This window comes from Nerophis lumbriciformis, linkage group LG13, assembly GCF_033978685.3.
Source record: "Nerophis lumbriciformis linkage group LG13, RoL_Nlum_v2.1, whole genome shotgun sequence".
Lineage (NCBI taxonomy): Eukaryota > Metazoa > Chordata > Actinopteri > Syngnathiformes > Syngnathidae > Nerophis > Nerophis lumbriciformis.
The window spans coordinates 21846343-21918431 of NC_084560.2; the positions used below are offsets into that span (position 1 = coordinate 21846343).

Consider the following 72089-nt stretch of genomic DNA (forward strand, 5'->3'; position numbering starts at 1 on the left):
TAAATGTGTCCACTAGATGTCGCAATAGCAATTCTTTCTATCTTAGTAGATGATGCTACATCATACTTGCCAACCCTCCCGATATTCCCGGGAAACTTCCGAATTTCAGTGCCCCTCCCGAAAATCTCCCGGGGCAACCATTCTCCCGAATTTCTCCCGATTTCCACCCGGACAACAGTATTGGGGGAACTGCCTTTAGCGTCCTCTACAATCTATCGTCACGTCAGCTTTTCCTCCACACGAACAGCCGTCACATAATATATGTGGCTTTTACACACACAAGTGAATGCAATGCATACTTGATCAACAGCCATACAGGTCACACTGAGGGTGGCTGTATAAACAACTCTAACACTGTTACAAATATGCGCCACACTGTGAACCCACACCAAACAAGAAGGACAAACACATTTCGGGAGAACATCCGCACCGTAACACAACATAAACACAACAGAACAAATACCCAGAACCCCTTGCAGCACTAACTCTTCCGGGACGCTACAATATACACCCCTCGCTACCACCAAACCCCCCCCATCTCCCGAATTCAGATGTCTCAAGGTTGGCAAGTATGTGCTACATATGTAAAAAAAAAAAACACACATGTTAGTGCACCAGTCGAGGAAAATGAGCAAACTACTTAAATAACATCCTGTAATTTCATTTTGATATTATTTTATTATCTTGATAAATTGAAAAGTAACACCAATGAGTTGACTGACGAACATTATCACACAATTTATTCAGAAAGTATAAGTAACGAAAAATAATGATAGAACACTATTAACCGCAACATGTAAGTGTAAAAAAAATAAAAAATCCAACAACATTATGATTTTTACATTTTCACAATGTCCTTGTTCTATTTTTAAACAAAGAAAACAACCTAAAGTTGTCTTTATTTTTAAGTTATCGTGTCGTGATTTTACCAGTCTGGCCCGCTTGAGAGTAGATTTTTTTCCATGTGGCCCCCGATCTAAAATGAGTTTGACACCCCTGTTTTAATGCATTTGAAGATGACGTCATGCAACATGCAATATCAACTTTGGCCACCAGATGACAGTAGAGTGTCGAAAATCTTAAAACGTATTTTGTGGCAATTTCAACTTTAACCACGGCGCCAGTTCCTATTTAGAGTGGCGCTTTCTAGGGCTGCGAATCTTTGGGTGTCCCACGATTCGATTCTATATCGATTTTTTTCGATTCAACGCGATTCTCGATTCAAAAACGATTTTTTCCCCAATTCAAAATGATTCATTCAATACATAGGATTTCAGCAGGATCTACCCCCGTCTGCTGACATGCAAGCAGAGTAGTAGATTTTTGTAAAAAGCTTTTATAATTGTAAAGGACAATGTTTTATCAACTGATTGAAATAATGTAAATTTGTTTTAACTACTAAATGAACCAAAAATATGACTTATTTTATCTTTGTGAAAATATTGGACACAGTGTGTTGTCAAGCTTATGAGATGCATGCAATTGTAAGCCACTGTGACACTATTGTTCATTTATTTATTTTTTTTAAAATGTCTACTGATAATGTCAATGAGGGACTTTTAATCACTGCTATGTTGAAATTGTAACTAATATTGATACTGTTGTTGATAATATTCATTTTTGTTTCACTACTTTTGGTTTGTTCTGTGTCGTGTTTGTGTCTCCTCTCAATTGCTCTGTTTATTGCAGTTCTGAGTGTTGCTGGGTGGAGTTTGGTTTTGGAATTGGATTGCATTGTTATGGTATTGCTGTGTATTGTTGATTAATTAAAATAAAATAAATAAATAAATAAATGAAATAAAAAATAAATAAATACAAAAAAAATTAGATTTTTTAAAAATGAGAATCGATTCTGAATCGCACAACGTGAGAATCGCGATTCGAATTTGTGTCGATTTTTTCCCACACCCCTAGCGCTTTCCATCATTTTTAGCACAATACATTGCAAAATTATCAACCCACCCTCTTCATCTAATGCGAGATCCACTCAGGGATGGGGCCATATGAATCCCTTCCTGAGATGTTAGGCTTTAGGTTGGGAGCAAAAATGTGGGTTACGATCCATAGTTAATAGCTGGCAAAATACAACTTTGTTTTTCCAACTATGGGAACGAAATAAGTGAGTGTGAAGGGTAGTGCTGAGAAGAAGAAACTGACTTCAGAATGTTTATCATGGTTCTTCTTCTTTGTAAACACTTCAAGTGTGAAGAGTATCTTGAAGTAGATCATATTAGTACATTGGTTGATTTCTTTGCTTAATCCATTCCATACTGATATACTGAAGGTCTTAAGTGTTGTACGTGCGTACAAATGTTTTTAATGACCTTTTTCTCTAAGATTATATTTGGGTCGCGGAGGCAACAGCCTAAGCAAAGAAGCCCAGCGGTTCCTCTCCCCACATTTATCCATGAAAATATGGAGAAGCTGTTGGTGTTTGGCGGCAAATAACTAGCATGAGTCTGCTCTCCAAGGTAAAGGCTGTACATTATTATGTCATTACTTCATAAAACAACAGTAGTTTTAAGTAGTATATTCGATTGTATTATTTTTGATGCAATATCTGCTGTCCGAAAGTTAAATTGTCCTACTAAAAATATGTGCCCTGGTAAAATTGTGGTTTTTGTGGGTCCAGAATGGAATTTCAGTTCATTTTAATAAGGAACATTGATTTGCGATACAAGTATTTTGAGTTACGAGCTCTGCCCCAAAAGCAATTACAGTAAACTTGTAAGTCAGGATACCACCTGTGTATTTGTACATATCACATATACTGTACTGTACTGTTGTGGCTGCCCCAAAGATGTGTTTTTTCTGTGTTTTATGTTAAGATGCATTAAGTTATGTATTTGTTATTACGTTACTGTATGTATTTGTCAACGTGTCAATGCAATAAAAATTGTTTACCTTTTTAAAAAAAGATTTTAAACATGTGCTACTGTAAGTGTATTTCAGTAAATGCTTGGACATGAGAAGTTAAACATACTGACGTTCCTTGATGTCATTTTCATACGCATTTAAAAAAATAAATAACCCTAACCACGATATATTCAACATCGTTTTTTATTTCCAAAATCATAATATATTGGACTTACCGGTAATATGTTATTTTTATAGAATGAAAGACGATTATGACCAGCTGTGATTAAGTTAGCAGCTTTACTTTGGCGCCATCTAGTGTCACAAAAAAATACTAACATTCTCATAAAGGTGGTTATTTATAGACGGAGGTCTAATAGAATTTTTTTAACTATTCTACATATTTATTCAATGTAGAACATTTTATTTTAATTATTAACATTTCTTAACAGTCTGACGTGGTTTGTGATTAGTTTAAACGGGACGGAAGTTTAGGACCCGGAAAACGTCCACAGCGTACGTCACGTGATGGCGCCCACTCATATCCAGTCCACGAACAACACGCTCCGACTTCCATAGTTCGTAAACTGCTGAGCCTAAAGTCCTCTAAACACAACTATATTGTTCAACACAGTAGCCCAGAAAATGTTTTAGCTTCTTCGGTGAGGAAACAACGGAGGGAAGGGAAAATGTACCGGAGTGTCCTGCTCGTCATCTTCACAGTCAGCTGTGGGTGTTCATCTTCTCCTGGGGTAAGAAGCTCCAAAATACAGAAAGGAACATATTAAAAGTTAAGAATACCACCATTTGAATAATTGATTTTCGTTAGTTTTAACATTTTGACAGTTGGTGGCTGTTAGTCAGTTTTGCTATATACCGGTACTACTACACTGTGTGGATAATCAAATACATCCTCAATAAAGTTTTTTCAATATGAATTCAAATGTTAAAACTTTATATGTACCAGATGTATGCAATTGACATAGCTAAAGAGATCCTATGTCACCCATCCATCCATCCATCTTATTCCGCTTATCCGAGGACGGGTCGCGGGGGCAGCAGCCAAAGCAGGGAAGCCCAGACTTCCCTCTCCCCAGCCACTTCATCCAGCTCTTCCCGGGGGATCCCGAGGCGTTCCCAGGCCAGCCAGGAGACATAGTTTTCCCAACGTGTCCTGGGTCTTCCCCGTGGCCTACCGGTCGGACGTGCCCTATCAGTGGTACTTTAACTTTCACTTTAATACCTGCTGCACAACCACAACTGCCAGCAGACTAAACACTTTAGTGACATTTTGGTGTGTAAAAAAAAATTTGTAGGGTACCAACCACTTCTGTACACTACTTACCAGAAAGACTGCCTAATGTCCAATGTGTCCAACCTGTCATGTGGTGTGGCCCAGGGTTCTGTTCTTTTTGTTGTATCTGATACTGCTTGGGAGGTTGATCAGTAGTTTTAAAAATGTTTCTTACCATTTCTATGCAGATGATATTCAACTGTTATGCTCCTTCAATGATCCAGAGTTTGACTTTTTATCTTTCTTGGAGTGCGTATCCATTCATCCATCCATCCATCTTCTTCTGCTTATCTGAGGTCGGGTCTTGGGGGCAGCAGCCTAAGCAGGAAAACCCAGACTTCCCTCTCCCCAGCCACTTCTTCCAGCTCCTCCCGAGGGATCCCGAGGCATTCCTAGGCCAGCCGGGAGATATAGTTTTCCCAACGTGTCCTGGGTCTTCCCCGTGGCCTACCGGTCGGACGTGCCCTAAACCTAGGGAGGCGTTTGGGTGGCATCCTGACCAGATGCCCGAACCACCTCATCTGGCTCCTCTCGATGTGGAGGAGCAGCGGCTTTACTTTGAGCTCCTCCCGGATGACAGAGCTTCTCACCCTATCTCTAAGGGACAGCCCCGCCACCCGGCGGAGGAAACTCATTTCGGCCGCTTGTACCCATGATCTTGTCCTTTCGGTCATAACCCAAAGCTCATGACCATAGGTGAGGATGGGAACGTAGATCGACAGGTAAATTGAGAGCTTTGCCTTCCGGCTCAGCTCCTTCTTCACCACAACGGATCGATACAGCGTCCGCATTACTGAAGACGCCGCACCGATCCGCCTGTCGATCTCACGATCCACTCTTCTCCCACTCGTGAACAAGACTCCGAGGTACTTGAACTCCTCCACTTGGATTTGGAGGTGCTGATTCTTCCCACTCGGCTGCGAACCGATCCAGTGAGAGCTGAAGATCTCGGCCAGATGAAGCCATCAGGACCACATCATCTGCAGAAAGCAGAGATCTAATCCTGCAGCCACCAAACCGGATCCCCTCAACGCCTTGACTGCGCCTAGAAATTCTGTCCATATAAGTTATGAACAGAATCGGTGACAAAGGGCAGCCTTGGCAGAGTCCAATCCTCTATCAATGGTTCGTAAAAAATTTTTTTCCACCAAGTACCACCTCAGAAAACACTTAGCTCTCCAAGTACCACCATAATGACAAACAAGTTTTTTTTAAACAAGCATGTTTAATATCGTTGGTCACCGCAACATTACACACAATTTGAACAGTAACACTGTGTTTAAATATTTAATTAAGTGATTCTTTGGTGTAGCACTAGATGGGGCATACCACCAGAGTTTGAGGCTCCTTCTACACTAAACCGGATCAGGTTATCCAGGGTAAATCCCACCTAACCTTATTCATGTCCACACACATAATGCCACCGTTTAAGACCCCCTCCGTCCGCCGGCACAACGCAACCTAGTACGCATGCGCTAAAGAATGCGCGCGTCAGTCACCTCTGACCTGGAAGTGTATCCTTACCCTGTGTTTCAATGTAGACTATTGCCACATTTCTTTCAACAGTAAACCTCGCTTGCCTCACCATCAGCCGCTGTTAGACTACATACATGAATCATATCTTTAATGGATGTTTGAAAGTAAACAATGTGATAAAGAACATTTTACAACAACCAACAACAGGACACTGTGCTTGTAGGCTGAAATTGGCGGTTGTACTTGATGGCCGCAACCACTTCATGGCTTCACAATAGTTACGGAGTACAAAACTAGATGTTGAGTAATCGCTCGACATACATGGCGGACAATAACTGACAGTCTGCTTTCCCAGTCCAGATGCATTCGCTATTTTTTGTAGTCTTCCCATGTCCACGGTAGCCCGCATTGTCGTTGTCTCTCCTTCGACAAATGGACAAAGTTTTTCACTAAGTAGAGTCACAGCTGACCTGGACATTCGAAAGTTCTCTTGCCGTTCCTCTGACACAACACACCCGCTGACAAACATATCCCACCAGGCTGCCGTCTTCCAGGGCTTATCCAAAACCGTCGCTTAAAATTGCTATGTTGCTGTCTGAGATGTGTTGTATCCCAAATAGCTGCAATCACGCTTTTCCTTCTCTTAAGGCAGTGGTTCTTAACCTTGTTGGAGGTACCGAACCCCACCAGTTTCATATGCGCATTCACCGAACCCTTCTTTAGTGAAAATTATTATTATTTTTTTTCAAATTCAAGATAAAGTTATGTTTTTTTTACTGGTGCACAAAATTAACCGTGCATGAACATCACCTTGTTCAAAGAACAAAACCAACATGAACTCACAACAAATTACACACCTGCAAATTACAGGGAACATTGTTTGGGGGGTATCCACAATACGCCGATAGGGAGAAGTTTTTATTTGCACGATGAGTCAGGTGTGTCTTGACCTCCGCCGAACCCCTGAGGCCGACTCACCAAACCCCTAGGTTTTGATCGAACCCAGGTTAAGAATCACTGTCTTAAGGTATTGATGTGTGATTTCCACAAGCGTCTGTACATGTACAAGAAGGAGAACCACGGGCATGTCTGGGTGACTCGCCTCCATCTTTCTAGTGGTTGCCGCCGAGTTACCGAACGGGTTGTTATGAAGCTGGCTGTGGCGCGTTCGTTCAGATGTCACTTCCTATGTGGGGCGCGGTCTTTCTGGCATCACTTCCTCTCCGAACTCAGTTTGTAAACAATCAATGAGTCTATACAAAGCTAAAAATTGTCCGAGCAGGGGCACCTTAAAGGCCTACTGAAATGCGATGTTCTTATTTAAACGGGGATAGCAGGTCCATTCTATGTGTCATACTTGATCATTTCGCGATATTGCCATATTTCTGCTGAAAGGATTTAGTAGAGAACATCGACGATAAAGTTCGCAACTTTTGGTCGCTGATAAAAAAGCCTTGCCTGTACCGGAAGTAGCGAGAGCGATTCGGACTGAGAAAGCGACGATTTCCCCATTAATTTGAGCGAGGATGAAAGATTTGTGTATGAGGAAAGTGAAGGACTAGAGGGCAGTGGGAGCGATTCAGATAGGGAAGATGCTGTGAGAGGCGGGTGGGACCTGATATTCAGCTGGGAATGACTAAAACAGTAAATAAACACAAGACATATATATACTCTATTAGCCACAACACAACCAGGCTTATATTTAATATGCCACAAATTAATCCCGCATAACAAACACCTCCCCCCTCCCGTCCATATAACCCGCCAATACAACTCAAACACCTGCACAACACACTCAATCCCACAGCCCAAAGTACCGTTCACCTCCCCAAAGTTCATACAGCACATATATTTCCCCAAAGTCCCCAAAGTTACGTACGTGACATGCACGTAGCGGCACGCACGTACGGACAAGCGATCAAATGTTTGGAAGCCGCAGCTGCATGCGTACTCACGGTACCGCGTCTGCGTATCCAACTCAAAGTCCTCCTGGTAAGAGTCTCTGTTGTCCCAGTTCTCCACAGGCCAATGGTAAAGCTTGACTGTCATCTTTCGGGAATGTAAAAAATGAAACACCGGCTGTGTTATCCGGCACAACAGACAGGGGGTGCATTCTACGGCGGGGGTGCGTTATCCGGCACAACACCTGCTGCAATACACCGCTTCCCACCTACAGCTTTCTTCTTTGCCTTCTCCATTGTTCATTGAACAAATTGCAAAAGATTCACCAACACAGATGTCCAGAATACTGTGGAATTTTGCGATGAAAACAGACGACTTAATAGCTGGCCACCATGCTGTCCCAAAATGTCTTCTACAATCCATGACATCACGCGCAGGCGTCATCATACCGAGACGTTTTCAGCAGGATATTTCGCGCGAAATTAAAAATTGCACTTTAGTAAACTAACCCGGCCGTATTGGCATGTGTTGCAATGTTAAGATTTCATCATTGATATATAAACTATCAGACTGCGTGGTCAGTAGTAGTGGGTTTCAGTAGGCCTTTAAACGATGATTTAGTGTGGCTGAAACGGGGCTTAGGTTAAATAATTCGTTTACGGGGTTATCCGGCTTAGCCTGAGAGTCGATGGAAATATCAGCTTTCAAGATAATGATCAATTTCGAATGACAACAGTCACTTGAAGTCTTACACCGTTTTTGTCTTAAAGGTGTCGTCAGAGAGATCCTTCACTATAGACTACAAAAACAACTGTTTCCTGAAAGATGGGAAGCCCTTTCAGTACATCTCAGGTAGTATCCACTACTCTAGAGTCCCACGCTTCTACTGGAAGGATCGGCTGCTCAAGATGTACATGACTGGCCTTAACGCCATCCAAGTGTAAGCCTTAAGAATCACAATCCCATCTGAGGATGAATTAATTTCGGAATTCTTACACTGCAGATATGTGCCCTGGAATTTCCATGAAACACTTGAAGGGATCCATAACTTTTCAGGAGACAGGGATTTGGAGCATTTCTTGGATCTGGCCAATCAGACAGGTCTTTTGGTTATCCTGCGCCCGGGCCCGTACATCTGTGCCGAATGGGAGATGGTGAATTGCTCTTTGCATCATTAAGACCCATAATACTTCAAAGTCGTTCCAAAATGCCAATTGTGAATCGAAACAATTGGTCCCATTGGAAATATTGAACTACTTTGTCCCAAGTAAAAGAAATACACATAAACCTAAACCCAATCGTAATACATATTTGTATTATTTTGTAATGTGCAACATAAGTAAAGGCTTGATCGAGTGAAATCAGTCAGAGAATTTTGGTAGGCATGAAAAACACCAATCTATTTGTTATTAACTGGAATGGACTTATGATGTCTTTAAGTTGAAGTGGAGTGGTAATTTTTGAGGGTTGCAACAAGAGATCACAGTAATTAGGTTCAGCTCATGAGGCAGTAAATTAAATGATGCGGACACGCTTGTTACTGGATACTTTTTATTACACTTCTGCCTTGAAGACTTTGTATATGTTAGTAATATGCAACTATAAATATTCAATACTTGTTTATATTGACAATTGTGGTGTTTACTGTTCAATTAAGGACACATATTACATATGTTCTATTGTGTGCCTAGGTGTTGAGTATGTGCCAGCTCTTAATAGCCTACCATGTTTACTTTTTGTACAAGACTTGACTAAAATACAAGAGAAGACCAACCATATCGGAGGACGTTTAGATGTTTATTGCCTGTCTATCTTTGCACAAGTAAACGCAATGCAGGACTGCTTGTAATTAAACTTATATTAGAGCTTTTAGATGCAAGCCGATATAAGTTGTTTTTTTTTCTGACACTGGACGGATATCAATATTGGATTGGCACACCACCAATTTTAACATTTGTAACTGCCGTATAAGTGTTAAAATAAGTATATCACTCTTAATAAGACAGGATTTTTTTAATTGCTGCGTGATGCAACAATAAAAAACATCATTGGGGTTCAAAATAATTGTTTTATGTAAAAAAAAAAAAAAATCGAACTAATAGTCATAGTACTAGTGTAAAAATAAAATAATCACTATTTTTAAGCCATGAATCATAAATCATGATACATAATCTTCACATGTTGTAACCTTTTTTTTTTTTTACAATTATAATTATCATATGAGTATAAAGAAAAGTTAACCACTGCTTTAATTTCTTATTTAGTTAACAATATTTAGTATTTGGATACACTCTTATGGTTGTACAAACCCCAAAACTAGTTTAGTTGGCACGTTGTGTAAATGGTAAATAAAAATAGAATACAATGATTTCCAAATCCTTTTCAACCTATATTTAATTGAATAGACTGCAAAGACAAGATACTTAACGTTAGAACTGGAAAGTTTGTTATTTTTTGCAAATATTAGCTCATTTGGAATGTGATGCCTGTTTAAAAAAAAGCTGGCACAAGTGGTAAAAAAGACTGAGAAAGTTGAGGAATGCTCATCAAACACTTATTTGGAACATCCAACAGGTGAACAGGCTAATTGGGAACAGGTGGGTGCCATGGTTGGGTATAAAAGCAGCTTCTATGAAATGCTCAGTCATTCACAAACAAGGATGGGGCGAGAGTCACCACTTTGTGAACAAATGCGTGAGCAAATTGTCGAATAGTTTAAGAACAACATTTCTCAATGAGCTATTGCAAGGAATTTAGGGATTTCACCATCTACGGTCCGTTATATCCTCAAAAGGTTCAGAGAATCTGGAGAAATCACTGCACGTAAGCGATGATATTACGGACCTTCGATCCCTCAGGCGGTACTGCATCAAAAAGCGACATCAGTGTGAACAACTTAAGCTGTTCATCAAGCAAGAATGGGAAAGAATTCCCCCTGAAAAGCTTCAAAAACTGGTCTCCTCAGTTCCCAAACGTTTACTGAGTGTTGTTAAAAGGAAAGGCCATGTAACACAGTGGTAAAAATGCCCTTGTGACAACTTTTTATGTTGCTGCCATTAAATTCTAAGTGTCTAAGTCTTTGTTTTCTCAGTTCGAACATTAAATATCTTGTCTTTGCAGTCTATTCAATTGAATATAAGTTGAAAAGGATTTGTAAATCATTGTATTCCGTTTTTATTTACAAATTACCCAACTTCACTGGTTCTGGGTTTTGTACTAAAACTACCATCCTTTGTCGCTTACAGGGGGGTCTGCCGGCTTGGTTGCTTAAAAAGACAAACATTGTACTACGTTCTTCTGCTGCAGGTACAACATACAAATACACATATTTGTTGTATTTTTGCTTAAAACTTGTCTTCTCCAGATTATTTACAGGCAGTTACTAATTGGTTTGCTGTTCTCCTCCCCAAACTGAAGCCTTGGCTGTATGTGCATGGTGGAAACATCATTAGTGTCCAGGTAAAGAACCAAAGATGTATTTTAGTACTCATCTTGAGCACAGTAGAACGGCATGCCCTGTGGTTGTTTAAAGAGAATATATATTTTAAAATGTGTAGCAAAGCCTGCTGGTATAGACACCTCTCCTCCGTGAGGGTGGACATACAGTATACACGGGGCGGGTCAGAGGCGGTATAGAGTCCATAAAGGAGAAGATTTTTCCTTCATGACGTTCAATTGCAACCGATGACCTCTGTAGCAAACAAATAAAGAAGATGATGCTCAGAAGAAGCAGCAGATAATATTCATTGAATTAATATGACAAAGGTGTGCATGTCGCTGAATGGACGAAGCAGTACGAGCTTAGCATTATACAACTTGAGCCTCACTAAAGCAGAATTAGACACTAACGCCAGCCAAATAAAAATGTTTTTAAATGGCAGACATGTATCCATGAAAATATGGAGATGCTGCTGATGGTGTGTTTGACGGAGATGGAGCTCGTAGGAGATACTGTAGAATTCTGCTTTTTTATGTAAATGCTCTTCATTATTACATTACTTCATAAAACTACTGCAGTTTTTTGCAGTACATTGTATTGTAATTGCTTTTGATACAGAATTCCTTATTTAGGCGCTTGTTTTTCTTTTTTAAAAGCATGTTACATGTTAAAATTTTGTTTTTTAGGGGCCCAGAATGCAATAATTGAATTTTAGATTATTCAATGGGGAACATTGATTCAAGATCGCAGTATTTTGTGTTCAGAGCTACACAGCAAACAAATGGGAGGTCCATCAGCGTCCTGGGCTGGATTGTGTTACGACTTTAGGGCTTTCACTTGATTTGATATTTTTTGGCATTAATGTTCTTTCCAAAGTGCAGGTTGAAAACGAGTATGGAAGCTACTACGCTTGTGATTACAACTACCTGCGTCAACTGCGGACTCTTCTGCTAGTATTCTTGGGTGAAAACACCATCCTTTTCACCACTGATGGAAACACAGACCGAGAAATGCGATGTGGGACCCTGGGAGGGTTGTATGCCACTGTGGACTTTGGCACAGGTAGACATATGCGCAGTGCTTGAATGTACTTTATAGGAAGTCACAATTTCTACTGTCCTTTTCTCCAGGCGACAACATAACTGAAGCCTTCGGACGACAGAGACAGTTTGAACCTCAGGGTCCACTGGTTAGTTCTAATAATGTTGCCATTGGTCTGTTCCCAGTTGTTAAATTATATGATCTTACAAAATCATTGTCGTTGCAGGTAAATTCAGAGTTCTACACTGGCTGGTTGGATCACTGGGGAGATCAGCATGCTAATGTTGATACTCAGAGGGTCAGCAGAGGGTTAGCAGAGATGCTAACCATGGGGGCTAACGTCAACATGTACATTACCACAAACCAGCAATGCATTTTTCTTTTTTATAACAGTATCGCTGATTAATCGGTTTAATTTGATTTTTTAAACAACTTCTCCCATATTATAGTGTTAATATAAATAATCTGTTCTACAGTCAAACTGTTGAAGAATAGACTAATCAAAAATGTCTTTGCAGGTATATGTTTGAAGGCGGCACCAACTTTGGCTATTGGAATGGTACGGTTACATTCTCCTCCCTCTTTACAATGAATTGATTAACGTGGACCTCGACTTAAACAAATTGAAAAACGTATCCGGGTGTTACAATTTAGTGGTCAATTGTACGGAATATGTACTGTACAATTTACTAATAAAAGTTTCAATCAATCCATAAATTCAAGGTTCACTATAAAATGTCTCTTCACGCCAAAAGGTGCAGATCACGACACCAGATTCCGTCCTGTGGTGACCAGTTACGATTATGACGCCCCGCTCACAGAGGCAGGGGACCCCACTGACAAGCTGTTGGCCATCCGAGACGTCATCAAACTGGTAGAAATCATTTTACTTCCAATTAAATGAGATGCCTCCAACAGAGAGTAAATGCACTACTTTTTCTCTACAGTATAAAGCTATTCCCCTCGGACCAATGCCACCTGCAACTCCCAAATTTGCCTACGGTTTAGTGACACTAAAAAAGGTATGCGGGTATTCATCCAGTGACAAAGGTTTCCATGAAGGTTGGGCAGCATCTATTTCATATATTGATGAGATCATAAAAAAATATTTGAAAACAGCACTATCATACTGTATTTCCTTATGTAGTGGCCAACATTTTAATAAACATAGTACAGTGTTGGCGCTAGGAATTTTCAAAATGGGGTCCCGGGGGCCCCATCAAGTCATAAAAATGGGTTCCCACAGTAAATTCTTGGGGTCCCACTTTTTTGTAACAGTTTTGAAAACAAATGATAAATGTACCGTATGCATTATCCTGTTATATCTAACATTCTATATTGTGTTTTGGAAAACGGTTGTCATAAACGTTAATTAAATAAAAAAATAATACAAAAGAAAACACATTTTTATGCATATGTACATTTATTCAGTTATAAACATTCATTCACTTTCTTCTTTCCTTCATGGATCTAAACTTTACCGCTGCCGGTATTTTCTTTCTATATTTTTATTTAATAAGTTGTAGGTGTATTTATTTCAGTATAAAAGTGTAAAAAGTGTTTTGCTTGGGTCATGAAATGATGATAATGGTGTGCCAGGGCATACATGCATATAAAAAAGGGAGGAAAAAAGAACATTTGACATGTTATATTGTATTTCTGGACTGTATATGTCAAAAATACAAATATTTTAAAAATATATAGATTTTTTAAATTGTTTTATTATGAATTGCGGGCAGCACAATGGAACAGGGGTTAGTACATGTGCCTCACAATACGAAGGTTCTGAGTAGTCCTGAGTTCAATCCCGGACACGGGATCTTTCTGTGTGGAGTTTGCATGTTCTCCCCGTGACTGCGTGGGCTTCCTCCCACCTCCAAAGACATGCACCTGGGGATAGGTTGAATGGCAACACTAAATTGGCCCTAGTGTGTGAATGTTGTCTGTCTATCTGTGTTGGCCCTGCGATGAGGTGGCGACTTGTCCCGGGTGTACCCCGCCTTCCGCCCGAATGCAGCTGAGATAGGTTACAGCACCCCCCGCGACCACGAAAGGGACAAGCGGTAGAAAATGGATGGATTATGAATTGCATTGCTTTCTCTTGTGCTGTGTGAATGAGTAGCCACAGTATTAGGAAAGAGATCCAATGTAACTGAACCGCTTATCAATTTTAAATTAGACCAGGTTGTACATTTTAGGCTTAATCAGAATAAGACGGGTTATTTATTATTAACATTTTTATTTTTTATATTGAAATACAAAATTGCAGTCAATCACAAATTGGCCTTGTCAGTGAAAAATGCATGAATTAATGACAGAGGATTGTGCTTTAAAATGCAGACCGTACAATATTTTCCAGGTGGGCAACATCAGCAGCTTGATGGACACGCTTTCCCCCATGGGGCCTGTTCAGTCTCAGTACCCTTTGACCTTTGAGGATATCAAACAGGTAAGTGTTACTGGGGAAATATGTTGACCCTCTTGAAACACAGATAACTTCCCAGGCTGCCTTTGTGTCTGAAAGCTAACAGGTCTATTATGTTCAGTTCTATGGATACATGCTGTATCAGACCACGCTGCCCAGGGACCTCTCAGAACCCACGCCGCTCATCTCCCCGATGAATGGGGTTCATGACCGTGCGTATGTGTCCGTCAATGGGGTAAGCATTGACTGTCACAATGAACTTTTGTTGTATGCTCAGTCAGGTAGTGGGGCGGTAGAGAGGTCAGGGTTTTTCAGCTTGCTTTAGGTGTCTGTTTCAAATATGCACCTGTGTGTGAACAGCGTTTCCAGGGTCTCTTGGAGAGAGACACCGTACTGGTGATGAATGTCACTGGACGACAGGGGGACATTGTGGACATCCTCGTGGAGAACATGGGCAGAGTTAACTTTGGCAGCCATATTAATGACTACAAAGTAAGGCCACACAGATGCAATACAATATATTGCAATTCTTTTATCCTCACTTGATAACACCAATTCCAGGGGATTCTGGGTAACTTGATCTTGGGTCAAGATGTACTAAATGACTGGAAGATGTATCCTTTGGACATTGATGGAGCCATTGCAGCTGGATGGCCTCATTCGCTGAACAAAGAGAGCCTCCTCAACCTTAAAGGGGGGCTGTCTGTCGGGCCCACTTTCTTCATGGGAACATTGCAGCCTAATGGTGTAGCGTGGGACACCTTTCTCAGGCTTACAGATTGGACAAAGGTAGTATTACCCATTTAAATGCTTTTTTTTTTTTTGTCTTTTATGCCCTTTTGCTGGACGTTTGTTCTCTTTTTCAGGGTCAGGTTTGGATTAACGGTGTAAATCTGGGGCGGTACTGGCCAGCCAGAGGTCCACAACATACCCTTTATGTACCCGGACCCATGCTCAGCACCACCGTGCCCAACAACATTACAGTGTTAGAGCTGGAGGGGGCGCCAGCACATTTAAGGGTGCTCTTCATGGACAGACCTCTGCTCAAAGTTCCAGATAATAAATTATGATGCTGGAGTTTCGAAGACTGACGTGAGACGATGCGATTTACTATTACCGCATTAGAGCCACACAGAAAAAAAAGATATTACACGATCAATTAATTGCAAGTCTACAGTATATACAGTCCCGATCATAAGTTTACATACACTTGTAAAGAACATAATGTCATGGCTGTCTTGAGTTTCCAATCATTTCTACAACTCTTATTTTTTTGTGATAGAGTGATTGGAGCACATACTTGTTGGTCACAAAAAACATTCATGAAGTTTGGTTCTTTTATGAATACATTATGGGTCTACTGAAAATGTGACCAAATCTGCTGGGTCAAAAGTATACATACAGCAATGTTAATATTTGCTTACATGTCCCTTGGCAAGTTTCACTGCAATAAGGCGCTTTTGGTAGCCATCCACAAGCTTCTGGTTGAATTTTTGACCACTCCTCTTGACAAAATTGGTGCAGTTCAGCTAAATGTGTTGGTTTTCTGACATGGACTTGTTTCTTCAGCATTGTCCACACGTTTAGTCAGGACTTTGGGAAGGCCATTGTAAAACCTTAATTCTAGCCTGATTTAGCCATTCCTTTACCACTTTTGACGTGTGTTTGGGGTCATTGTCCTGTTGGAACACCCAACTGTGCCCAAGACCCAACCTTCGGGCTGGTGATTTTAGGTTGTCCTGAAGAATTTGGAGGTAATCCTCCTTTTTCATTTTCCCATTTAAAGCACCAGTTCCATTGGCAGCAAAAAAAAGCCCAGAACATAATTCTACCACCACCATGCTTGACGGTGGGAATGGTGTTCCTGGGATTAAAGGCCTCACCTTTTCTCCTCCAAACATATTACTGGGTATTGTGGCCAAACAGCTCAATTTTGGTTTCATCTGACATCATATGGATAAAGATAAGACCTTCTGGAGGAAAGTTCTGTGGTCAGTATGTAAACTTTTGATCACGACTGTACATGCTGCTAGCCTCAAGATGGTTTTGTTCCGTGATGGAATTTTGACATTTCACTCAATGAAAATATAACTTTATTCTTATTTCCCTCTACCCATATTAACACAACTATTCTTATAACATGATTTTTCTGATCCAGTTCCTGTAATATTTTTGAGAGATTACTTTTTTAATTTTTAAATGAGACAGCCTGGGCACCTTTCCAGTCCAACAGTGATATATAATGGCTATTTAGAATGTGCTCAAAAAGGGTAAGAGTGAATGTTTATATTGCAGATGCTATTTAAATAAGCACTTTCTGTGATCTACAAAGATCCATAATCCATCATACTTTTCCTTTTTAGACAATGGAAAACAGCCATTTTAAAAGTCCTATTAAGGGTACCTTCCTGTTAGCTTTTTCCAGATGGAGCATTAGCTTTTCTGTGTGCTTGCACACATCGAGGAGTGCAGAAGGAAAAATCAAGGTACTGGAATGGGGTCTTGCCCTGCAGAGACTCTCCACACTGCCAACACCTCCTGGTGATAGATTCACACAACACAAATCAGACACTGAGTAGACATAGTGTGGATACACAATGAGGCTCTTACTTGACGTTCGATAAACTGGTTCCTGATGCCACAACTTGTTGTGCCAACCTCTTCTCAGCTGCCAAAGCTCTCTGATTAAAAAAAAAATTTTTTACAAAATGCTGCAATAAAAATGACAGTGCACAAGAACCTACCTTCTCTCGGTCAGATAAAGAAGCAAACCTCTTCTTTTCCTCCTCTTCCAGCTCTTGTTTCCTCTTCTCATCCTTCTGTGTTTTTTCCCGCTGTTTTCTCAGCGCCTTTTGAGCCTTCTTCTTCTCCATCTTCATAGACTCAATCTCTGCTGTTAATGGCCCAGGTATCTGCAGGAATCATACATACTTTATGTATTTGTACTAAGGCTGTCAGATTAAAACACACTGATGTACATTAATCTATCAGCATTGTTAATCTGACACAACAAATCCATTTGAAGCGCAAAATGACCCAAAATACTCAAAGGCTGCAGAAGCAAACAATCGACCGAAAAAATTACTTTTAATTTTACCGAAGCACTTCCATATTAAAGTTCCACGTTATTAGCACAACAAAAAGGAACAGGTCCACATTAATGTGGAGAAATGTTTGTTTAAAATAACTAACGTTTTTTCTGTTAACATGAACATGGTGTTAAAGGTGTAATATAAACAGTATTCCCTTCTTTCCTAAGTAAAATTAAACATACAGTTAGGTCCATACATATTTGGACATTGACACGGTTTTCAGTATTCCAGCTCTGTACAACACCACAATGGACTTGAAATGAAACAATCAAGATGTGCTTTAAGTGCAGACTTTGAGCTTTAATTTGAGGGTATTTACATCCAAATCAGGTGAACGGTGCAGGAATTACAACACATTTTATATGTGCCTTCCACCTTTTAAGGCAATGGTTCTCAACCTTTTTTCAGCGATGTACCCCCTGTGAACATTTTTTTAATTCAAGTACCCCCCTAATCAGAGCAAAGCATTTTTGGTTGAAAAAAAGAGATAAAGAAGTAAAATACAGCACTATGTCATCAGTTTCTGATTCATTAAATTGTATAACAGTGCAAAATATTGCTCATTTGTAGTGGTCTTCTTGAACTATTTGGAAAAAAAGATATAAAAATAACTAAAAACATGTTGAAAAATAAACAAGTGATTCAACTATAAATAAAGATTTCTACACATAGAAGTAATCATCAACTTAAAGTGCCCTCTTTGGGGATTGTAATAGAGATCCATCTGGATTCATGAACTTAATTCTAAACATTTCTTCACAAAAAAGAACATTTTTAATATAATATTAATGGAACATGTCCACAAAAAATCTAGCTGTCAACACTGAATATTGCATTGTTGCATTTCTTTTCACAGTTCTTTTTGACAGACATTTTAGTGAGAAACCTGAGCTTGTGCTTCACTGAGGATCTTTGTCGGTCTTGGTGGCAGGGAGGCAACTCTGGGTTTATGGTAATGAATGGAATAGCCTACTTGATTTGATGTTCAGTTTATGAACTTAAATTCATATTTTGTTGAAGTATTATTCAATAAATATATTTATAAAGGATTTTTGAAGTGATGCTATTTTTAAAATATTTAAAAAAAAATCTCACGTACCCCTTGGCATACCTTCAAGTACCCCCAGGGGTACGCGTACCCCCATTTGAGAACCACTGTTTTAAGGGACCAAAAGTAATTAGACAATTGGCTACTCAGCTGTTCCATGGCCAAGCGTGTGTTATTCCCTCGTTATTTCATTTACAAGGAGCCGATAAAAGGCCTAGAGTTAATTTCAAGTGTGGTATATTCATTTGAAATCTGCGAAAGGTCATCTCTCAATATGAAGTCTAAAGAGCTGTCACCATCAGTGAAGCAAGACATCATTAGGCTGAAAAATCAAAACAAACCCATCAGAGAGATAGCAAAAACATTAGGTGTAGCCAAATCAACTGTTTGGTACATTCTTAAAAAGAGAGAACGCACTGGTGAGCTCAGCAACACCAAAAGACCTGGAAGACCACGGAAAGTAAGTGTGGTGGATGACAGACGAATCCTTTCCCTTGTCAAGAAAAGGCCCTTCACAGCAGTTGGCCAGATGAAGAAAAGTCTCCAGGAGGTACAGTAGGTGTATCTGTGTCTTAAGTCAACAATTAAGAGAAGACTTCACTAGAGGAAATACAGAGGTTTTGTCACGAGGTGTAAACCATTGGTGAGCCTCAAAACCTGGAAGGCCAGATTAGAGTTTGCCAAGAAACATGTAAAATAGCCTGTGCAGTTCTGGAACAACATCTTATGGACAGATAAGACAAAAGATCAACTTGTAACAGAATAATTTAAAGAGAAGAGTTTGGCGAAGGGAAGGAATTGCTCAAGATCCAAAGCATACCACCTCATCAGTGAAGCATGGTGGTGGTAGTGGCATGCATGGCTGCCAGTGGAACTGGATCGCTTATATTTATTGATGATGTGACAGCTGACAAAAGCAGCACAATGAATTCTGAAGTGTTTGGGGCAATATTATCTGCTCATATTCACAATGCAGACGGACAATGACCCGAAGCATACTGCGAAAGCAACCAAATAGTTTTTTAAGGCAAAGAAGTGGAATGTTCTGCAATGGCCAAGTCAATCACCTGACCTGAATCCGATTGAGCATGCATTTCCCTTGCTGAAGACAAAACTGAAGGGAAAATGCCCAAAGAACAAGCAGGAACTGAAGACGGGGGCCTGGCAGAGCATCACCAGGGACGAAACCCAGCGTCTGGTGATGTCTATGAGTTCCAGACTTCAGGCTGTCATTGACTGCAAGGGATTTGCAACAACGTATTAAAAAGTGACAATTGGATTTATAATTATGTTAGTTTGTCCAATTACTTTAGGTCCCTTAAAATGTGGAAGGCACATATAAAATATGTTGTAATTCCTACACCGTTCACCTGATTTGGATGTAAATACCCTCAAATTAAAGCTCAAAGTCTGCACTTAAAGCACATCTTGATTGTTTCATTTCAAATCCATTGTGGTGTTGTACAGAGCTGGAACATTGTGTCAATGTCCAAATATTTATGGCCCTAACTGTAGATAAAACAATTATTTGATCATGATTCATCTAAATAAATCAACAGAAACTAGACTGACTTTAGCTTATGTATATCAGAGTTGAAACCCTTACCCGCGCCTTATTGTAGTCATATTTGTCAGGATTGTCAGCCATGTATTTCCGATATACATTCCTAGTCTCCTTGTCGGGGCTGACATTATATGGCGTCTGCCCTTTTACGTTACTGTAATAGAATACATTCACGACTAAATGAAGTCTGGATGCAGATCAACAACATGTTGAAATTGGACACAACATTTCCGACCTGCATGTGGGGTCTGCTCCAGCGTCCAGCAGCAGCCTGACGACTGCCTTCTGAGCAGCTGCTGATGCAACATGCAGCAAAGTAAACCCTGAAGAGTCAGTGCGCTTATTAAGAAGACTCAAAGGACAAGAAACATCCGTGGTGTCGCCCTCTGACAGCTCCAGGGTCTTTCCGGAAAGATGGAGGAGTGAGCACAGGGCATCCACGTCCCCAACTTTGCAGGCTGTGAAGAGGGTATCTCTCATGCTGTACTCCCAGCAGTCATCCCCTGCTACCAGATTCACATTTTTCTCTGTCAAACAGTACAGGTGTAAAAATAAGTTACACTTTTTTCCAATTGCTTACACACTAAATGTTAAATGCTCACACAGTTAAAAGTCTACACACAGTAAGCAAAACCACTGTGCCGATTTGCCTAATATTAGGCATACATAGACTCTGCTTCACAGTTTTTGCGAAATATTACACACAATGCTTTACACACACCTTCCCATCTTGCACACGTATAAGGATTGTGATACACACATTTTTACACCTTATACAAAGATAAGGATTGTGAAGTTACTTCCTGGACAATCCAAAGGGCTGGCTTGCCAACGACCACACAATTGAACACATTGGATAATCACATCCACCAGGTGATACATTGAAAATACAGCTTTCAAGTGGGTGCTACAGCTATATAGTTTTTTCCATTTGTAATAGTTATCTCCAGATTTGTTTTCAAACCTTTTTATTTGTCTTAGATTTTAATTAGTACTGCATATCATTGTTGACTACTGTGATATGTTACTTTACCTGACTGTGGTAAAAATAAATATTTGCAGTTTGCAGCGTCATTGTTGCGCACTTCTTGAAAGGATTACAGGATATTTTTACTTTCCCTTTAGGTCCTTACATACAGACTGACTTCAAAGTAAACAATGACGATTGCTATGGATTTGCTAATATATTTTGTCAAGTCACAGTAATCATTCATCACATATGCTAAAAAGGTCAGGCAAAATGCCCCATACATGTGATTTCTTATAAAGCAAAATAGGGTTTTTTACAAATGTGTTTTGTATTTATCACTGTTCTGGGTAACTCACTCCAATAGTGTCTTATCATTTGAAGTCTGTGTGAGTGAGATGACAATACAACTGCATTTTTACAAATGCTTGCTTGCTTTATGTTTATGAATGGGCATATGTTTTGACCGAAGTGTGTCATTTTGCAAATAATGTAGGAATTAAGAAAATTGAATGTTGTTTTTGGAAAAGTGTGTATATCCTTTTGAAAAAAAGACACACAGTTAGTAAAATTGTGTGTAAGCAAATGGAAAAAACTGTAAACACTAATAATACACTATAACAAAACATAAAAGTAATAAAACTCAGTACATTGAACACATACCGAAATAATTATTCAATTGTTAATTAACCAATTGATCAAGAAGATGTCAAATGTCCAGACAATAATTTTACAACAGACACCCCTGTTGGTAGAATTGTATGACATTAGGACCACTGGAATTTTGGAGGTGTCACTATCTCCAACAGTAACTAATTAGTATGTGTGACTATGGCCACATTCACTCTGCAAGGTAGGATGTTCAATTCGGATTTTTTTTTGTCAAATCTAATCTTTTTATGTTTAATTCGCCTTATGATCCGGTGCAGCGTTTGTATGAAAATAGACCCGCTCATCGGCAGTGTGCCTCGCAATCCGGTGTGCCCTATGATCCGAACGCAATTGTGGCAATATCAAGGATTTTTTTGCAATCAAGGTCAACATTTTCCGAACCAAAATAGTGTGTCTAGAAGATTGAGAAGAAAGAGTGCAAACATTTTGGCTCTTGCAGTTTGTGCGACATTTGCTTTGACGTCTTCTCTGAAGAGACAGGAGTGGTGGAACATTGGCGTGAGTACCTAAAGCATGTCCCCTTTTTTTCTGCTCATTTGTCAACTATTTATTTTGCAAAAGTCTATTTTGGCGAATAATTATGACCCTTATCACTTCTTGATGATACATGGGTCGGAGGAACGCGACCTGAGTGGTTAGAATGCAGTCGCATCGGATACATACCTTATTTATATCCAGATACGAAAGAGGAATTTGAAATAGTACTGTTCACATTGACATGAAAAAATCCCGTACAGGTCACATATGGGCAAAAAAATCAGAATTGACCTGCAATGTGAACAAAGACCTTTGTCAGTGAGAAGCAAACTCACCTTCTGAATTTTTCTTCCCCCTACTCTTTATCTTTGATTGCGTCCGCTGAGTTGTGTCTTCTTCCTTGTCTTTGTCGTCCATTTCGGTGTTACTGAGCTCTGCCATGTCTAACAAAATAAAATACTAATTTAATTGCTTTGGAATAAAATACTTGCTTGGCTTTCTGTAAGGACCACACTTGATAAGACTCACCCTCTTCTTCTTCTTCCTTCTTTTTTTGTTTCCTCCTCTTTCTTCTATTCTGTCTAGAGGGTTGAACTTCAAACTCCTTGAGATGCTGACTTCCCACGGTCAATTCCATCATGACGAGCTGAATCTCACCTTCTTGCTCCTCATCTGAGCTGCTATCGCAAGCCTGTGCTGAGGTACGCACACAAAAATAATAGTACTATTAATCATCGATGATTATGTATTCAATTTTAGCAATGCCCATTTTAATGCTGTGATTCAAGCACTTGTCTATGTTAATAGGACACTTCATTAGGTACATCTGCACAATCTAAAGAGATTAGTTTATTATTGTGGTCGTGATAAACGGGTGTGTACAACATCAAGGTACCAAAGTGAGAACTGTTCCCAAGATTGAAACTCACCTTCCTCCTGCTCCATCTTAGGTGGTGCTGCAGGCTGGACAGTCTTCTTCCATGGCTTTTTTGGTACGTTGCTAAAGGTAGACATGTCAGTGTCCTTCCCTGGATCAACACATTGTGCAGACATTGTTACATCATACCCAATCCTCACGATCTTTCAAAATGTTCCACAATAGTAATCCGAACAGACTACGAGCACATAGGATAGACCATATACCAGACACAATACAAAAAGGAAGTAGGATTAAAGAGTGTTTTTTCTGTAGTTTGATTATTTTGTGTCAATATTCCAAAAGTAGTTTTGATGACTTTGACATTTTTTAGGGTCTTCAGCATTCTTCTTTAACCTTTTTTGATCCTCCTTTTTGTGTGATTGTTGCAGTCTAAAAATTGTAAAACAAATACCTAATTGATGTTTTAATAATTGTATACACCTAAATGTGGACACTAGATGGCAGTAAACGCACATACACAGCGCTCATTGTCAAATTATTACAATGTTTATTTCATTCTGACTAATAGTAATAATTAATTATAATGACACAAGACTGCAAGTAGCACACTTTCTCAGGGTATGTTTTGTGCTTTAAAAGGGTTTGTCTAGCTTAAACATTAATTTAAGTTCCTACATATTTACCCCACACATTTAGGAGCATATCTGAACTGTCGAGAGCGATCTAAAAACAGTAATTTTTGCTGCTAAGTGAGAGACGATGAGCGAACATCTCTCTCTTGTAAAATCTGCCTTTTTGCTCGGTCAGCATTACAAATGAGAATCTGTTTTTAATTGTCTTACCCTGGATACATAAAGCTTAAATACATACATATATATATATATATATATATATATATATATACATATATATATATATATATATACATACACACACACGTGTAAACTAGGAAGTCAGGACGCCAGTGTGTTGCTAAATGTTTATGTACCGGTACTAAATTACCCAAAAGGCTTAGCGTTGTAGAGAGAAACCGGAGATCGGTCTAAGCTACGCGTGAGAATGACAATTGTGCCGTTTGATCAATAAAGAGTTGATATGTTTTTACATGCTGTTGTTCCTGCTATGCATACAAAAAAAACAAACATGCATTTGATCAGACAGTTGAAGTGTGTGCAGTTTAATGGTGCCGATTATCCAAAATGTGCGAAGTTGCGAGGCCGCACATAATTCGAGAGGATTTATTCAGTTTGCATAAATTGGTGCGATCGCCACATCGCAAATTCCTGAAGGGACTGTTGTATAGAGTATGTACGTTGGACACATTCAAATCATTGCTAGTAGTAAGTCATTCCCCAAAACCAGTGAGGTTGGCACGTTGTGTAATTCATAAATAAAAACAGAATACAATAATTTGCAAATCCTTTTAAACTTAAATTCAACTGAATAAACTGCAAAGAGAAGATATTTAATGTTTGAACTGAGAAAGTAATTTTTATTTTGCAAATAATCATTAACTTAGAATTTAATGGCAGCAACACATTACAAAAAAGTTGGCACAGGGGCATTTTAACATCAGTGTTACATGGCATTTCCTTTTAACAACACTCAGTAAACGTTTGGGAACTGAGGAGACACATTTTTTAAGCTTTTCAGGTTGAATTATTTCCCATTCTTGCTTGATATACAGCTTAAGTTGTTCAACAGTCCGGGGTCTACGTTGTGGTATATATTGCGCCAAACATATTCAATGGGAGACAGGTCTGGACTACAGGCAGGCCAGTCTAGTACCCGCACTCTTTTACTATGAAGCCATGCTGTTGTAACACGTGGCTTGGCATTGTCTTGCTGAAATAAGCAGGAGCGTCCATGATAACATTGCTTGGATAGGAACATACGTTGCTCCAAAACCTGCATGTACCTTTCAGCATTAATGGTGCCTTCCCAGATGTGTAAGTTACCCATGCTTTGGGCACTAATACACCCCCACACCATCACAGATGCTGGCTTTTCAACTTTTCGCCGAGAACAATCCGAATGGTTCTTTTCCTCTTTGTTCTGGAAGGTACGACGTCCACAGTTTCCAAAAACAATTTGAAATGTGGACTCGTCAGACCACATAACACTTTTCCACTTTGCATCAGTCCATCTTAGATGAGCTCGGGCCCAGTGAAGCCGGCGGCGTTTTTGGGTGTTGTTGTTAAATGGCTTTCGCTTTGCATAGTAGAGTTTTAACTTGCACTTACAGATGTAGCGACAAACTGTAGTCACTGACAGTGGTTTTCTGAAGTGTTCTTGAGCCCTAGTGGTGATATCCTTTACACACTGATGTCGCTTTTTGATGCAGTACCGCCTGAGGATCGAAGGTCCGTAATATCATCGCTTACGTGCAGTGATTTCTCCAGATTCTCTGAACCTTTTGCATACATACATACATATTACGGACCGTAGATGGTGAAATCCCTAAATTCCTTGCAATAGCTCATTGAGAAATGTTGTTCTTAAACTGTTCGACAATTTGCTCACGCATTTCTTCACAAAGTGGTGACCCTCGCCCCAACCTTGTTTGTTAATGACTGAGCATTTCATGGAAGCTGTTTTTATACCCAATCATGGCACCCACCTGTTCCCAATTAGCCTGTTCACCTGCGGGATGTTCCAAATAAGTGTTTGATGAGCATTCCTCAACTTTCTCAGTCTTTTTTGCCAATTGTGCCAGCTTTTTTGAAACATTTTGAAGGCATCAAATTCCAAATGAGCTAATATTTGCAAAAAATAAGTTTGAACGTTAAGTATCTTGTTTTTGCAGTCTATTCAATTGAATATAGGTTGAAAAGGATTAGCAAATCATTGTATTCTGTTTTTATTTACGATTTACAAAACATGCCAACTTCACCGGTTTTGGGTTTTGTACTTACCATGAACATGAACTGTGGAAAGCACATGGTGTACCCGCTGTACTTCTCGAAAGGTTGCCCTGCGTGTGGCAAAGGGGACGCTGCGGATCTTGGCGTCTTTTTTGTCCAGCGGACTCGTACGGCCGCCAAAGAAGATTGTTTTATTGTAGCTTGGGGCTCGTACAAATACGGTAGACGCTTCCTTCAGGTGCTCACCCCAGGTCGCCAAAAGATCCTGAATGTCCTGCAAAAATGTAGCGGTATTAATCTTGAGTTATGAAGAAACAAAATATGTTAACATTTTGTTCTGTATGAATAGAAAAAGTGTTAATGCAGGAGAATAATGAATAATGAAATTAATAAATGTTTTGCATAGAAAAATAATAAAATGTGTTACTATAGGGCAAACTGCTAGCATAATAAAACATTTTTTTAAATGTACAGGTAAAGTTTTTAAGCAAGCTTTACATTTTATTTACTATTGTATAAAAAGAAGTTATAAACAGGCTCTATGGTCATCGTTATCATTTCCTTCATTGCTATCAGTGCTAATTATAATGGTATTAATAACGATACTGTATATCAAATTAAAAAGTTGAAGTTTCCCGATGTGATTACGTACACCGGTACGAATCTAAACCGAAGGGGCAGTTTTTACCCAGAAATGTTTGTCATGTACAGAATCAATACAATGTTTTCAATTAAGATACAAAACCGATTTTTGGGGAATTTTTCCTATCATTCACAATCCTCAGTAAGACAAGCACACATATGTATTTCTTTTTTTATGCATTCTAAATAGTAAATAAATGCGATCAAAAGACTGCTTACAATGGAACTTATGGGAGTTGCTCTATTCTGCCTCTAAAAGCCCTTGAAAAAACATTCAAACACCTCCATTAAGGTTTTTTTTTATACATGCTGTAAAGTATATATGTAATGTAGTAACAGGCACATTAATAACAGAATTTACTTTTTTTGCGTATTTTGATCATTTTAAGCATACATTTTAAGCATTCATTTAAAAACACATCACAACGTTTGCTTTTTTCCCCAACTACATCACTGCTTTCTACTCACTGCAGACGTCAGACTTCATGACAGCCAACAGACATAATAAAACAACGCTTACTGTGTAATGTCTGCTGTCATTAAGATGCTGACTGATAGAATCTTGTTATGTTCCCGTTTTAGATGAAAAATTACTCATTATCCTCGCAAAGAAAAGGTGGGTGGAACCAAACGTCTTTTCATGTCGTTCTTGCCATTTACGGGCCTAAATTGGCTGTCAAAGTGTACCAACTTGTCGGATTACACCCTCGTCCTTCTACTATCCAGGTGAGAAGCATTATTTATGATCTACAATAAGCTTTTATACCGTAAGCAAAGTAAGCCAGAAAGCAGTTTACCACTCGATAATGTAAACATTGGCACATACGCTTGTGACCGCGGCACTGCAATAGTTTGTCTGCGTTAGCGCTTATAATAACAACATCACTAATACTTGGTAAGTATTCAAGTCACAAAAGTTGCCGCTTTTTGGATGGTTTTGTTTTATGGGAGTGATAGAGGACCTCCAATCGGCTCCGCTGTAAGCGGACTTTTATTTACGAGTTAGAATGCATTAAAAAAAATACATCTATTGTTATGCCTTGTGACCGATAGGTAATTCCAGAAAAGTTCCAGTTCCCCTTTAAATATCGACTGATAGGGATATTATTCCTATTAAATATCAGCACGAATAATAGTATAAACCTTTATGTACTTTTTTAGTGTGCATTCAATTTATTAAGTTATGGTCACAATGGAGTAAGTTGAATGATGCGGACACGTACTGGATACTTTGATACACTTCTGCCTTGCAGACTTTGTATCTGTAAGTAATCTGCAGATATAAATATTTCATTTTTGTTCACCCTGAAAAATTTAATGTTTTAGACTGTAACGTTGTTAAAGTTTAAGTACCAATGATTGTCACACACACACACAAGGTGTGGCGAAATTATTCTCTGCATTTGACCCATCACCCTTGATCACCCCCTGGGAGGTGAGGGGAGCAGTGAGCAGGAGCGGTGGCCGAGACCGGGAATTATTTTTGGTGATTTAACCCCCAATTCCAACCCTTGATGCTGAGTGCCAAGCAGGGAGGTAATGGGTCCCATTTTTATAGTCTTTGGTATGACTCGGCTGGGATTTGAACTCACAACCAGTGTTGGGTTTGTTACTGAAAACCAGTAACTAGTTAGTTACTAGTTACTTTATTTCAAAAGTAACTCAGTTACTAACTCAGTTACTTAAACCAAAAAGTAATGTGTTACTGTGAAAAGTAACTATTTAGTTACTTATATATTTATTTTTATTTTTTAAGGCCCCATTTAATGCCCTTTTAGCCTTCATTTCAGTACTGTTATTGCACTGGAGAATAATACAATCTGTTGATCAACTTGACATGCATTTGCATTACTGAACTCTGCTAAGCAATGTGGTCTACATACTTACAACACTCAAAGACAAAGTTTCAAAGGGCCAATTTGTTTCAGACCAGAACAAATTGACAAAACTATTTTAAATAGCTGCAACATAACATACATAAGTAACAAACAGCATAATAACAACATAGCTGTAAACCAAGAAAGGCACACTACATACATAAAGCCTAACCAGGTGTTTTTTTATCTCAAGGAATTCTGAAATAAAATCATGTCTGAAGCCCAGAACACTCTACACATTTCCCCACTTAGTTTAGAGAAAAGGAAATATTAGCCTGGCCCACTCGTATCCCTCTTTAGGTTTGTGAACTTTATAGTCTAAACATTTAGAGTGATGTGATAATCAAACACTCTAGAAGTCTAGAATGAAAGAGTATATAAGAGAATTGACAGAGTGTGTGTACCTTCAGTGTGCAGTGCCTCGTTAAAATCCAGCCGCTGTTGGAGGTGGAGGTGAAGTGTGTGTCTCTTTACTAGCTTTGTCGAAGCATGTTGTTTTTGTAGCTGTTTCAGCATATTTGAATTGCGAGGATAGGATCTTTGATCCAAGACACAACTTACGTTCAACTAAAATGTTCTTTTCTTTGTGGTCGATAAAAGAAACGTGCTGAAAATATCTCCATTTTAAGAAACTCGGCTTCGGGGTTCGCCATGACGTCTTGTTAGTAAACACATACACACACCCTCCCACACACACACACGTACACACAGACAGCGCGCGGCGCGCCTCTTCCTTGTCGCCTCTTCCGCAGCGCTGTAATAAAACACTCAGATCTTCTCAGTTTCTAGCCGATACAACATAAAAAATAACGCAGTAACGCATCATGTAGTAACGGTAACTGAGTTACTGAATATAAAAAATAACGCGTTAGATTACTATTTACCGCCGATGGTAACGGCGTTACAGTTGGGACTAACGCGTTACAAAGTAACGCGCTAGTCCCAACACTGCTCACAACCTACCGATTTCAGGGCGGACACTCTAACCACTAGGCCACTGAGTAAGCCCAGTCGGCCACTGATCAATTAAGGACTCTTACTATGTATGTCTACCCCGTGTGCTATTGTGTGCTTAGCTGTTGTGTAGCTGCCAGCTCCTCTGAGCCTTTAGACTACCATGTTTACCTTTTGTAAATGACTTGACCAAAATACAAGAAAAGACCAACCACATTTGCTTATTAGATGTGAACTGGCTCTCCAGTTTTGCACATATGAGCGCTCATATCGTAGATTTTAGATGCAAGCTGATATAATTCGATACTGTTTTTTTTTTTTACTGATATTGGACCGACATCAATACTATATCGTGACACCCCTAGTGCAGGCCACTGTAGTGTAGTCTTGCCTTGACGAGCGCTGCCTCGTTATATCGCCTGAGAGCGGCTCCTGCAGACTTAGGTGTGTGACTGCGGTTTTGAGAATCTCTCAGTCCTTGGGCGGTGCCCCGCTTTGCACGAACAGTGTATCGATGGAAGGTCTTGTGCTGTAGGACTTCTTTTCTGAGGAAAGAAAAACATAATATTGAATTTGAGACAATACATTTCTTCTATTGAACTACTAGCCATAAAATGTGTTAAAAACAAGCATACCCCTGGAACACTGCACCAGCAAAATGGCCTCCCCCCGTCATGAGGATTATCCACAGTGTCTTCTTGTTAATGGACTTCAAGGACGAGGCCAGGTCTTGCTCTTCATCTGACTGACCAAAAAAAAAGTATTAATTGTTAGAATAATTATGTGTAAGTCATCACACAACTCTTATGCTTAAAGGCCGTTGCTATAGTTATTATAAATTGTGCTGAAGTTGTACTTTTCTATCTGTGCAAAGGGACAACTTGCAATCCAAAGATTGCGAGTCGTCTCGTATCAGTGTTTGTGTCCAAAACCGGCCTGCTGACTGCCAAGGGCGAACATCGAGTGCCGTGACGCAGACAGAGCAAAAACAGGGCGATATCACGAGTGTCAGTACATTTGCATTTCATGAATAGTCATATGTTGTGTCTAACTGGGGCTGCTGAGATTACCCCAATTCCTTCAGAGGCAGCCTCAGTGATGTAACCAGGGACCTCCCAAATAAATAGAGGAGCACGTGGGACTGTTACCTTAGAGCGTAGGTTGGTTCTGTAACTAAGAGTACAACCCAAAACGCCTCTCTTCATTGAGCTAAATTTAACTCTGTCTCTGCATGATTTCTTGCTTCTTGTCTGTTTAATAGATGTCATCAGTGTTTGAACCTGACAATAATAATTAGCACAAACTTGTTTTCGCCACTTTGGAGAAAAGAAGCGCTTTAATGATCCAAGTTTGACCAGTGATGGGCAAATTACTTTGAAAATTATATCAATTAAATTAATTCAATTACTAATGGAATAACTTGTCAATAAATGTAATCAATTACTAGGGAAAGTAATGAATGCGTTACTTTTTTTTTTTAACTTCAAATATCTTGCGTATTGTGGCTCGGTTGGTAGAGCGGCCGTGCCAGCAACTTGAGGGTTCCAGGTTCGATCCCCGCTTCCGCCATCCTAGTCACTGCTGTTGTGTCTTTGGGCAAGATACTTTACCCACCGGCTCCCAGTGTGGGTTTCACTATGTAAATGGCTTCGAGTCACGAGAGAAAAGCTCTATATAAATATAATTCACTTCACATACAGTTGAGATATGTTTCATGAGAGTAGAGTGCGTGCCTTTAAAAGGCGGTGCCTGTTGCCATGGTCCATGGAGAATAGCATTAGCTGTTAGCTCCGCATTGGCACGTTGCAGTCCGCGGCAGGGAGTGATTGGTGAACTGTGTTCACTGCATGTTGTCAATGCTACTTAATAAAGTGACTGATAGTGTTTTGGTGGCTGTATTTCTCCTTGTCCACAAACAGAGTATAGTGGGATTACATGGTTATTACTTCAATTAATTGTTGTTCATTATTCCCCATGTAGTAGTTATGTATGTACTTATATGATGTGTTAAGTGGTCTTCCTTAATGACATGCACTTCACTTGGAGTTTGGGGGTGGTCGCTGTAAAAGAGCAACTTCCTGGAGTGCAGAAGCTGTTCTTTTGACGCTGTCTTGTTGAACTACAACCGCCACAAAATTAGCATGCCACGTTGATTAGTTGTTTCAATAACATCATTGTAACGTACATAAAAGTAAATAGGCCTAATAAGATTACTCATTACTTGAAAAAGTAATTGGGTTTGTGATGCTGTAGTTATGTGACAAAAGACTTCTTCCTCATGGACTAATCTAGATGGTCCCCTGTGTATACACCCACTATTTTATGGAGGACAGCTTAGTTTAAAATAAATAATAAAAAAGGATTCGCTCTACATCTTAAAATAAACTCTAGAGCTCTGACAACTATCCATTCGTCAGCTACAGTTGTAGGTTTCATCATTTTATGTTTCTTTCACTGTAGATGCTAGTGTTGCTATTGTTTGTATCCTCCTGACGTTGTGTTTTATGACATGTATTACAGTATGTTGGACAGGTGCAGAGTTGGTGTTCATGGATAAAGTGCAGAATAGTACTTTTTGTGGCCCCAAACTATGAACACAGCTCATTTGCATTAAAGCCACAGACACACAAACAGGCACAACGTGCAGTAAGGCTTACTAAGAACACTTGAACTGTTTCCAGCATCGAGGCTAGATTTTACACAATACACTCCAAAGAGTCAGGGACGATATTTTTTTAGAACGATACGATCCGAAACAATTCAGTGAGTTGAAATCGATATAGTAACTTTTTTAGCAAAGAAATCAAGCAGTTTGACTGTAAAATAAATACTAGATACTGGACGCTGCAGGTTAAGTGTCCTATATTCCTGTTATTTTTATTAGGGAATTAGGTATAAATGAATTATGGATACAAACAAGCAAGTAAACAACAATTATTGGCCAATGCATTCAGATCAAATGCAACCAACACTTTAGGTTGACTTAACTAATTTTCAATATTCAAGAAATTTTCAATAAAAGTATAGTAAACAACATTTTAACAGTACATTAACATGCTACTTATGCTTTAGACATGTATATATTACATTTATATATTTTACAAAAATAATACCAATAATATTAATATCAAAATAAACACCAACCAACATCTCTTCAGTTTGAATTAACAGTAGGTTTACCTGCTATTTTGACTATTGTTTATTGAGATAAAAATAATAGAAATGTATAAATTATCATAAAAAATGAAGTGCAACCAAATCTCTTCAGGTTAATTGAGCAGTGGTGTGACCTGCTACTACTCTCATTTTAATAAACAGCTACGAAAGCATAGAAAAGTCACAACAAATGCAAATGCCACAACACCACAATTATAAGCCAAAACACAACAATAGGAAAACAGAACGGAAGTGGCAGGCGACAAGTTTCAATGACTCACCGACTTCCTGAGACGGAAAGTTGAAAACGGTGTAATAAAAATAAGTGAAGTGTGACCAAGTTTTCTGTCATAAATAACTCTTTTTACTTTTTCCCAATAATACTAAAATACTAAGTTTTCCGTAACTTGCTTTGCTGTCACTTGCATCACGTCCTTTGTGGCTTAAAGTTGTTTTTTGTGGTTTTATATTATTGTGTTGTGGCACAGGGGTTAGTGCATGTGCCTCACAATACGAAGGTCCTGAGTAGTCCTGAGTTCAATCCCAGGCTTTAATGAGGTTTGCATGTTCTCCCCGTGACTGCGTGGGTTCCCTCCGGGTACTCCGGCTTCCTCCCACCTCCAAAGACATGCACCTGGGGATAGGTTGATTGGCAACACTAAATTGGCCCTAGTGTGTGAATGTTGTCTGTCTATCTGTGTTGGCTCTGTGATGAGGTAGCGACTTGTCCAGGGTGTACACCGCCTTCCGCCTGAATGCAGCTGAGATAGGCTCCAGCACCCCCCGCGACCCCAAAAGGGATGAGCGGTAGAAAATGGATGGATGGATGGGTGTTGTGGCGTTTGTATTTGTTGTGGCTTTTGCAATCGTGCTGTGGCTGAAAGTTGAGCTGTCATTTAAGATATTGTCGCGTTTGCATTTGTCGTGACCTTTCTCACCCACCCTAGCTATCCGCCATTTTTATTTTGATGACTGATGGCGATGACGCCACAGACGACGAGCATACAGACCTGAATAACGTTTTAACGTCCTCATCATCAAAGTGTTAAACTTCTTATTAAGTCTATATAAAACCATCTAATGTTTCCCTTTTTCTTGTATCGATAAAATCGACCAACTTCCTTTTAAAAACGATTTTGGATTGATACCTATCTTCCGGAAGACAAACTTGCCGAGCAGATTGATGTAGTTGAATCTAATATGATAGATAAATCGATATATCGATCAACCCTACCAAATACTTTATTGTCGGACCTTTGAGACTTTGCATAATATATAAAGTTAAAGTACCACTGATAGTCACACACACTAAGTGTGGTGAAATTACTCTCCGCGTTTGACCCATCCCCTTGTTCCACCCCTGGGAAGTGAGGGGAGCAGTGAGCAGCAGCGGTGGCCGCACTCGGGAATCATTTTTGGTGATTTAACCCCCAATTCCAACCCTTGCTGCTGAGTGCCAAACAGGGAGGTAACGGGTCCCATTTTTATAGTCTTTGGTATGACTCGGCCGGGGTTTGAACCCACGACCTACCGACCTCAGGGCGGACATTTTAACCACTAGGCCACTGAGCAGGTTTATATATAATAGCACAACATTTGATCATATTTGAATAATAAACAAACTGTTAGGCCTTACTTTTCCCTGTAGAATGCAGCGGTAGAAAGACAAGTACTGTCCTTCTGAGTTCTGGAACAACACTTTACTGGAAAGCCGAGCAGTCATCAAACTGGCATCCTCTGAGTTGGCACTATCCACACCAGCGGCGTTACAGTTCCTTTCCCTGTGGTCCATATCTGATCCTTCTTCCTCCTCAGAGTCAGACTCTGAACCCGAGATACTAGACAAATCTCCTGCAGAGTGATATAAGTATGTGATCAGCAGGCAGTAACATTTTTCCAGGAATGTATTTTCCCTTACCATCTCCGGTTTTCCTCTCAAACTCCTCGGTGGTGACCGGCGGCATTCCTGAGATCTTCAGTCTCAAGTTGAAGCGATGCCAATCCAGCTTGTAATGCTCCATCTGAAGTTTTGACGGGAAACCTTTAACTATTTCATATCAACGTAAAGTAGCATCAACCAGGGGGTGTTCCAGGCACCTGTTCCTCGCGGTTAATAAAAGAGCACCTACAGGCCGAGCACACCATCTTGTCCGAGACCTCTCTGACAACCGCCAACTCTTTCTCCTCCAACTCTGAAAAAGCCAGCAAGTCCATCCATGACAACTTTTAAGATGCTTAAATAGAAGACATTCATACTTTCTGGCTCTGCATTGGTACTCTGTTTCAGGAAGCAGTTGACTTCCCTTAGTTCTGTTACTACATCATCCTGGGAGCACAGGTCAAATATGGAGCAGTGTTCCGGACAAGTGGTCACTGGCGCTGCTGGCTTCATCGTGTCAACACCTGGAAGGACATTAGAAACAGATGTTTGCTGTTCGAATGGAACACCCAACACTGCGGTCTGTTGCTATAAGCGACATTATAACGTATATAACGGGGGTCAGCGACCCGCGGCTCTTTAGTGCCGCCCGAGTGGCTCCCAGGAGCATTTTTTAAAAAAGGATTGAAAATGGAAAAATAATTAGTTTTTCATTCAAATGAGCCACAGTGTGCTAGAAAAAGATGGAAAAAATGTTAAAAGATGGGGGGGAAATATTTTTTTTTGTTTTAGTATGTTTTTTGTTTGAGGACAAACATGACACAAACCTTCCCAATTGTTAGAAAGCCCACTGTTTAATATGTTTGTGTGTATGCTTCACTTATGAGGAGTATTTGGTGAACATCGTTTTGTCCTACTTATTTCGGCGGTTCTTGAACTCACCATAGTGTGGACTGTGACGCAACAGTTTTTTTTTTTACATGTAAAATCTTCCACTCTTTCTTTTCTCTCATTTTGTCCACCAAAAGTTTCATGCAAAAAGGTGCACTTTGTTGATGTTATTGACTTGTTGGAGTGCCAATCAGGCATATTCGGTTTGATTGATTGAAACTTTTATTAGTAGATTGCACAGTACAGTACATATTCCGTACAATTGACCACTAAATGGTAACACCCGAATAAGTTTTTCAACTTGTTTAAGTCGGGGTCCACGTTAATCAGTTCATGGTAAAGTGCATCACTGCAAGCTAATCCATGCCAACATCCTATTTAGGCTAGCCGTATGTACATATTGCATCATTATGCCTCATTTGCAGGTATATTTGAGCTCATTTAATATCCTTTACTTATATCGTCTTTGTATATAATTTAGTTTTGCATGTCACATGACACATTATCTGTATGTAATATTGGCTGCATTTCAGATAGTTGTTTGTGTGCCATGTTGTTCCAGACCACAGCAAACATTACCTAACTTGCCAAAGATTGTAATAAATCCATTAAAAGAAGACAGCCTGCCGTTTCCTTTAACTTGGGCACACACATCTATACATTTGGCCATTAAAAGCCAGTAATTTCCAGGAGTTATCTCTTCTTCTCAGTAGCCTCTGATTTACTAATGGTTTCTAATGTTGTAAAAATGGGTAGAATAAATATTACATTTCAACATTTCTGTCAACGAAGATTTGCTTCAGCCTGCGACACATAGTCATTTTGATAGTAGGCTATTATAGCTAGTATAGACACTTACGTCATGTGTTGCCTTCATTATAAGACTTATATACGACTTTTCAATGTTTGCGGCTCCAGACAGATTCGTTTTTTGTAGTATTAGTCCAATATGGCTCTTTCAACATTTTGGGTTGCCAACCCCTGGTACATAAAATAGGAAATACAACTGAGCTTAGTCGTTAGGGCTCACGTACATTTAAACAAATCTAAATTCGAACATAAAACAGTAGCTATAAGCAAATGACTACATATCTACGAGACATTCTTTAAAAACAACATACTTACGACACAGCTCCGCAAAAGTAGCAATAATAGACGACACGTCGTTGATTGAAGTTGTAACAGCCACCCCGGAAGTTTCTTCTTCGTTTAAGTTTACTGGTAGATCGCAGAGTGCGTCATTGCGACAGCGCCGCTCACTGGCAGGATGTGTGAAGCAAAATACCTCTTCTTCTTCTTCTTCTTCTTCTTCTTCTTCTTCTTCTTCATTTATGGCGGGTCGCAACCAACGTTATAGGTGCATACCGCCATCTACTGTACTGGAATATGTATCCTCAGGGTGACTACTTAATATGTTGGTATATACATATCAAATATCAATTTTCTACCGCTTGTCCCTTTTGGGGTCGCGGGATATCAAATATGTATTTACACAAAACCACACATAAAAAAGGGGAGAGATTAAAAAATAATAATAAAATTAAATAATAAAAAACCTGTAATTTAAGTATTAAACCTGTGATCTTAAGATATCCAATTAGAGCCTTGCTACATTCTTTATTGTTTTCCCCTTCCCTAAAATTGCCTTTAAACTCCATCTCCTACCTAGACTGTACAATTTGTCCCTTAGTGTCTTCCTCTGTGACCTGTACTTCCTACACTCCATCAGCACAAACCTAACATGTATCTGTTGCCACTTTGCCTAATAAGTATAATGTAGCAAAAGACCTTGATATAACGGATAGTTCGGGGGTCATGCGGATTTAAGCGCCGCCATAGTGGCTCCCTGGACCTCTTTGAGAGATGTGCGAAAACGGAAAAACAGAATTTTTTGTTTTGATATATTTTCTGTAGGAGGACAAACATGACAAAAACCTTCCTAATTGTTAGAAATTCCACTGTTTATGTTACACATGCTTCACTGATGAGAGTATTTGGCAAGCACCGTTCTGTCCTACTCATTTCAGAGATCCTTGAACTCATCGTAGTTTGTTTACATGTCCAACTTTCTCCGACGCTGCCACAGAAAGACGCGTTTTATGCCACTTCTTCTTTGTCTCTGTTTGTCCACCAAGTGTTTTATGCTGTGCGGGAATGCAAAAAAGTGAGCTTTGTTGATGTTATTGACTTGTGCGGAGTGCTAATCAGGAATATTTGGTCAATCCATGACCGCAAGATAATCGATGCTAACATGCTATTTAGGCTAGCTGTATGTACACATTGCATCATTATGCCTCATTTGTAGCTATATTTGAGTTCATTTAATTTCCTTTACTTATATCCTCTGTGTGTTTAATTTATATTTGCATGTCTCATGACACATTATCTGTATGTAATATTGGCTGCATTTCTCATAGTTGTTTGTGTGCCATGTTGTTCCAGACCACAGCAAACATCAGCTTGCAAAGATTGTAATAAATCCATTAGAAGAAGACAACCTGCCGTTTCCTTAAACTTGGACACACACGTTTATACCTGTGGCCATTCTGAGCCAGGAATTTCCAGGAGTTATCTCATCCTGTGAGAAGCCTCCATTTTATTAATGATTTCCAATGTTGCAAAAATGTGTAGAATAAAAATTGAAATACAACATTTCTGCCAACGAACATTTGCGTCAGCCTTTGATAGTAGGCTAATATAGACACTTACATCATGTGTTGCCATTATTAGTGTTTTATTATTTATTTTGTTTATTTAGCCATTTTTATTCTTGACAATGCTTATTGTAGGACTAAAGCATTGTTGAATATGCTTGAAAAGTATATCTATCTATGCGATATGGTGAAGCCGCAATATATAAGGGGTGATATGACGAGGGACGGCTGTAGTTATATTTCATGTTTGCCTATTCTATTCTAAAAAAAAAGTTTTAAAAAAACTCCTGCTAGTCAAACATCTTTTTAAGTTGATCTCAGATGGGCCCATACACATTTTCACTAGTTCAAAATGTGTCTTATCAGATTTAGAATTTGAAAAAAATCCAAAGATAATATAATATGCATGACAAGGATGTATATTTCCATAAAAATCCTTTATTAGATAAACAAATCAATAAAATTACCACTCAAAACTCAACAAAAGTGAAAGTACTTTGGGTTTTTTTTTTTCTTTGATCGGGTGGTTGGAGATTGTCACGAATCTTGTGCTGTGGAGAGAAAAAAAACAACCTTTTTGACATTAAAATACAATACAATACAAATTTAAGATGAAGAAATGATATCCTTACATGCAGCATGGTGATATTTGGTCTTTTGCAGATGCTGTTCCATTTTCAATTTCTCATCAGAGAGGCTTCGAATTTTAATTTGAGCAAAGTCCACTCTTTCCTGTAACTCCCTCTTTTCCTTTCTGGAAGAAAAAAAAAAAAAAGTATTTATTATTTCAACTGTGTATCGTTTCTCTAAGCAGATAAAGGAACACTTTACTGCACCCGTCTGCCGCAGCCTCGTTATTCAGCCGTTCCGTAATGTTTCTTTCCTCTTGGAGAAGTGTATGGAATTGCTGCAGCGCATGTATTACGTCACCTGATTGAATCATCAACTCATTCCTCTCTTTTATTTCTATTGTCCTGAAAAGAGATAAAGCATGTTAGTCAACAACTGCACTCACAATTGTCAATTGAAGACCGGAAGTTTATTATCCAATTTGGTTCATTTATATTCTTTAAAACGACATTTTATTTTTGTAGGTAGAAATTACGGAAATGAAAGCCGGAAGTGTGGCTGCGAAATTGACAGTTTTATTCATTAGGCAATGTAAGCATTTAAATTGTGACAAAACGCGGATTTAACTCCAACATACATTTGTTGTATTTCTTCCTCAACTTGGAGTCTTTTCTGTCGTGTTTCGTTTAGTATTAGACGGTTTTCCTCGATGTCTCGCTGCAGCCATTCGACGTCCTGCTGTGAAGCAGACGGACGGACGGCGACAATTAATTAAACGCCCCATTTTAAATGATTAAAATCAAATATTACGCTGCCTTTAATAAATAATTGTCTTACTTTTGGACGAAACATCAACCTCATCGTCAGCTAGAAACGGCCAAATAATTCGGACTCTGTCTTTCTGGTGTATATTATGAAAATGTTAACTACCGTCAGGTGACTGAGACGTCGCATTAATTATACGTCAGAGTGCTTTACCCGCTACAAGCACGTTCAACGCAACATGAAGTCAAAGTACTTTTTTATTATTATTAATGAAATAAAAGTAGATTATTATTATTAATGAAATAAAAGTAGAATATTATTATTAATAATGAAATAAAAGTAGATTATTATTATTATTAATGAAATAAAAGTACATTATTAGTATTTTAATGCATTCATTCATTTTTATTTATCTCCTTCATTGATGTGCATCTTTGATCGATAGACAATTATATATATATATATATATATATATATATATATATATATATATATATATATATATATATATATATATATATATATATATAATATATATATATAATATATATATATTTTCAATGAAAACTAAAACTCTTTAAAAGCCAAACAAAAGTGATGATTTTTGATGAAAACAGTTTGTTTGAATTTTTCGAAAATGTTTGTTTTCTCCTGTTCAGTGAACGCAAACATCTGAACATTTCTAGTAAAAGGAAGATGACTAAACGCATTTTAATTCAAATTTATTAAACTATTCTTGGAATCAAGACTTTTGTGTGTAAAATCGCAATAATTATTTCAACCTAAAAATGTTGATTTATTTCATCGCAGATGAAAATATGGCAATCAAATTGAACATCTCATCATGTTTTGAGTGTGGAAACATTGGAGTCTTGTCACCTTTGAACGTATTTTTGCACGTTTTCGAATAAAAAACCGAGAAGACAAAAAAATTAAAAAAAAAAAAATAAATAACCTTCAACGCAACTTCCAAAATACCAGTAGTAAGTAATCCATCCATTCCTACCACTTGTCATCGGAGTAGTTTAAACAGGGAAATATTTGTAATGTTTGATATTTGTCAATGTAAAAACAACGCTGCATATAAGACGTCGCACGCAATTAACCAAGTCCCAGAATGCATTGCGACACAATTTGGCTGTCAAGTACTCCGCCACAGTTGTCTTCCTTTAACTAACTAAGACTAGTAAAGGAAGCAAGTTCCTTTAACTAGCTAAGACTAGTAAAGGAAGCAAGTTCCTTTAACTAACTAAGACTAGTATAAGAAGTCAATTCGTAACTTCAATAAAATATCAATGCTTCTGCCAGCAGCTTCAAAACAACACGGTATGTATTGTGTTGTCTGTCTTTGCTAATATTTATTCGCTCATGCTTGCCAGATGTCACGGAACCGATCGTATAATGAAGTTAAAGGTACAAGTAAGTATCTTTTAAAAATAGTATGGTGAAGTGATAATAAATAATAAACCATTTACTCGCAGATTGTTGTGAACATCCATTCCATTGCCAGTCCCTTTACGAGTGACTGTCTTGCCTCAAACTTACCACCAGATGTCGCTGTCTTTGCACTGAATGACGTCACAAAGCGTCTTTCGACACAAATACGGATGTGACACCCGCATTGTTTAAGAAGTACGTAGCCAACGACCATTAAATCGTAAATATATAACGTGTTTGCAACGATACACCGGAAGATGTAGGGAATATTATCAAATTTTAACTGTGGCATGTCCAGAGCCCGGATAGCTCAGTCGGTAGAGCATCAGACTTTTAATCTGAGGGTCCAGGGTTCAAGTCCCTGTTCGGGCGGATGTTTTTTTTTTTTTTTTTGAGTTAACGCTAAATGATTGTTTATGCAAATATAATTAAAGTAAAAAGTTCATCAATTAGTTTAGTTTAGTCTTTATTTGAAGGGACAATGCACAGAGACATTAATCTCAAAGACAGATAAATTCTGCACCAGATTATAGCTAAATAGCTCATTTCCATCTGCAGTCCCTGGCTACCTAAATTAAAGGGATACAAAAATCATGCAATGCAATTATAACATTAAAATTATACTAAAGCATGTAATTAAATTAAGAAAAGTCATAAAATGTCCTTTCAATGACTCATAATTATACTGTACATTACAACCACCCCTCTCCTTTACATCATAACACAGACAATACATGCTCTTGTACACATCTGTCATCATTTGTAAAAACAACCATGATTTTGGGACACACACCTCACAGTTTACAACAAAATGTTCTCATGCATAAATATAATACACATTAAGTTGACGTGTCATACATAGAGCCCACCTCAGTGACCGTGTGAGCAGCTTTGATTGCTCCAAAGCCAATTTTTTACTTCAATTGTGAATGAAGAGTAATCTGTTAGACTTTTCAAGTTTGTTGTGAGGTCGTTCCATTCCTTTATCGCTTTATATGAAAAGGCTGATTGTGCAAAATATGTTTTACACCTGGGTACGTTACACTGCCCCCTGGTGTGTTTCTAGTTGTCACAGCAGATGTAAACTGGACAAAGTGCTTAAGTGGCGCTGGTGCAGTGTTATTTAGGATTCGATGGGCCATTCGCATTGATGCTAATCTTTGAATGTTAGCAAAATTTAACAATCTATATTTTTGGAGAACTAAACAGTGATGTTGATGTTGTGGTTTTCGGTCAAGGATTTTGAGCGATTGTTTGTGCAAAGTTTCCAATGGCCTCAGTGTCATTTTGCTTGCCAGGGACCAACATGTTATACAATAATAAAAACGAGACATAATCATTGCATTAAAATAAGTAAGTTTGAGCTGCCTCCAATGTTAACACATTCCTGATACATTTGAACATTTTTATGTTGTACTTAAGACTCTGGCACATCTGTTTGATATGTTTTTTAAAACCAAGTGTTGGGTCTAGATTAATGACACCCAGGTAACGATATTCACTAACAATCACAGCGCACATACAATTTTTTTTTTTTGTCCCGCCTCCAGATTGATCCTTTGTAAATTAAATGGTAAACACTTTTATGTTTATTAATTCCGTCTTATTTGGCAGTAAGACATTTGTTAGTATTGCCCCATAGTTATCAAATAAACATATAGTATGTTTTTTTGTGGTCATTTTTATTGTAGTAATGTCCTAAAGTTACCACATAGCACTCTGATAACAGCTGCACCAAGGCAACGAAAGTGATACAATTTGTATCACAAGGTATATTGATTGCATGGTTTTAATCCATTTTCACTAAATATCATGAATTAACAATAACATAATAAATATCAATAAATATAATAAATTACCAATAAAATTAACTAGGGCTGCAACAACTAATCGATTAAATCGATTAAAATGATTATAAAAATAGTTGGCAATTAATTTAGTCATCGATTTGTTGGATTTATGCTACGCGCATACGCAGAGGCAATTTTTTATTGTTTTTAATAAACCTTTATTTATAAACTGCAACATGTACAAACAGCTGAGAAACAATAATCAAAATAAGTATGGTGCCAGTATGCTGTTTTTTTTCCCCAATAAAAAACTGGAAAGGATAGAAATGTAGTTTGTCTCTTTCATTCGATTATTAATCGATTAATTGAAGTAATAATCGACAGAATAATCGATTATCAAATTAATCGTTAGTTGCAGCCCTAAAATTAACAAGTATAGCCTCCAAAAAAAACATCCGAAATAAATGCTTGTGTGGGTTCCATAATCACAAGTATAACCTACAAAAAAAACATCCAAAATAGATGCTTGTGTGGGTTCCATCATCACAAGTATAGCCGACAAAAAAAACACCCACAATAGATGCTTGTGTGGGTTCCATCATCATACGGGTCACTTTCCAGGGAGTAGTGGCTATGAATATTGAGCATGTAGGCATTAAAATCATGTTTTCTCTATACATGTAAATAGTGTGTAATGTAACATTTTATTTGTAAATATGTATATTTTTGTACATTTTCTTTTAGTACATTGACTTTACATACCTTACTGCAGTGTTTTTCAACCACTGTGCCGCGGCACACTAGTGTGCCGTGAGATACAGTCTGGTGTGCCGTGGGAGATTACCGGTATGCAATTTCACCTATTTGGGTTAAAAATGTTTTTTACAAACCAGTAATTATAATCCACAAATAATGTGCCATTGTTGAGTGTCTGTACCGTCTGGAGATCGGCAGACTTACCACGTTATATTCTTCCATATCAGTAGGTGGCAACTGTAGCTAATTGCTTTGTAGATGTCGGAAACAGCGGGAGGCAGCGTGCAGGTAAAAAGGTGTCTAATGCTTAAACCAAAAATAAACAAAAGGTGAGTGTCCCTAAGAAAAGGCATTGAAGCTTAGGGAAGGCTATGCAGAACAAAACTAAAACTGAACTGGCTACAAAGTAAACAAAAACAGAATGCTGGACGACAGCAAAGACTTACTGTGGAGCAAAGACGGCGTTCACAATGTACATCCGAACATGACATGACAATCAACAATGTCCCCACAAAGAAGGATAAAAACAACTGAAATATTCTTGATTGCTAGAACAAAGCAGGTGCGGGGAATATCGCTCAAAGGAAGACATGAAACTGCTACAGGAAAATACCAAATAAAGAGAAAAGCCACCAAAATAGGAGTGCAAGACAAGAACTAAAACACTACACACAGGAAAACAGCAAAAAAGTCCAAATAAGTCACGGCGTGATGTGACAGGTGGTGACAGTACACCTACTTTTAGACAAGAGCTATAGTGATGCATGCTTGGTTATGCTTTAAAGTCATATCCAACAATTGCGACAACGACTTTTTATTGTCAATATCGGCTGCTGAGTTTAATTTTTTAATGATTTCTGCTGGTGGTGTGCCTCCGCATTTTTTTAATGAAATAAATGTGCCTTGGCTCAAAAAAGGTTGAAAAACACTGCCTTACTGGATGTTGTGTGTGTGTGTGTGTGTGTGTGTGTGTGTGTGTGTGTATATGTACATTTGTTGTATGTGTAATAAAACATAAAACGTCACTATTTTTATTTTCTCTTTGCAGCACATGCTTTGAGGATTGATATGTTAGGGACAAGCGGTAGAAAATGGATGGATGGATGTCTTTGAGTTTTTTAATAGAAAAAAAAAAGTGAAGATGTCCTCAATAAAAAGGGACATTTTAATGAAAAGTTTAAGTAAATATACATGCAGTATATTTATAAAAAGCTGCATGTAAGGTTAAATAAATAGATAAATATAGATATATTTTACACTATATACAATAACAGTTGATACAGTACGATGAACTAAAGTTACACTATTAGCAGTAAAATATATTTAGACGAGCTGCAGTCTATAACACAACTGTTGTAAGGCATCACACTTGTTGCAGGAAAGGAATATAAATAAATACATTCTTTTTTTCTTTTTTTTTCCAACTTTTTTTATTGGCATTTTCAAATAGACAGAAAAAAGTGCAAGTAATAAATACATTCTTTATGACTCGGCCATAACTGGGATTTGAACCCTGTTCTCTTCTCTTCTTAAAGAGCTTTGCAGAGAGCTGAGAACCCATTATTCATTCGCTCCACGTCGATAATTGGTAAGCTACATTTGTAGCCACAGCTGCCCTGGGGTAGACGAGCGGAAGCGTGGCTGCCACCGAACATCCATACACATTCATACACCAGTGTGAGCGGCACTTGGGAGCAAGGTGGGTAAAATGTCTTGCCCAGGGACACGACAGCCGTGACGAGGACGGCTCTACCATATGCGCCACGCCGCTCTAATAGGAGCTGGCTGGCTATATCTTCCTCTTGGAATGACAGAGCTCTGTCCACAAAGATGCTGGTCATTCGCGCATTGGGGCTTTGTGCACAAACAGTTTCAAGGCCCAAACATACTAACGTGGAAACGTGATCAGATGATTGGATGTGTGACGTCAGTACCGGCTAGGGCTGGGCGACACATCGAATATACTCGATATATAGCGGGTTTGTCTCTGTGCGATATAGAAAATGACTATATCGTGATATTCGGGTATACGTTCTCACGCAGTTGCTTTCTTGTATGTTTCTCACTCTTTCTTGTCTCTCCTTCTCACAGAGACATAAAACAAGCGCACCTTGTCACATACGTCACATACTGTCGCGCATGCAACGTCATAGAGGTAGCCGAATGGGTAACGTTAGCTGTGATGCTAGCGGTGCGGTGCGAGTGGTATTACGAGAGAGAGAAGGTGCCAATCTGGTAACAAATGAAGGAATAATTAATTCCCAAGAAAAACAGCAGGGGGTCCATTGTCTGGCGGTGGTTTGGCTTCAAGTGGGAAGATGTTGAACAGACAACAGTAATATGTCAAGTATGCAGCAAAAGCGTTGCTACAAAAAGTAGCAGCACTGCTAATTTGTAGCATCATTTGAAAAGTCACCCGCTAGAGAATGACGAGTGCTTGAAACTCCGTATGTCAACACCCACAAAATGCCCAAGCAACCATTTCCACATCAACACCGTATGAAACAAATAATCAACAACAGAAGGAGATAACGTCCGCAGGAACCTACCACATAGCGAAGGACATACACTATTTGATTTGCTATCATGCAACTCATTTTTATTTGACACTTATTGAAATATCTTGTGTGACATCATGCACAAAAGTGCACTTTATTTGTTTTAAACTATTGTAGTGGCATTCTGTACAAAAAGTGCACTTTAATTTAGTGTTGTTTTGATATGTCATTTTAGTGACATCATGCACAAAAGTGCACTAATAGCTTGTTTTAAAATGTCTCTGACAATCTTGCACTTTCTGTTTTGGAAATGACATAAATGTTTGATAACTGTTTAATAAATACAGTTTTGGTAAATTGACTTAGTTGTGATTTTTTAAAATGAGCATATATTACCGTATTTTCCGCACTATAAGGCACACCGGATTATAAGGCGCACCTTTAATGAATGGCCTATTTTAAAACTTTGTTCATATACAAGGCGCACCGCATTATAAGGCGCATAGAATAGACGCTACAGTAGAGGCTGGGGTTACGTTATGCATCCATTAGATGGAGCTGCGCTAAAGGGAATGTCAACAAAACAGTCAGATAGGTCAGTCAAACTTTATTAATAGATTACAAACCAGCGTTCTGACAACTCTGTTCACTCCCAAAATGAACAAACAGCTGTTTTATTATTTTCCTCGAGGTAAAGTCACTGACGTGGTGTTTTGTCTATCCTTTAACAACAGCAAGGTATAACATGTAGTGCAACATTGATATCACATACACTGCAAAAACTGAAATCTAAGTAAGATGAAATATCTCAAATAAGGGTGATATTTGCTTATTTTGTGTTTGATAAGATCATTCTTCTCACTAAGCAGATTTTATGTTAGTGTTTTACTTGTTTTAAGTGTTTTGGTCCTAAATGATCTCAGTAAGATATTAGATGGATATAGATAGATAGATAGTACTTTATTGATTCCTTCAGGAGAGTTCCTTCAGGAAAATAAAAATTACAGCTTGTTGCTGAGATTTGACGACCTATATTGAGTAAAACATGCTTGAAACTAGAATATCAACTGTTGCAAAGCTGTGTCATCAACACTCACAAGTATAAAACTACTTTTTTAAAGTACTGTAATAATTTTTACTTCAAGCATGAAAAAAAAATCATGATGTCATTATGTCAAGATAATGGCACTAGCATTTACCTAATTTAAGAATATTTTTCAACATATTGATCAAAAAGTTCTCTTTTTTTTTCTACCAAAAAAAGTGCACTTGTTATTAGTGAGAATATACTTATGTTAAGGTATTTTGGGGTTCATTGAGTTTAGCTAATTTAACTTGTTTTGGAAAGTCTTGACAAGCCAAATTTTCTTGTTCTATTGGCAGATCATTTTGCTTAGTTCAAATAAAATACCACAAATTTTTGTATTTTTTTTGTTAGTTTTTTAACACTGACTTTTTGCAGTGTATAAGGCGCACCGGATTATAAGGCGCACTGTCAGCTTTTGAGAAAATTGGAGGTTTTTAGGTGCGCCTTATAGAGCGGAAAATACGGTAATTATGAAGAAGAATGTTTTAATGTAGACACATAGAATCATCATACTGCTGTGATTATATGCATCAAGTGTTCATTCAAGGCTAAGGCAAAATATGGAGATATATATCGTGTATCGTGACATGGCCTAAAATTATCGAGATATTAATAAAAGGCCATATCGTCCAGCCCGAGTACCGGTGTGCTCCTCAAAATACTTGTCTGATAGTGACAAACTATCTTATGATGGCCACAGTTAGACCATGGAACAGAATAATTGTTTTTCATTATTTATTATGGGAAAATTGTGTTTCTGGATTAAATACAAAAGAACCAGCATGACCTTTTAAATTGGAACTGGAATTTTTTTGGAAAGAAATTACGGATAGATTTTTTTTCTTTTAATGCTGTCAAGCCTCTGGCTTTGGCGTGGATTGTTTTCCCGAGGTGCAAAGGATTTGGCCCGTCACGGCGTGAAGGTGAATACATCAATCATCAATCAATCAATCTTTATTTATATAGCCCTAAATCACAAGTGTCTCAAAGGGCTGCACAAGCCACAACGACATCCTCGGTACAAAGCCCACATACGGGCAAGGAAAAACTTACCCCAGTGGGACGTCGATGTGAATGACTATGAGAAACCTTGGAGAGGACCGCATATGTGGGTAACCCCCCCCCCCCCCTCTAGGGGAGACCGAAAGCAATGGATGTCGAGTGGGTCTGACATAATATTGTGAGAGTCCAGTCCATAGTGGATCCAACATAATAGTAAGAGTCCAGTCCATAGTGGGGCCAGCAGGACACCATCCCGAGCGGAGACGGGTCAGCAGCGCAGAGATGTTCCCAGCCGATGCACAGGCGAGCGGTCCACCCCGGGTCCCGACTCTGGACAGCCAGCACTTCATCCATGGCCACCGGACCTGTGCCCCCCCCCCCCCCCCCCCCCCCCCTCAAGGAAAAGGGGAGCAGAGGAGAAAAGAAAAGAAACGGCAGATCAACTGGTCTAACAGGGGGGCTATTTAAAGGCTAGAGTATACAAATGAGTTTTAAGATGGGACTTAAATGCTTCTACTGAGGTAGCATCTCTAATTGTTACCGGGAGGGCATTCCATAGTACTGGAGCCCGAAGAGAAAACGCTCTATAGCCCGCAGACTTTTTTTGGGCTCTGGGAATCACTAATAAGCCGGAGTTCTTTGAACGCAGATTTCTTGCCGGGACATATGGTACAATGCAATCGACAAGATAGGACGGAGCTAGACCGTGTAGTATTTTATACGTAAGTAGTAAAACCTTAAAGTCACATCTTAAGTGCACAGGAAGCCAGTGCAGGTGAGCCAGTATAGGCGTAATATGATCAAACTTTCTTGTTCTTGTCAAAAGTCTAGCAGCCGCATTTTGTACCAACTGTAATTTTTTAATGCTAGACATAGGGAGACCCGAAAATAATACGTTACAGTAGTCGAGACGAGACGTAACGAACGCATGAATAATGATCTCAGCGTCGCTAGTGGATAAAATAGAACGAATTTTAGCGATATTACGGAGATGAAAGAAGGCCGTTTTAGTAACACTCTTAATGTGTGATTCAAACGAGAGAGTTGGGTCGAAGATAATACCCAGATTCTTTACTGATTCGCCTTGTGTAATTGTTTGGTTGTCAAATGTTAAGGTGGTATTATTAAATAAATGTCGGTGTTTAGCAGGACCGATAATCAGCATTTCCGTTTTCTTGGCGTTGAGTTGCAAGAAGTTAGCGGACATCCATTGTTTAATTTCATTAAGACACGCCTCCAGCTGACTACAATCCGGCGTGTTGGTCAGCTTTAGGGGCATGTAGAGTTGGGTGTCATCAGCATAACAATGAAAGCTAACACCGTATTTGCGTATGATGTCGCCTAGCGGCAGCATGTAAATACTGAAGAGTGCAGGGCCAAGAACCGAACCCTGAGGAACTCCGCACGTTACCTTAACATAGTCCGAGGTCACATTATTATGGGAGACGCATTGCATCCTGTCAGTAAGATAAGAGTTAAACCACGACAAAGCTAAGTCTGACATACCAATACGTGTTTTGATACGCTCTAATAAAATATTATGATCGACGGTATCGAAAGCAGCGCTAAGATCAAGAAGCAGCAACATAGATGACGCATCAGAATCCATCGTTAGCAGTAGATCATTAGTCATTTTTGCGAGGGCTGTCTCCGTAGAGTGATTTGCCCTGAAACCGGATTGAAAAGGTTCACAGAGATTGTTAGACACTAAGTGTTCATTTAGCTGCTGTGCGACAATTTTTTCGAGGATTTTCGAAATAAAGGGAAGGTGAGACACCGGTCGGTAGTTTACCATGAGGTCAGGATCAAGGTTAGGTCTTTTGAGCAGAGGATGAATAACCGCTTTCTTGAATGCTAGGGGAACAGTGCCAGAGGAAAGTGATACGTTTATAATATTTAGCACTGATGGACCTAATAATACAAAAAGCTCCTTGATAAGTTTCCCAGGAAGTGGGTCAAGTAAACATGTTGTTTGTTTTATCCCACTTACACGCTGTAATAGTTCCTCTAATGTTATTTCATCAAAAAGAGAGAGACTATTTTGTATTGCAGTATCCGTCGTAGATACAGTTGTATCTGTGTTCATAGAACCCAGTTGTAGCTGGGATGCGTTGTCTTTAATCTCCTTTCTAATGAGTTCAATTTTCTTATTAAAGAAATTCATAAAGTCATCTGCCGAGTGGGTGGAGCTATTGGGAGGAGTCCCTTGTTGGGTTAGCGATGCTACTGTACTAAACAAAAATTTAGGGTCGTTTTTGTTGAGGCGGATGAGATTTGAGTAATATTTAGCTTTAGCTAAGGTAAGCATGCGTTTATACGATATTAAACTATCACTCCATGCTTGATGGAAAACCTCAAGCTTGGTCGCGCGCCATTTGCGTTCCAACTTTCTACATGATAATTTATGAGCTCTGGTTTCCTCTGTAAACCATGGGGTGCGCCTTTTAGGGGCCCTTTTTTGTTTTAGCGGTGCTATACTATCAATGGTTTTGCGCAGGGCATTGTCAAAGTTGTTAGTGAGGTTATCAATAGAGCCGACATAATTTGGGAATGGTGCCATTACCGAAGGCAGTAGGTCAGCAAGAGTCATCGTTGTGGCGGCATTAATGTTGCGGCTGCTATAGCAGTTATTATTATTATTAGTTTGTTGACAATGAGTCAGAACTTCGAATTTTATAAGGTAATGATCGGACATTACTTTAGTATACGGGAGTACCATAACTTTGGAGGTGGTGACACCCCTGACCAGCACTAGATCTATCGTATTGCCGTTGCGATGCGTAGGTTCATTTATTATTTGTGTAAGACCACAGCTATCAATTATAGTCTGGAGCGCCACGCACTGAGGGTCCGATGGGGTATTCATATGGATATTAAAGTCCCCCATTATGATTATATTGTCTGCGTGCGTCACTAGATCAGCAACGAACTCTGAGAATTCATTAATAAAGTCCGAGTAGGGCCCTGGGGGGCGGTAGATAACAGCCATATCGAGAGGCAGTGGTGCGACAGACCTCATAGTAAGCACCTCAAACGATTTGTATTTATTATTTAGGTTAGGAGTAAGGTTAAAGTTTTCATTGTATATTAGTGCGACCCCCCCACCCCTTTTAAGGGGACGGGCAATATGCGCATTCGTATAGTTAGGAGGAGATGCCTCATTTGCGCCACGGCGTGGCGCAGTGGGAGAGTGGCCGTGCGCAACCCGAGTGTCCCTGGTTCAATCCCCACCTAGTACCAACCTCGTCATGTCCGTTGTGTCCTGAGCAAGACACTTCACCCTTGCTCCTGATGGGTGCTGGTTAGCGCCTTGCATGGCAGCTCCCTCCATCAGTGTGTGAATGTGTGTGTGAATGGGTAAATGTGGAAGTAGTGTCAAAGCGCTTTGAGTACCTTGAAGGTATAAAAGCGCTATACAAGTACAACCCATTTATCATTTATCATTTATTTAGCGCAAAAAATTCGTCTGGTTTGAGCCAGGTTTCGCTAAGACCAATGACGTTAAGATTGTTGTCTCTAATGACCTCATTAACTAATAACGTTTTGGGAGACAATGATCTTATGTTTAAAAAGCCCATATTATAAGTATTGGGCTGTTTTGACGAGTTTTTGTTTAAATTATCCGTAGTAGAAATATTAATAATGTTGCGTTTATTATACGTAGTGCACTTTAAATAGTTTCGACCATATCTAGGAATTGATACGACGGGAATTTTCAGATTGTTTGCTTGATGCTGCGATCGACTGAACGCATCATGATTTGCCACCTCAGTAGAATGCATATCTACCCCGGACACATTCACAACAGAACACACATTATGTGAGTTGTGTGTTATTCTAAGAAAATTGCTATGCGTACAGGAATTATCCAGCCTGGTGCTGGCTAGTTCTAGCTTAACTGACTCCTCACCCGGACTAGCAGGCTCTGTAATTGCCTGTGACCGGGCTTGCTCTAGTGTAGTTAGTCAAATGTGACTTAAACAGTAGTCTATATTCTTAGACAGGATGATGGCGCCTTCCTGGTTAGGGTGAAGGCCGTCCCTCATCAGCAAGCCTGGTTTGCCCCAGAAAGAGGGCCAATTATCAATAAACGTTAGTCCCTGTTGTCTACAGAAGCTAGCCAGCCACTTGTTAAGCGAGACTAATCTGCTATATCTCTCATCATTGCCTCTCGCAGGCAGGGGGCCAGAGACAATTACTCGATGCCTGGACATCTTTCTAGCGAGATCACAAGTCCTGGCTATGTTTCTCTTTGTAATCTCTGACTGTCTCATTCTAGTGTCATTGGAGCCAACGTGTACAACTATATTCGCATAACTAGTGGTGCGATTAGCCTGTCGTACGTGTTTACTAGGCCTGTTGCGAGTTAGCTCCCTAAGATTAGCCTCAATGTCAGGTGCTCGGGCCCCCGGGATGCACTTAATTGTGGCTGGTTTGCTAAGCTTTATGTTTCGGGTGATGGAGTCCCCTATGACTAAGGTGTGGTGCCCGGTAGACTGGGGTGTAGGACTAGCTAAAGAGCTAAATCTATTATGCGTCTCAACCGGTACACCGTAGCTTGTAGGCCGCTTTGGACTACTACAGGCTGTGTTAGTTAGCTCGCTACAGCTAACGCTAGCAGATGTGTCCGCAACATCTAAAGTTACGAGCTTACTCTGCTCTAACTGGCGGACACGGCCCTCTAGCAGAGCCAGCCTCTCCGTGAGTAAGGTGCAAGACGCGCAGGAAGCCATACTCACGGTGTTTTCTGTCACCGAGTGAAGTTCCTGCTGTCTTCCGAGAAGTCCTGGTCACGGTGTGCAGGAGTAGACTCCTTCTGACCGGCGCCCGGCGACGCCTTTCTCCGCGCTAGCTTCGTTAGCTTAGCAGCTAGCTAGCTAGCTGCGGGAGGGGTGGAGAGACAGAGATCGGGTGATTTGCAAGTTAAATAGTACTACTAAATATGTTGAGAAAGTAATAAAGAAAGCTGCAGAACAATTTAAAAGCACACAAATAGAACGATACTTAGCTTTTTCGAAACTGCTCTTAATTTTAACACTCAAAAAAGGAATAAACAAATGGCGGAAGTACAAAACTTGGCTATAAAAACAAAAACTCGCACAAAGGCAGAACTATGGACAAAAAACAAAAGACTCTAACTGTGGCATTAATCAACAAAACTAACAGGGCAGCATGGACTATGAACATGAAACAGAGTGTCAGGAGTGTGTCAAGAGTGCAGAGAATGAATGTGATGTCGCCAGGCCGACCAACAGAAAATGAAAAGCTTAAATAACACAGCCATGATTAACAACAGGTGTGTGAGTGCAAATGAATCAGGTGTGTGACATGAGGACAGGTGAAAACTAATGGGTTCTCATGGAAACAAAACGGGGAGTGAAAAAACAGGAACTGACAGAATCCAAAAAAGCACATAGCCAAACAAAACATGATCACACAGACATGACAAATGCAGTCTAACTCGTAAATAAACGTAAGTGAAACTCCGCTTACAGCGGAACCGATGGGAAGTCCTCTATTACACCCATGAAACCCAATTAAAACCATCCAAAAACCACCAACAATACTCCATTTACATTTTGTGACTTGAGTATTAACCAGGTATTAGTGATATTGTTATTATAAGTGCTAACGCAGACAAACTATTTATAGCAGTGTTGTGATCACTAGCTTGTGTGCTTAAGTTGACATCACTGGCTGGTGAGCTGCTATGTCGCGTCACAAATCCCGCATCTCACCTAGACAGAAGAAATCTGAGGATATTATACGACAAGTTGGTCAACTTTGGAATCCAATGTATACCCGGAAATGGAAAGAAAGACACGAAAAGACACTTAGTTTCATTTTCCCTTTTCATCACAGGGATTATGAGTCATTTTTCATCCAAACAGGAATAAAACGAGATTCTAACAGTCGGCAATGATGACAGCAGACCTTGTACAGTAAGTGATGTTTTAAATTATGTTTGTTGGCTCTCATAAAGTCTGCAGTGAGCAGTAATCAGTGATGTTGTCGAATGAAAAAAGCGAACGTTGTGGTGCGTTTTTTAAATGAATGCGCTGCATATGCTTAAAATGATCTTAATGGAGGTGTTTGGATGTTTTTTTAAAGGCTTTATAGGCAGAATAGAGCGGCTCCCGTAGGCTCCATTGTAAGCTGACTTTTGATCGCATTTAATTGTCACACCGCGGTGAGGGATGTCTTGTCTTGGTTTTTTTTGTCTTGTGATTGGCATGTTTTAGTTTGAAAAGTAACTCTCCTCTCGTTTCAGGTCGCTTGCCCTTCCTTTTGTGTCATCAGTCTGATTGTTTCCACCTGTTCCCTATTACCATCATGTGTCTTATAAGCCCACTCCTCCCTTTGTTCTGTGCCAGATTGTCTCGTTTATTCGTGCTCTCTACCATGTCCATGCCTTGCCTTACCTTGCCTTGCCTCGTCTCGTGCTTATGTTCCTTGATCCTGAATCCCTTCGTTGCTATTTTGAGTTTTCCTTTCTTCCTCCTCAGCAGAGTGATTTTTTGTTATTTAGTTTATTCAGCCGAAGTGGTGAGTTATCAGTTATTTTTCATTCTTTTCTCAAATTTTTGAGTGACAATTTTTGTTAAACTTTTTTAGATTAGATAGTGTAGAATTTTTTCATAGCTGTTGTTTCTTCCTCCTGTTGGAGCGTTTTTTGTTAATACATTTTATAGCATATACGGCGCCAATTATAGTTCGTCTTTGCTTTTGTGTTTTCCTCCGTTCGGAGTGATTTTCGGTTGTTCCCATTTTTTGGAACCTTTTTCGCCGATTAGTTTTTTGGTTAAAATAGATATTGTGACAATTACCTTGGGAATTAAAGTGGGTGGGTATTGTAAGGGTTGGGGTTTACTATGTTACATATTGTAAAATGTGCAGATACCTCAACTTGCTGTTGCCATGATCCATCATACTGTACTGTCTGCAAAATTCAATAAAAATATTGGGAAAAAAAATAAATAAAATAAAATAAAAAATAGATATTGTATTCCTTGACTTTGGAGGTGAAAGGAAGCTGTCAAAATAAAAGCCTGTCTAAGTTCCCTACTCTGCATCTGAGTCCTATCCTTTTTACCAAGCCTGACATTAATATTTAGAATGCATATAAGAAAACAAATGTGTTCTTGTCTTACATAAGGATTGTGAACAATAGGCAAAATTTAAAAAAAAAGGTGCAGTTCCCTTTTAGTAAAAGGTTTGTTTAATATACTTTTAACGGTTATTATTTCCTATTCAATTAATATCTTGATATTATTTGTATTTCTTAAACACATGTTTGCTACGAGCGTTTCGAAAAGCCCCGACTCGGCGAGTCCTAGGAAAAGAAAGCAAATGTGAGCAAAACCTGAAAGAGTTAAGCTTTCACTAAAGGCTGCCACCATAAATGAATATTTCAGCAGGTACACAATATTAACATCTATAGTTATATTTCATAAAAACGGGGAAAAAACATGTTACTCGTAAACGGCGCCTGCAACAGCAACAGCAACAGACATAGCAGCTTAGGCGTGAAGTTAAATCATGAAATGCAACCTTACCCGAGCAAAATCGATGCATATTAACCTGGGAGAGTCTTGACACCAATTCCCTTGACCCAGCCACACACAAAAGAAGTTGTAGACCTTCATGCTTTTCCAAGTTTCCATCTGTTTTGTCGTGTAAAATGGCTTCTGGAGCACAATAGTTAGTTATGTCTGGGAACACGACCGACGTATAATCCTTGATATTACTTGACAAATATTGTTTTGATAAAGTATAGGGATGTATTCCATTGCATAGTTTGATATTTTTGCTTGTATCTGCTTTTTGCAGGACGATTTAAGCCTCTTTTGTACTCAGATATTTAATATTGCACAATAACAAGGTACCTTTTAATATAAATCACAATTTTGCACATGATACATGAGTAAGAGGTCCCTGCTCCATTTCTCCATTAGTTTGCTCTGGGAAACATTAAAGAACCCTGCTGTGCAGTTTGAGTTTGAGTTTATTTCGAACATGCAAGCATACAACATGATTCATCACAATTTCCAGTTTCTCTTTTCAACATGTTCAAAAAGGAGTAGGAAGAAGCAGAGCTTATTTAATCCTACCCCCTTTTCTTTCACATAAAAGTTGCTAAAACTTGTCTTCACTTCCTGTTCTCAATTAATTCACAATATATTCCATATGTAATCACAATAAAAATAAATAAATAAATAATTGGTGAAGTAAGTTATATGATGAGATGAGTAAGATTATTTTGAAAATGAATGGATGGATGAAATAAATTCAGAATGTTTATCATGGTTCTTCTTCTTTGTACTTTGTAAACACTTTAAGTTTGAAGAGTTTCTTGAAGTGGATCATATTAGTACATTGTTTGATTTCTTTGCTTAATCCATTCCATCATTTAATTCCACACACTGATATACTGAAGGTCTGAAGTGTTGTACACGTTTTAAATTACATTTTTCTCTAAGATTATATTTCTCCTCTTTTTTTGAGAAGAATTGTTGTATATTCTTGGGTAGCAGGTTATAGTTTGCTTTGTGTATAATTTTAGCTGTTTGCAAATTCACTATGTCGTGGAATTTCAGTATTTTTGATTCAATGAATAAAGGGTTTGCATGTTCTCTATATCCGACATTATGTCTTATTCTAACTGATCTTTTTTGTATGAATGAAGTGTACTTTTGTAGTTATTTCCCCAGTTACTTTTCTGAAGCTGGTGGACCAGAATTGATCCTCAAGCCAAATCCTGGCGCCCTTATTGAGCTAGCGGTCTTGAGCGTCATAAAATAAAGATGCTACATAAATGTAGTACCGTAGGTTAATTGAAATAAAAGAGCAAGTTTAAAGGTCTAATGAGTAGATCCAGTTTAACTATGGTGACCCTCCAGGATGAATAACAATCAACCCCACAGTTCCATTTGTCACATGTTCCTCTATTTGCCTTCAGCTCCCACTTGCAGTTTTTGCGTATTTATTTTAAGCTACAAATAAACCAGTGTGGTAAACAGGACATTTTTCCACAATGCTTTCGTTTATGTGCATGTCATAATATTACTTAACGTTCATGTGACAGCTGATGGTGCATTTGTGTGTAGACTTACTGAGCATACAGAAAACACATCGCTGATTGTGCACACCACCACTGGATTTCATTGTCTATTATGTACACTTCATAGCCAATAAGTATCAGGAACGTCTTTTAAAGGAGACCTATGATCATTCTGATATACAAACCCCGTTTCCATATGAGTTGGGAAATTTTGTTCGATGTAAATAATAAACAGAATACAATGATTTGCAAATCCTTGTCAACTCATATTCAATTGAATGCACTACAAAGACAAGATATTTGATGTTCAAACTCATAAACTTTTTTTTTTTTTTGCGAATAATAATTAACTTACAATTTCATGGCTGCAACACGTGCCAAAGTAGTTGGGAAAGGGCATGTTCACCACTGTGTTACATGGCCTTTCCTTTTAACAACACTCAGTAAACATTTGGGAACTGAGGAGACACATTTTTTAAGCTTCTCAGGTGGAATTATTTTCCATTCTTGCTTGATGTACAGCTTAAGTTGTTCAACAGTCCGGGGGTCTCCGTTGTGGTATTTTATGCTTCATAATGCGCCACACATTTTCAATGGGAGACAGGTCTGGACTACAGGCAGGCCAGTCTAGTACCCGCACTCTTTTACTATGAAGCCACGTTGATGTAACACATAGCTTGGCATTGTCTTGCTGAAATAAGCAGGGGCATCAATGGTAAGGTTGCTTGGATGGCAACATAAGTTGCTCCAAAACCTGTATGTACCTTTCAGCATTAATGGCGCCTTCACAGATGTGTAAGTTACCCATGTCTTGGGCACTAATACACCCCCACACCATCACAGATGCTGGCTTTTCAACTTTGCACCTATAACAATCCGGATGGTTCTTTTCCTCTTTGGTCCGGAGGACTCGACGTCCACAGTTTCCAAAAACAATTTGAAACGTAGACGTAGACTCGGGCGGAAGATGAGGTACACCTTTGGACAAGTCACCAATTATTGTTACAGTGTAATAATTATTGTTACCTGTGGTAATGCCACCATGATACAACATTTGTATTATAAATTGAACAAAGTAACAGTGAAACTCAATGTATTAATCACTGACTTGAGAACTGGGGGTGGGATTAAATAAATGATCTTCTTCCCACTCCCTTTCAGGCAAAACTGGATCATCATGCTTACATACTGTACATTACCTTTTGCATTATATTATTTTATATTATTACGTGTTGTCTACCTTGTACATTTTTTTATGTCATTGCTTGAAATAAATGGAAAAAAAAAAAGACCTTGAGCTTTCTTTTATTTTTTTCAGGTTGTTTTCTAGTATGCCCAAAAAATTTAGTATAGTATAGCATAATATAGAGTAGCTGTGTAGAAATGACCTGCACCACACTCCAGTGTTTCTGACATGTTCCTGTAATCCACTATAGAGTACTGTAAACCAGTGTTTTTCAACCACTGTGCCGCGGCACACTGGTGTGCCATGAGCTACAGTCTGGTGTGCCGTGGGAGATTATGTAATTTCACCTATTTGGGTTAAAAATATTTTTTGCAAACCAATAGTTATAATCCGCAAATAATGTGCCGTTGTTGAGTGTCTTTGCTGTATACAGCTCGGCAGAGTAACCGTGTTATACTCTTCCATATCAGTAAGCAAGTAGCTAATGTCGTAGATGAAGATGTCGGAAACATGGTTTGTCGTGATCATAATATGCAGACGACAGTGGGAGGCAGCGTGCAGGTAAAAAGGTATCTAATGCTTAAACCAAAAATAATGCCCCTAAAAAAAGGCATTGAAGCTTAGGGAAGGCTATGCAAAACGAAACTAAAATTGAACTGGCTGCGAAATGAACAAAAACAGAATTCTGGACGACAGCAAAGACTTACAGCGTGTGGAGCAGAGACGGCGTCCACAAAGTACATCCGAACATGACATTCCAATCAACAATGTCCACACAAAGAAGGATAGCGTCCACACAACTTAAAAAACAGTCTTGATTGCTAAAACAAAGCAGGTGTGGGGAACAGCGCTCAAAGGAAGACATGAAACTGCTGCAGGAAAATACAAACAACAAAGGAAAAAGCCACCAAAATAGGAGCGCAAGACAAGAACTAAAACACTACACACAGGAAAACTGCAAAAAAGTCCAAATAAGTCACGGCGTGATGTGACAGGTGGTGACAGTACACCTACTTTGAGACAAGAGCTATATTGATGCATGGTTGGTTTGATTGATTGAGACTTTTATTAGTAGATTTCACAGTACACCATTAAATGGTAACACCCAAATAAGTTTTTCAACTTGTTTAAGTCGGGGTCTACGTTAATCAATTCATGGTAAATGGATGGGTTATGGTTTAAAGTAGGGATGTCCGATAATGGCTTTTTTGCCGATATCCGATATTGTCCAACTCTTAATTACCGATACCGATATCAACCGATACCGATATATACAGTCGTGGAATTAACACATTATTATGCCTAATTTGGACAACCAGGTATCGTGAAGATAAGGTCCTTTTTAAAAATAATAATAAAATGAAATAAGATAAATAAATTAAAAACATTTTCTTGAATAAAAAATAAAGTAAAACAATATAAAAACAGTTACATAGAAACTAGTAATTAATGAAAATAGGTAAAATTAACTGTTAAAGGTTAGTACTATTAGTGGACCAGCAGCACGCACAATCATGTGTGCTTAGTTATCATGTGTTATCCCTTGCAGACTGTATTGATATATATTGATATATAATGTAGGAACCAGAATATTAATAACAGAAAGAAACAACCCTTTTGTGTGAATGAGTGTGAATGAGTGTAAATGGGGGAGGGAGGTGTTTTGGGTTGGTGCGCTAATTGTAAGTATATCTTGTGTTTTTTATGTTGATTTAATAAAAAAACAAAAAAATAAATAAATTTAAAAAAACTATACCGATAAAAAAAACAAAACGATACCGATAATTTCCGATATTACATTTTAAAGCATTTATCGGACATCTCTAGTTTAAAGTCATATCCAACAATTGCGACAACGACTTTTTACTGTCAATATCGACTGCTGAGTTTCATATTTTAATGTTTTCTGCTGGTGGTGTGCCTCCGGATTTGTTTTAATGAAAAAAAAGCGCCTTGGCTCAAAAAAGGTTGAAAAACACTGTTGTAAACAACAGCCGCAATAATAAATTGTTATTTTTGTTGAAAAAAAAAAAAGGTGTTCTGTTTCATTTGTTGCCTACGGTTGCCGCCGGGGACGTTTAATGCACTTGCGTACTGATCGTACTTTGAATAGTTTTTATTTGTGTTCTGTTCCCGAACGCGAATCAATAAAGCGCGATGAAAACAAGTGACGTCATCATCACCGGGCACACGCTGTAGCTGGCGGCTGCTCCACAAGTAAACTTATATATATTTTTAAATGTAAGGACGCCAACGACATCTTCGAAAAGTCGGTATGGATGTCATTTGCTACGTTAAATTACTTGAAATGATTCACTTGCATAGAAAACGAGGACTATCGTTGGCTTTAATGCCCAGCTAATGCTAACTAGCTTGCTAGCCCAACTGTCAACACCTGTACTACATGTGTACTATAGAAGTGAAGCATGTTCTACTGTTAATGTTAACCATTTGGTTATTTGTCACGCAATGTTGCTCATATGTCTTTTTACAGTCATAAAGATGGTATATTATTTATACCTTAGCTTTGAAACTTTTTTTCATCGGTGCTGACTTCTAACCGGAAGTACCGGTGAATGCTAAAGCTCGCGTAGACGAAACGAAACTACTGACCGGAAGTGCCTGCAAAGATTTGCTTAAGAAAATAAAACATAAAGATGAGAAAACATTGATTGTCAGTTATAATAAAGGTATTGCTATTATTCAACTAATGATTGGCTTTTTATCAACATCTGTACTATTACTAATATACATATATTTGTGTCATCATTTATGTGAACGTTCTTCTTGGTATGTATTAAATGGTGATGCATTTTTCAATGCTGGCTCATTGTTATTCTTTCTGAGCACACAATTGTCTGCCAAGTATATGTCGCAACTATTCCACTACTTCTGCAACCATTATAGAACTTTAACAATGACTCATCCACACATGGTTGATAATACTGACATCCAGAAGTTACTACAACTCTTGCCTGTGACTCATCGCCATGCTTTTTAATTAATGTCAACTAATATGAAAAGCCTGGCAAAAATTAATTGTAAAACATCTTTAAACAAATTAATTTTCCAAGTTTTCACAATTGAGGGATATTTTTTATTTATTTATTTTATTTAGCCTTTATTTAACCAGGTAAAAATCCCATTGAGATCAGAGATCTCTTTTCCAAGGGAGACCTGGCCAAGAGGGCAGCAGCAAGGTTACATTAAAAACAGTAAACAACACATAAAACATCACATTTACAACATTAAAACTTGTCACATGACACATGTGCATACAGACAAGGTAGACTGCAGTCCTTTCACAGAAGCTTTAAACTCATTCAATGTAACAAGGGTTTGAGGTTTAATATTCGATTGTAGGTTATTCCAAGCCATCGGTGCTGAATATCTAAATGCTTTCTTGCCCAGTTCCATGATAACGTTGAATGCAATGCTTCTTAATTTCGGGTAAACACTGATGTATTTTTTTTTTTTTTTTTAGATAAAAAGGCCCCAAAACCATAACAAAAGTATTTAATTGAGAATCCTGTCCTTATCTTTTACCAGTCAAACTTCTGCACATGACTGTGGTCAACATTTGTTTGCATATTTAAAAAATGTTTTGCCTATAATTATAAATCCTTATAATTAAAATGATCTGTTCATGAGTCAATATTGCTATTATTCAACTAATAATTGGCTTTTATCAACATCCGTACTATTGCTAATATACATATATTTGTGTCATCATTTATGTGAACGTTCTTCTTGGTATGAACGTCAACACAGCTTTGAGAAATATTTTCCCCAAAAAGGAAAATAGAAAGACATAATCAACATTCAAAGTTATGTTGTGTTAAAAAAACTTAATATTCATTTTTAAAAGCTACATTTACAGTTAGAATATATTCCACCATTAACTATTTAGCAGTCCAGCCTTATCAAAGAGTTTAACTCCAAATCATTGAAATGAACATCTGACTTTGGCCGTTCCACTGCACACAAAACGAATACTATTAGTTTCAGAAAAAATAACTTAATGGTTTAACATAGCCAGAGTGAGCTACTGCAACATACCATTTAACTTTGTTTTTGTCAACTTCAGGTGTATTACAATTTTTTATTTTTTTTAAATTTTTTTTTAAGTTTCTTACTTGTTCTGGTTGCGAAATTTTTAACAGGACTTCCTTAGCCAGCAAAATAGTTCTGAGTGAATGCCTATCCTCCTCTACTGGTTGCTGCTAATTGCTGTACTTCATTTTCTGCACAATATCTGATATTAATTTTAAAAAACTTGATTTGACATCATTCTTAGACAGTAAATTGACAAATTATATTGTTTGCCCATCGCAAAGTTGTTATGACAACTAGCCCATTGTTACCACAGTTCATATGTTTTTGTATTTTTAAAGTTTATTTTAACATCAGTATTGGTTAGGTTGAGTAAAAAAATGTTTTTGGTAACTTTCTTTTAAAACATTACACCTCTTGTAAAACTAACTCGTGAATAACATTATTGTGTCAAATTGTATAAAATACATAACAGCCTGGTAGTTTATGCAGAAGACATGCAAAATGTTGGTACACTCCAAAAATGAAAAGGTTTGCTAATTATATGTATATATGTCCATTTTCATGCAGTTATATTTTGTTTGTGTAAACAAGAAATCTGCAAGGTTGTACCTGATGTTTAATTTAACAAACGAAAATACAATTGAAAATAACCTTTTGGCATAAAAATAATACCCTCCATTGAGAATCATCTTTTTTTTTTAACAAAATGTGAAAAATATTTTTGCTCTTAGAATGCAATATGTATTTTTTTAATTAGACTGTGATAAATATGAAAACAAGACAAGACTTGCATATTTTAAAAATGGTCTTACACTTTCTCCTATTAAACCAATTAGGAGATAGAAAATAAACATGTCTAGAATGGATGTACAGTATTTTTTAAATGTATGGCTTTATTGCAAAAACATTATTTAATTGTCTAGTTAATACAATATTTAATTTGAATTCGTATCTGCAGGCCCTCGTGAGTGTTTGTAGGTATGCCACCCTCGACCCTCCCCACTTTAATCTATTAACAGCAACGTCACACCAAGTGGGGGGGTCCCCACTTGTCGTGGAGACCCCGCCTCCCCCCTCACACCCACTCTCCCGCTGCGTCGACATATAAGGTACAGGAAGTGCCCAAACACATCCACGCATGCACGAACACTGCAGCCTTTATTGACATTTCCGCGTGTCACCACACCACACAAGAGACACGCGAGAAGACACTTGCGCTGCAATCAATCAGGGAGGTGTCACGTGACATGCAGCGAATACCCGGAAATGGGGGTTGGGTTTATTTGTTAAAAACCTAACATTGTTAAAAAAAAAAAATTACGTATTTTTTTTTTTCATGCTTGTGCACATAAAATCATAATTATGATTTTTTTTTTCCCGACAACATGGCCCTCACCTATTAAATGAAATTAAGCCTATCCCGTGGCTGCCATTTTTTTCTAGTGTTTTCCGCGCGGGTCCAAACCAGCTGGGAACCCACACTACCAAACATTTTTTTTTTTTTTAATTTGAGGGGAGCTTTTATTTTAGAGGCGGTGCTTGTTGGCTCCGGAGTAGTGTCGTAACTCCCAGAGTCCCCGTGAAAAGAGTTTGTCCAGGGCCAGAGTTGCTGGTGCAAAGAGGGGGGTTGCCTTGCTTATAGAGCCGTTCCGAGGGGGGTAACTACCGCCTTTTGTCCCTCCTTATACATCATTTTTTTTTACATTTATTTTTTATTTTATTTAAAAAAAAAAACCAGATTATCCATCCCTCGCCCGGAGATTTCCTTCCCTTCTCCTCCTGTCAGACCATGAACAAACTATATGTCGGGAATTTAAGTCCTTCGGTCACAGTGGAGGACTTGCAGCAGCTCTTCGGGGAGAGGAAGCTGCCTGTGGCCGAGCAGGTCCTCCTCAAATCCGGCTATGCCTTTGTGGACTTCCCGGACCAGAACTGGGCCGTGAAGGCAATAGAGACTCTTTCTGGTGAGTAATAAATATATAAAAAAGTGATGCGTGATGAAAGGACATATTAGAACAACAGTTTCTTTTAACCTGGATATTCCACGCGGCGTGCGTGAAATGATCGAAGATCGATAACCGGGCACTTTTTTTTTTTTTTTTTTTTAAAGGTGCTTAAATGCCCCCTTAAAAGAGAACCTGAAGGAAACACGAAAGCGTGCAGATTCCGATATGTCGTGTGGAATGTGCGTGTGCGTGGGGTGCCCTTGATGCTTCGGGCTAATTATTTTTCACTTATTTTTTCTCGTGATTTTATTGAGGGAAGCCGAGCGACACCCGCGCGGAAAACTTGCCACTTTCGTGTAGCCGGGATGCCTGGCCGTGTTTTTACGAGGTGTCGTGGAGGTGGGTCGCGGGGGTCCGCAGGAAAAGAGCCCATAAACAGGTAGCTGGTGGAGGCGAGGCGAGGCGAGGGTGGGGCGGGGGGGTCGAGGAGGCGCTTAATTCCGGGCTACACCAGGGGAGAGGTCACTCCACGGACCCACGCGCACCCTGTCCCGCACCCTTGGGTGGCACCCACTTTGGAGAACATCTGACCCTTGTTGTTGTTGTTGGTTGTGCGTGCAAAAAAACACAAAATGCACTGCGAGGCATTGTGGGAGTGGATATCGTGGAGGCTTCCCCTCGTGGACACACACACACACTTTTTATATCCCTATAAATAGCTGCAAGTGGCTAATGTTGTCTCCCTTTCCCACAGGTAAAGTGGAATTGCACGGAAAGGTGATAGAAGTGGACTACTCCGTTCCCAAAAAACTAAGGTAGACCTTCCACGCACACGCGTGGATCGTTTGTGTGTGTGTGTAACCTGTGTGGGCTTCCCCTTGTTGTTGTTGTGGGGGACTTTTGCACAAAATGGACACCCTAATTGTCAAAGTCTTCACACTTCGTCATTCTCAATCGTGACCATTTTTTTGTTGCGTTCACGCCACACGATTGCCTTCCACTTTGCGCCCATTGCGTGACAACAAGGTAAATATTCAAACCCCCCTCCTTTCTGCAGGAACACGTGACCTTTACATTACGTGCAACCCCCCCTTTGTATGCACGCTTTCCTACACGCTCCCACGCATTGATCTACGTGTTCCAATGCGTATAAAGGTTTTTTTTTTTCCCACGCCATTTGGGTTTTGCAAGCTGCAATGGGTGCGCCACTCAACGCAGCCAAACGTGCACGTAGGCCATGATGGCTGAGGCTCATAATGGCTGCCACGATGGCCCTTCCTGTGTGGGGCGGGATCACATGGTGTGTGTGTGCGTGGGGGGAGGGGGGGTAATGCGCATACATGTGTGTACGTGGTGCAAAAAAAAATAAGTGCATACACGCGTGTGTGTGTTCGTGAATGTACACTACACTACACTATTCCCCCCCACACCCCACTCGGCGTCACGCAATCCTCGCCATTGCAGGGAGGTTCCACACGTATGGGCGGAATCCTACGTTTTACCACACGTCACGTGGTTTATTTTTTTCTGCACAGGTTTGATAATTGATTTTTTTTTACGTGGATTGACGTGCTTCATCGCCGGACCCACTTAAATAATGACGCCCCCAAATGGCCATAGCCCTTAAATAAAAGCTGCACTTTTATGTTAATTAAAAAAAAAAAAAAAGTAATTTAGTGTAAAAAAAAATAAATAATCCATCCTGTTCATAAATTGGAAATATTAATTCATATTTTGAAAATATGATATATGCAACATTTCACAACATTTAAATTGATATAATTACCCTGCTAATGTAATTTTACAATTATTGCATTTAAATAATATGAAGAGTTAAAGCATTTAGTTAAACTGTGTGTGTGTGTGTGTGCGTGCGTGCATGTCCTTTTGGCCCGCTGATTTTTACGTTTTCTTGACAATTAACATAATGTCTCCAGCCTGTGGATGTTAATCATTAGATCAATAATGAAATATATCATATATAAGAAAGGGACAAGCGGTAGAAAATGGATGGATGGATGGATAAGTGGATAACTGGTTTCCGTTGAGGGCCACATGGCAGTTATGGCAGAGGGCCGCGTGTAACAGCGAATAATGTATGAATTTGCCTCTGGATTTCATTATTAATTATATAAATTGTTTTAAGTAGACGGTCGATTTTATAGCAAAAATATTTACATTTACAAAATTCTACTGTAAAATAGTGGGTTTTTTTTGTATTTTTTACAACATTTTACAGTAAATGGAAAAACAGTAACACTGTTTTTTTGGGGGGGTTGGGGGGATTTATGGAAAAAACTGGCAGCTTAGTTGCCGGAATTGTTTTTTACAACATTATATTGTTAATGTAAAAACAGTACACATTTTTTTCTTATTCTGGCAACTTAGCTGCCAGTTTTTCTACCGTACAAACAAATGTACCTTCTTTCCATTTACAGTAATACTCCGTTAAAAACTGTAGATTTTACAGTAAAAAACTGGCAGCTCAGTCAACAGAATGTTAACGCAAAAAACTGGTCGTTTTATTTTCAATTTACAGTAATATGCTGTAATAATAACTGGGATTTATATAGCGCTTTTCTAAGTACCCAAAGTCGCTTTACATGTAGAACCCATCAATCATTCACACCTGTAAAGGACCTGCTCAGTGGCCTTGTGGTTGGAGTGTCCGCCCTGAGATCGGTAGGTCGTGAGTTCAAACCCCGGCCGAGTCATACCAAAGACTATAAAAATGGGACCCATTACCTCCCTGCTTGGCACTCAGCATCAAGGGTTGGAATTGGGGGTTAAATCAGCAAAAATTATTCCCGGGCGTGGCCACCGCTGCTGCTCACTGCTCCCCCAATCCCAGGGGTTGAACAAGGGGATGGGTCAAAAGCAGAGGTTAATTTCACCACACTTAGTGTGTGTGTGTGTGTGACTATCATTGGTACTTTAACTTTAACAACGTAAAATGTATTGTATTTTTTTGGAATTTGATGGGTAGTTTGCTGTAAAGTTGAGTATTTTTTATTTAGACAAAAACATGTTTGGAAAGTATGATAGCATACTGTAATATTTGTTGCAATATTTTATACTATTAAAGTTGAAAAGGTATGCAATTTCAAGCAGTACATATATTTTTTCTGTCAACTTGAAAACAATTTAGTGAGACAATATGAAGTACTATATTGACACATATCATTTCCAGGTGTTTGTTGGCCAGATAAAATGATGTCGTGGGCCCCCGGGCCTTGAGTTTGACGCCAGTGGTCGAAACAAAACATTTTTTGCATTATTTAGCTGTATTATTTCATCTTTCTTTCTGTAAGGGCCTTTTAAGCCATCAAGTTGAAGCCAGTCGTACCATTTGTTAGCTCACTCCCATTATCTGAGTCAAAGTAAAAAATGTAAATCCTTTTATTTAGTCCAAAAATGATAAATGCATTGTTTGCCTTGTTCTTTTGTTGTAAAACCTGTTGCATTTTTTTGTATTGTAAAAACAATTCTAAAAACAGTTTAACAAAGTTTAATCCAGGCATGTTTTGTTATTTTGATTACGATTGAATTAGTATTAGTTTTAGATAGGCTCCGGCACCCCCCTGCCACCTCGAAAGGGACAAGCGGTAGAAACATGAATGGATGGATGGTTAGTTTTACTTGTTAAAGAAAATGTTTGTCTTACAATTTGTGAACTTTTTGTTTAATTGCAAGTCTAAAAAAAAATGTATGTAATGCATATAGCATTGCTATTAAAACACAGAAAGTAATTCCGTTTTTTACCCCAAAATATTGTGAATACTTACAGGACTTTATACTTGAGCAAGGAATTAATTAATCTCCACATGTGTGGTGTATTTTTTCAAAATTTTTTTAACAATAATTTATCTTATAAGGCGGTGTAGCTCGATTGGTAGAGTGGCCGTGCCAGCAACTTGAAGGTTCCAGGTTCAATCCCCGCTTCCGCCATCCTAGTCACAGCCGTTGTGTCCTTGGGCAAGACACTTTACCCACCTGCTCCCAGAGCCACCCACACTGGTTTGAATGTAACTTAGATATTGGGTTTCACTATGTAAAAAAAAAAAAAGCGCTTTGAGTCACTAGAGAAAAAGCGCTATATAAATATAATTCACTTCACATCTTATATAAGTTGACTTATTGTCAGTGCATTCCTCGTGAGGTTGTGTGGATATTAAATGTACAGTCTGTGAGGATGAAAAAGATGTACAGTGTATTCACTTGTGTACACATCTCCATCCCTCTGCAAGCACGTTTGAGCCATACGGGTAATCGTGTTCTTGCATTCACTCTTTTTTTTTTTTTTTTTTGTTGACCTTGATGGATTACAAGACCGACTTGTTGTTTGGCCCGATTAATTATAAAGCAAGGTGTAAACATCTGCAGTGCACCACATGGTTCGCAACCACAGAAGCGATAGCTGTCAGTTGATCCGTTCCGAATCCATTAAAACTCCCCAGTTGATCCCCAAGTTGTAGCGAGGCTGCTCCTCTGACCCCCTCCGTCCCTTCCGCCTAATGTCTCCTTTCACCTGTCTTACATGGACATGCTCATATTATTGTTGTAGTATTATTAATGAATCATGACGTGTGTGTGTGTGTGTGTGTGCTGTGCGGCAATCATTAGCTTTATTCACCAAAAAAAGTGGTTTAGTGTATTCTTCCTCTTAAGCGGATTCGATGTAGCGCGATGAAGCGCACATAGCTCAGGGGAGAGCCCAGATTTAGATGTGAGAGAATTGCAAATTGTGCCCCTCCAGGACTGCTGGGAATCACTTGTTTAATCTCCTGGAGAGTTTTCCCCGAGTCTACGCTCATATCAGCCCGGCATGTTTTCATTCTACTCCACCAACCTGTTGCTCTTTTTGCCTTACTGACAAAGTGAAACTAAGCTGGATAAGGTTAACCAGGGTAAATCCCACCTAACCTTATCCTTGTCCACACACACACAATGGTCGTTTAAGACCCCCGCCCCCTCCCTGTCCGCCGGCGCAACGCGACCTAATACGCACGTGCGGAAGATGCGCACGTCATAGTCACATCCAGTGTTGCTTTGTGTGCAAGTTCTTGAATGTAACTTATCTGAACAATATCCAGTGTTGTGGTATTTCAATGAACTGGAATCCAGTGTGCTGTGGGGCCCTATTGTAGTGAATCACACCTGAGTCATCATACATTAAAGGGGAACATATCACAATTTCAGAAGGGTTAAAACCATTAAAAATCAGGCTTATTTTATTTTTCGAAGGTTTTTTCAAAATTTTACCCATCACGCAATATCCCTAAAAAAAGCTTCAAAGTGCCTGATTTTAACCATCGTTATATACACCCGTCCATTTTCCTGTGACGTCACATAGTGATGCCAATACAAACAAACTTGGCGCATAGAACAGCAAGCAATAGCGACATTAGCTCGGATTCAGACTCGAATTTCAGCGGCTTAAGCGATTCAACAGATTACGCATGTATTGAAACGGATGGTTGTAGCGAAAACGAAATTGAAGAAGAAACGGAAGCTATGCAAGCGAAACCGACGAAAACGACACGACAGCCAGCGACACGGGAGAAAGCGAGGACGAATTTGGCGATCGCCTTCTAACCAACGATTGGTATGCGTTTGTTTGGCATTAAAGGAAACTAACAACTATGAACTAGGTTTACAGCATATGAAATACATTTGGCAACAACATGCACTTTGAGAGTGCAGTCAGCCCAATTTTCATCAATTAATATATTCTGTAGACATACCCTCATGTCAGCAGGCCAGGGAAGCTAGGGTCGATATTCTTCTCTTGATCATCTTTGGTGGCATAAGGTACGGTGTGAGCCAAGACATCCAGGGGGTTTAGCTCGCTCGTCTGCGGGAACAAACTGCCGCCATTGCTTGTCGTGCTACCGAGGATCCTTTGTCCCTGAATTGCTCACACACTGTGGCAGATTCAATGGGGCGGCAGATTTCTTTGACTTTATCGTTGGAAATGCATCTGCTTTGAGTGTCGCAGGATATCCACACATTCTTGCCATCTCTGTCATAGCATAGCTTTCGTCGGTAAAGTGTGCGGAACAAACGTCCAATTTCTTGCCACTTTCACATCCTGGGCCACTGGTGCAACTTGAATCCGTCCCTGTTCGTGTTGTTACACCCTCCGACAACACACCGACGAGGCATGATGTCTCCAAGGTACGGAAAACAGTCGAAAAAACGGAAAATAACAGAGCTGATTTGACTCAGTGTTTGAGAAAATGGTGGATTGCTTCCCGATGTGACGTCATCGCTCCGAGAGCGAATATTAGAAAGGCGTTTAATTCGCCAAAATTCACCCATTTAGAGTTCGGAAATCGGTTAAAAAAATATATGGTCTTTTTTCTGCAACATCAAGGTATATATTGACGCTTACATAGATCTGGTGATAATGTTCCCCTTTAATCAAATCTTTAATAAACACGTGAAAGTAAACAATGTGACAAAGAACATTTTACAAAAATTAATCTAGGGATCTAGATATCTGGTCAGGACACTCCTCACTCACTCTTTTGCCTTCACCTTCATTGTCCATTCGTTTTTGGTGACTTTATATACTCTGGACCTAGACGTTGAGTCCGTGACATACATGGCGGACAATAACTGATACAGTCTGCTTTGCCAGTCCAAAAGCATTCTATGTTTTCCGTAGTCTTCCCTCGACGGTCAGGTAATACAAAGCACACACTACCTTCTTTATCACATCCACGGGAGCCCGCATTCTCGTTGTCTCCCCTTCGACAAATGGACAAAATTTTTCGCTAAGTAGAATCACAGCTGACAGTGGAAAGTTCTCTTGCTGTCTCAAAAGTGTTGTATCCCAAATAGCTGCAATCGCTTTCTCTTAAGGCAGGGGTCGGCAACCCAAAATGTTGAAAGAGCCATATTGGACCAAAAATACAAAAACAAATCTGTCTGGAGCCGCAAAAAATTAAAAGCCATATTACATACAGATAGTGTGTCATGAGATATACATTGAATTAAGATGACTTAGAGGAAACTAAATGAGCTCAAATATAGCTACAAATGAGGCATAATGATGCAATATGTACATATAGCTAGCCTAAATAGTATGTTAGCATCGATTAGCTTGCAGTCATACAGTGACCAAATATGTCTGATTAGCACTCCACACAAGTCAATAACGTCAACAAAACTCACCTTTGTGCATTCACGCACAACCTTAAAAGTTTGGTGGACAAAATGAGACAGAAAAAGAAGTGGCATAAAACACGTCCTATAATGTTGTACATGTAAACAAACTACGGTGAGTTCAAGGACCGCCAAAATTAGTAGGACAAAACGGCGCTCGCCAAATACTCGAATCAGTGAAGCTGACAGTGTGCTTTATAACAATTAGGGAGGTTTGTGTCATGTTTGTCCTCCTACAGAAACCATATTAAAACAAAAAATATATTTTTTTCCCCTCATCTTTTTTCATTTTTTAAAAAGCTCCAGAGAGCCACTAGGGCGGCGCTATGCGGCTCTAGAGCCGCGGTTTGCCGACCCCTGTCTTAAGGTATTCATGTGTGATTTCCACAAGCGTCTGTACATGTAGAAGAATGAGAAACACGGGCATGTTTGGATGACTCGCCTCCATATTTCCAGTGGTTAGCTCCGAGTTCCGAAACCCCTTTATTATGAAGCTGGCTGCGGCGCGTTCTTTCTGATGTCACTTCCTGTGTGGGGCGCGTTCTTTCTGGCGTCACTTCCTCTCCGAACTCAGTTTGTAAACGATCAAAGAGTCCATACAAAGCTAAGAGCCGGAGATTCAAGAAATACACGGCGCACTTACCCGTGTAAAAAATTGTTAGAGGAGGGTAACCTTAAACGCTGATTTAGTGTGGCTGAAACTGGGCTTAGGCAA

The 72089-nt window shown here is 39.0% G+C and overlaps 3 protein-coding genes and 1 non-coding gene across 8 annotated transcripts in view; 3 read left to right on the forward strand and 1 right to left on the reverse strand.

Annotated features, from left to right (window-relative positions):
• Window positions 1-3375: 3375 nt before the first annotated feature.
• On the forward strand, window positions 3376-16845 carry glb1l (galactosidase, beta 1-like). Of its 2 annotated transcripts, XM_061971510.1 has the most exons (16): window positions 3376-3608; window positions 8299-8468; window positions 8532-8682; window positions 10774-10834; window positions 10893-10987; window positions 11849-12029; window positions 12098-12156; window positions 12235-12356; window positions 12527-12567; window positions 12764-12882; window positions 12956-13030; window positions 14368-14457; window positions 14555-14668; window positions 14794-14925; window positions 14995-15222; window positions 15300-16845. In XM_061971510.1, exons 1-16 carry the CDS (start codon window positions 3546-3548, stop codon window positions 15501-15503), a joined length of 1905 nt encoding a protein of 634 aa, XP_061827494.1. In that variant the 5' UTR covers window positions 3376-3545; the 3' UTR covers window positions 15504-16845. The 2 variants fall into 2 exon arrangements, with proteins under 2 accessions (XP_061827494.1, XP_061827495.1); XM_061971511.1 differs by lacking the exons at window positions 8299-8468; window positions 8532-8682.
• Window positions 13456-36654, reverse strand: ankzf1 (ankyrin repeat and zinc finger peptidyl tRNA hydrolase 1). Of its 2 annotated transcripts, none has more exons than XM_061971509.2 (17): window positions 36522-36654; window positions 34883-35029; window positions 34724-34818; window positions 34545-34647; window positions 34263-34477; window positions 30106-30215; window positions 29862-30015; window positions 26049-26271; window positions 23183-23281; window positions 22782-22949; window positions 22589-22696; window positions 20373-20664; window positions 20180-20291; window positions 17178-17345; window positions 17044-17114; window positions 16838-16971; window positions 13456-14438 (listed from the first exon to the last, which is right to left on the reverse strand). In XM_061971509.2, exons 2-16 carry the CDS (start codon window positions 35016-35018, stop codon window positions 16845-16847), a joined length of 2181 nt encoding a protein of 726 aa, XP_061827493.1. In that variant the 5' UTR covers window positions 35019-35029; window positions 36522-36654; the 3' UTR covers window positions 13456-14438; window positions 16838-16844. The 2 variants fall into 2 exon arrangements, with proteins under 2 accessions (XP_061827493.1, XP_061827492.1); XM_061971508.2 differs by having other exon boundaries at window positions 36518-36628.
• A 4467-nt stretch (window positions 36655-41121) lies between these two features.
• trnak-uuu (transfer RNA lysine (anticodon UUU)) lies at window positions 41122-41194 on the forward strand. Its single transcript has one exon. It is a non-coding gene; the product is annotated as a tRNA-Lys (tRNA).
• Window positions 41195-63631: 22437 nt separating this feature from the next.
• igf2bp2a (insulin-like growth factor 2 mRNA binding protein 2a) overlaps window positions 63632-72089 on the forward strand; it is a 143592-nt gene continuing 135134 nt past the window's right edge. For 2 of the 3 annotated variants that reach the window (XM_061971512.1, XM_061971513.1), the window contains exons 1-2: window positions 63632-64222; window positions 64959-65019. In XM_061971512.1, coding sequence (XP_061827496.1) covers window positions 64048-64222; window positions 64959-65019 — 236 coding nt within the window. In that variant the 5' untranslated portion in view covers window positions 63632-64047. Of the gene's footprint in view, window positions 64223-64369; window positions 64604-64958; window positions 65020-72089 lie in introns of those variants that run through there. The other variant, XM_061971514.1, reaches the window with a different exon arrangement.

Excerpts from the sequence above, each read along its gene's own strand:
- glb1l (XM_061971510.1), top strand. The coding sequence starts at position 3,546 with ATGTACCGGAGTGTCCTGCTCGTCATCTTCACAGTCAGCTGTGGGTGT. Across the intron at positions 10,835-10,892 it reads ACTACGTTCTTCTGCTGCAG|ATTATTTACAGGCAGTTACT; the intron begins GTACAACATACA and ends TGTCTTCTCCAG. Across the intron at positions 13,031-14,367 it reads GTTTAGTGACACTAAAAAAG|GTGGGCAACATCAGCAGCTT; the intron begins GTATGCGGGTAT and ends AATATTTTCCAG.
- ankzf1 (XM_061971509.2), bottom strand. The coding sequence starts at position 35,018 with ATGAAGCCAGCAGCGCCAGTGACCACTTGTCCGGAACACTGCTCCATA. Across the intron at positions 22,950-23,182 it reads TAAGATGGAGCAGGAGGAAG|CACAGGCTTGCGATAGCAGC; the intron begins GTGAGTTTCAAT and ends TGCGTACCTCAG. Across the intron at positions 20,665-22,588 it reads GGGGAAGAAAAATTCAGAAG|AGAAAAATGTGAATCTGGTA; the intron begins GTGAGTTTGCTT and ends ACTGTTTGACAG.